Genomic DNA, 72,089 nt, shown 5'->3' on the forward strand with positions numbered 1-72,089 from the left:
ATCAACAACCAACTTTAAGAATTTTCAATACATTTGCTAAAACATGTTGGAATAAGTCAAGGGGTATGAATACTTTCTGAAAGCACTGTATCTACTGCTCGGATAGTTCCATCTGAGCAACTGGCTTAATCTTTAACTGATTTTTGGTTGAGTTGGAGACGGGAACACAACATATTTGTTAACCTGTCAACAAGTTAGTAGGCTATTTATTGTACTTCAAATATTGATATTGAGTTGTGTTTGGTTGTCAACGCAACCAAACATCAACATTTGAAGGAGATTTATCTTCTGCTCGGATAGTTCTATCTGTGCCACTGACTTAAAGGCTCTGCATTATCAATCTGACATCTGCAGTGTCCGTATAGCATTTACTGCGATGCGGCCTCCGCAGAAGTCAGAGCATTCATACTTTTTACAGGACCTCCCGCCCGCCCCCACCTACCGTCAACCAATCATGTCAATGCGGAGCTATACGGAGCCCTCCGCATTGTTACAACAATTGCGTGACACCCTCCGTACTGAGTCTCCGGGCCACGTTGCTGGTTCAAGCATAAATTGGCTTTTAGTCTGTCTTTAATTCCGGTTTGTCTACAAATTAATAATTTATACTGTATGTTGGATTCACGTCTCCATCTCAACCTTAAATAACAGTTAAAGAATAGGGCTAAATCAAACTTTAAATGCACATTAAATAAAGGTTAAGGGTTTAAAATGGTAGATATGGGCACTAATAAGTACCTAAATTGGAACATAGTGGCTGTACAGTAACATGCTATACATTACGTCAGAGCTCTGGCTCTGCGCTTCACAGCACTGTATGAGTTTTGACTGACAGACGTTCTGAACTTGAGCGCCGTGTGCAACAAGGTGCCCCCATCCCTCCCGGTAATTGGGCAATTTTTGCACATTTTTGGTTGTCAGGCTGAGGAAAATGCTGTAAATGAAGGTGACTCAATGTATTCTGAAAGATGAGACATTGAGGATTATAATAAATGCAGGGCTGTGTTCCAAACACAACAACTACAAGTGTACTTAAGACACAGCTAGGAGAGCTATAGTTGAAGACTTCATACGCTGATTAAAATAGCTGTTTTTCTGAGCACTCTTTCAAATTTATTAGGACATGTAAACAGCTTAATCGACGTTTCAGGGGTGTATTTGATCTGTGCATTTGCTAGCACCGGTTGCGCAAGCCTCCATCTCTTTGTGGTGTAGTGAGTTCTGAAAGTATGCAACTTAGAAATGGTTTTCACATACAAACTTTATATGTCCGATCTCAGAATCAAATAGGCTTTGCAAAAAATGACATGGTCACTGTGGTAGAACGTTTATTTTGATTGGTGATTTTCTGCATTTATCAAAAGTCCCATAGGGTAGCCTGATTTCAGATGTATCCATGTAACAACAGGATTATTAGGGAAATAGCATAGCTCAGCAGGGCTGGTCTTGGTTAAAACCCTGGATGGGAGGCCAAAGGGTATCTGTAGATAGATCAATTCTTTCAGTAAGAGGTGCTGCCCAGCCTATAGTTTTTTTCTGATAGTGGATTTAACGTAAGGTACAAATTCAACATATTTATACAAGGTTTGTCTTTGTTGTCATAATCCTGTGGTTGAAATTTCACCCACAAAATTTCACCCCCAAAACAACAGTTGATTACTTTTTTCAAATCCAATGTATTTTCCATGTAGATTCCACGTCACAATATGTTGACAATTTACCTTGAAACAATGTTTATTCAACCGGTTTGTGCGCAGTGAGAACCTAGCTGTGTTTCATGTGTCTTACAGGACCGAGGATTCCCCGGGCTGACTGATGTAAACATGGACAGCATTACCGGCCCACTCATTAGGCAGGATTAGGCAACCGCATATGGATGGAAGTTTGACGAGGGCGGCATTTTCTGAGCTAAACTGACCAAGACGCACCTCCAACAACACATAAAACCTCATATAATTATGCCCAAAAATCACAACCATTTTTCTCAACCAGTGGCATATGGGCTTTTTAGGTGACACCTGATGCCGCCCTGTCATAAGCAGTGCCCACTTTGTCAAATGCAGGGACGGAAAATATTGATCTCGTCCATTCCCAGCGCACCTCTCCAGGGTGCTGTTGGAGAGATGCATTGCTGCAGTGCTCCACCAACATTCTGTAAAAAATCCTATAGCATACATGGCATATGGTAGAAAGAGTATGTGGCCCTTTCTGTAGCCTACAGGCTGAAGATAAAATGTATGACAATGTAATGTGAAGGAAACTTTTTCCATCAGGTTTCTCTGATCAAATAGCCAAAACGAATCAGGCTACTCACACAGCTGATCATAGCTAAAAATAAAATACTTCTGCATTTCCTGCTGTGTAAACACATTGCAAACAGGCTGAGAATAACTCCTCCTGATAAAGTTATCAGATAAACTCCTCCTGATAAAGCCAGAGGCCTGTTTTACAAACAGTGTGCCTACATCATGGATGGGCATTCATATTCATCATTTTCGCACTAGGACAGGAATTATGTCGAAATAGTGGTGGTAACTTCCTGGGTAGGGGGTCCTTTGAATATAAACGGCTAGTTGCGGGGTGAAGCCAAAGGTAGCATGTGCATGACATCTTAACAATTAGTTAGCCCTGTAGGACGCCCGCATCGCTATGTATCATAAGTCTCTAAGGAAATGTGTTTATAGTAGAGCAACAATACTAACTGTCTTTAGCAAAAGCCTCACCTTCTGCTACTCAATGATGTTGTTGCATTTTGAGCTTGTAATTAGTAAGGTGAACATTTTCTTTGGCGATGAAATGTCACTTCCTTATGTATAAAATGCATTTTACCAAGACAAATGTGATTATTCATGTTCTGAATCGTTCAGTGGGGGCTTTCTCTAACATATCATATCTAACATTCTCATATCATATCTAACATTCTCTAGTATCTCTTCTTGCACATGATCATCTGATGATTTATCACTCCAGTGTTAATCTGCTAAATTGTAATTACTCGATTTATTGCCTACCTCATGCCTTTTGCACACATTGTATATAGATTCTCTTTTTTTTCTACCATGTTATTGACTTGTTTATTGTTTACTCCATGTGTAACTCTGTGTTGTTGTCTGTTCACACTGCTATGCTTTATCTTGGCCAGGTCGCAGTTGCAAATGAGAACTTGTTCTCAACTAGCCTACCTGGTTAAATAAAGGTGAAATAAAATAAAATAAAAAATATCATTAACATTATATCCAAAAAGTCACATTTCGAAACCTAGCACATCTGATGATAAGCACCGAGCTCTGTTGACAGAGCGGTGCATAGTGTAATGAATTTATACTACAGAATAGTAGGCTGATACACAGCCAATACAGTAGGTAGCGGCATGCATCTACAACATTTGTTTGGGCCGCCATAATACCGAAGAAGACATAGCGGTGCCACAGATGAACAATGAGTCCAGATATTTCACCAGATGTATAAACGTGAAGCATTCGGAGTTGATGAGTGGAAGCCCAGTGGGAGAAGATGGAGCAAGATGGATTTTGGCCGACATTCTGCAAATTTTCACATCGATAAAACATTTGATCTCAGTACAGTTTTCTGTTTCCAAAACTATAGAAGATGGCGCTGTACTGGATGGCCACCGTTTTGCAAGCTCTGACCCAACTTAGCTACTTTGTGATTATTTGGTCGTTTATTTGTACTCTATTTTTACCAAATGTATCCGCTATTATTTCTTACAACCAAAAATTACTTTTGAACATCAGATCGGCAGTTCCTTAACCCAATTCCAGCTTCTACTTCAACTTCTACTCATCTGCCCTGGGCTCTCTCTGTAATTCCGACCCAATTTTTGGGCTACCCATGAGGAAACATCAGAGTTAAAGAGGCAAGAGAGGGGGGATCCTGGTTAAGGGGAAAACCTCTGCCGTCCATTCTACTGGCCACTTGATAATAAGATGGTTGACATCCGATCGCGGATTTGCTACCAATCTTCTTCGTTTTTTAGAAACATAGCTCTCGGACAAGTTACCGCCCACGGCTATCCAACTCGGTGGATTCTTCCGCCCAGTGGGGTCAGGGAATTCGAGGGGGGGAGAGATTTGCCTCTTCATCATGTGCTAATGTGCTAATTCCAGCGCGGTGGAAGTGTTGACCCACTGTTCACCCATCTTGAAATACCTGATGATCAAATGCCGACCCTTCTACCTCCCAAGGGAGTTTTCAGCTGTTATCGTGACTGCTGTAGACATTCCACCTCAGGACAATAGAAATAACAGCTGGCGCTAAACGAACTGTACAAGGCTATAAACAAGCAGGATAACCTACACCCAGAGGCTGCGTCATTAATTCAGTGTCACTAAGACACGTGATGCCCAACTTCCATCAACATGTCTCCATCTCCACAAGGGGCGATAAAGTCCTAGACCACTGCTATTCTACCCACAAGCAAGCGTACAAGGCTCTCCCTCGTCCGCCATTCAGAAAATCAGATCAAGACTCCGTACTCTTGCTTTCTGTCTACAAGCAGAAGCTGAAACAGGAAGTACCCGCAATTCACTCCATTGAGAAATGGTCACCAGACTCGGAAGATATGCTATAGGACTGCTTGGCTAACGCTGATTGGAATATGTTTAGAGACTCCGCCAAAAACATTGATGAGCTAACCACCTCCGTCACCGGCTTCATTAGAAAATACATCGGCGACGTTGTACCCACAATGAGGGTTCGCTGCTTCCCCAATCAAAAGCCCTGGATTAGCACAGCGGTTGGTGATAAACTAAAGAACAGGGCTACCGCACACAGAGCTGTTGTAGACAACCCTGATGCTATGGCCGAGGACAGGAATAAGTACAAGAAGTCCTGCTATGGGACAATACCGGAATAAGTACAAGAAGTCCTGCTATGGGACAATATAGGAATAAGGTGGAATCATGCCCGCCGCATGTGGCAGGGGCTACAGTCCGTTACGGATTACAAAGGAAGACCAAACCGTGATCTTCCCAATGATGCCTCTCTACCAGACAAACTCAATGCATTTTATGCCTGCTATGCCAACAACATCGAGCCTGGTGTGAGGGCAGTTACCGACCCAGACCCAGAGGATTGGGTAATCTCACTCTCCAATGCCGACGTGAGAATGGTCTTTAATCAGATCAACAACCGCAAGGCCGCGGGCCCTGACAGTATTCCAGAGCTCGTTCTCAGAGCATGTGCAGAACAGCTGGCAGGCATATTTACTGTAAATTTCAACCTTTCCTTGTCCCAGTCTGTTATCACCACGTGTTCTCAGATGACGACAATCATTCCTGTACCTACAGTGCATTCAGACCTCTTGACGTTTTCCACATTTTGTTATGTTATAGCCTTATTCTAAAATGTATTATTTATTTTCCTCAACAATCTACTCACAATAACCCCAAATTACAAAGCAAAAACCCAGTTTTTAGAAATTTTTGCAAAAGTAAAAAAAAAAAAAAAAGCACTAAAACATCACATTTACGTAAGTATTCAGACCCTATACTCAGTACTTTGTTGAAGCACCTTTGGCAGTGATTACACTCTCAAGTCTTCTTGGGTATGATGCTACAAATTTGGCACACCTTTCTTTGGGGAGTTTCAACCGTTCTTCTCTGCAGATCCTCTCAAGCTCTGTCAGGTTGGATGGGGAGTGTCGCTGCACAGCTATTTTCAGGTCTCCAGAGATGTGCGATCGGGTTAAGGTCAGGGCTCTGGCTGGGCCACTCAAGGACATTCATAGACTTGTCCCGAAGCCACTCTTGCGTCGTCTTGGCTGTGTGCTTAGGGTCAATGTCCTGTTGGAAGGTGAACCTTTGAGCCAGTCTTGAGGACCTGAGTGCTCTGGAGCAGGTTTTTTATCATGGATCTCACTGTACTTTTCTCCATTCATCTTTCCCTTGATCCGGACTAGTCTCCCAGTCCCTGCCACAGAAAAACATCCCCACAGCATGATGCTGCCACCACCATGCTTCACCGTAGGGATGGTGCCAGGTTTCCTTCAGACGTGACGCTTTGCATTCAGGCCAAAGTGTTCAATCTTGGTTTGGTCAGACCAAACAATCTTGTTTCTCATAGTCTGAGAGTCCATTAGTGCCTTTTGGCGAACTCCAAGCAGGCAATCATGTGTCTTCTACTGAGCAGTGGCTTCCGTCTGGCCACTCTACCATAAAGGCCTGATTGGTGGAGTGCTGCAGAGATAGTTATCCTTCTGGAAGGTTCTCCCATCTCCACAGACTAATTCTGGAGCTCTGTCAGAGTGACTATCAGGTTCTTTGTCACCTCCCTGACCAAGGCCCTTCTTCCCCGATTGCTCAGTTTGGCCGGGCGGTCAGTTCTAGGAAGAGTTTTGGTGGTTCCAAACTTCTTCCATTTAAGAATGATGGAGGCCACTGTATTCTTGGGGACTTTCAATGCTGCCAACATTTTTTGGTACACAATCCTGTTTTGTAGCTCTACGGACAATTCCTTCGACCTCATGGCTTGGTTTTTGTAATATTAAGTAATAATAAGTAATATAAGTAATATTATGGGGATGAGGTAGTTGGGTGTGCTATTTACAGATTGGCTGTGTACAAGTGCAGTGATCGGTAAGCTGCTCTGACAGCTGATGCTTAAAGTTAGAGAGGGAGATATAGGGCTCCAGCTTCAGTGATTTTTGCAATTCGTTCCAGTCATTGGCAGCAGAGAACTGGAATGAAAGGCAGCCAAAGTAAGTGTTGGCTTTGGGGATGACCAGTGAAATATACCTGCTGGAGCTCGTACTACGGGTGGGTGTTGCTATGGTGACCAGTGAGCTGAGATAAGGTGGCGCTTTACCTAGCAAAGACTTATAGATAACCTGGAGCCAGTGAGTTTGGTGACAAATATGTAGTGAGGGCCAGCCAACGAGAGCATACAAGTCGCAGTGGTGGGTAGTATGTAGGGCTTTGGTGACAAAACGGATGGCAGTGTGATAGACTACATCCAGTTTGCTGAGTAGAGTGTTGGGGGCTATTTTGTAAATGACATCGCCGAAGTCAAGGATCGGTAGGATACTCAGTTTTACGAGGGTATGTTTGGCAGCATGAGTGAAGGAGGCTTTGTTGCGAAGTAGGAAGCCAATTCTAGATTTAATTTTGGATTTGAGATGCTTAATGTGAGTCTGGAAGGAGAGTTTGCAGTCTAGCCAGACACCTAAGTATTTGTAGTTTTCCACATATTCTAGGTCAGAACCTTCCAGAGTAGTGATGCTAGTCGGGCGGGAGGGTGCGGAAAGCAATCGTTTGAAGAGTATGCATGAGATTGCATATTATCTTTTGGTAAATAGAGTAGCATGCTACATACATTACCGGTCAAAAGTTTTAGAACACCTACTCATTCAAGAGTTTTTCTTTAGTTTTACTATTTTCTACATTGTCGAATAATAGTGAAGACATCAACACTTTGAAATAACACATATGGAATCATGTTATAACCAAAAAAGTGTTAAACAAATCAAAATATAGTTTGCCTTTGTTGACAGCTTTGCACACTCTTGACATTCTCTCAACCAGCTTCATGAGGTAGTCACCTGGATGCATTTCAAATAACAGGTGTGCCTTGTTAAAAGTTTATTAGTGGAATTTCTTTCCTTAATGCGTTTGAGCCAATCAGTTTGGTATATAGGTATGGTTGGTATATAGAAAATAGCTCTATTTTGTAAAAGACCAACTCCATATTATGGCAAGAACAGCTCAAATAAGCAAAGAGAAATGACATTCCATCATTACTTTAATATATGAAGGTCAGTCAATCCAGAAAATCTCAAGAACATTGAAAGTTTATTCAAGTGCAGTTGCAAAAGAACTTGACGCTCTCAACCTGCTCCACTACAGCCCCATCGATGAGAATGGGGGCGTGCTCGGTCCTCCTTTTCCTGTAGTCCACAATAATCTCCTTAGTCTTGGTTACGTTGAGGGATAGGTTGTTATTCTGGCACCACCCGGCCAGGTCTCTGACTTCCTCCCTATAGGCTGTCTCATCATTGTCGGTGATCAGGCTTACCACTGTTGTGTCGTCTGCAAACTTAATGATGGTGTTGGAGTCATGCCTGGCCATGCAGTTGTGGGTGAACAGGGAGTACAGGAGAGGACTGAGCATGCACCCCTGGGGAGCTCCAGTGTTGAGGATGAGTGGCAGATGTGTTACTACCTACCCTCACCACCTGGGGGTGGCCCGTCAGGAAGTCCAGGATCCAGTTGCAGAGGGAGGTGTTTAGTCCCAGGATCCTTAGCTTAGTGATGAGCTTTGAGGGCACTATGATGTTGAACACAGAGCTGAGTCAATGAATAGCATTCTCACATAAGTGTTCCTTTTGTCCAGGTGGGAAAGGGCAGTGTGGAGTGCAATAGATATTGAATCATCTGTGGATCTGTTTGTGCGGTATGCAAATTGGAGTCGGTCTATGGTTTCTGGCATAATGGTGTGGATGTGAATCATTACCAACCTTTTAAAGCACTTCATGGCTATGGATGTGAGTGCTACGGGTCTGTAGTCATTTAGCCAGGTTGCCTTTGTGTTCTTGGGCACAGGGACTATAGTGGTCTGCTTGAAACATGTTGGTATTACAGACTCAATCAGGGACATGTTGAAAATGTAATTGAAAACACCTGCCAGTTGGTCAGCACATGCCCGGAGCACACGTCCTGGTAATCCGTCTGGCCCCGCAGCCTTGTGAATGTTGACCTGTTTAAAGGTCTTACTCACGTCGACTACGGAGAGCGTGATCACACAGTCATCCGGAACAGCTGATGCTCTCATGCATGCCTCAGTGTTGCTTGCCTCGAAGCGAGCATAGAAGTGATTTATCTCATCTTGTAGGCTCGTGTCACTGAGCAGCTCGCGGCTGTGCTTCCATTTGTAGTATAGTGGTAATTGACTCTTTGCCTGTTTGATGGTTCTTCGGAGGGCATAGCACGATTTCTTGTAAGCTTCCGGGTTAGAGTCCCGCACCTTGAAAGCGGCACCTCTACCCTTTAGCTCAGTGTGAATTTTACCAAGAAGGAGAGTGATGGGGAGCTGCATCAGATGACCTGGCCTCCACAATCACCTGACCTCAACACAATTGAGATGGTTTGGGATGAGTTGGACTGCAGAGTAAAGGAAAAGCAGCCAACAATTGCCCGCATTATGTGGGAACTCCTTCAAGACTGTTGGAAAAGCATTCCAGGTGACTCCCTCATGAAGCTGGTTGAGAGAATGCCAAGAATGTGCAAAGCTTTCATCAAGGCAAAGGGTGGCTACTTTGAAGAATCAAAATGTAAAATAACACTTTTTTGGTTAGTACATGATTCCATATGTGTTATTTTATAGTTTTTATGTCTTCACTATTATTTTACAATGTAGAAAATAGTAAAAATAGAGAAAGATCCTTGAATGAGTAATAAGTGTCCAAACTTTTAACTGTTTTGTACAGATAATTATCAGACTCAGGTTATAAACGCTGGGAAACACTCAAATACATTTCGTTAAAAAAATCCACAAAGGTAATGCATTGGGCCTTTACTAGTCTTGTAGTAGAGGACCAATTATTTGTTGCAATGTTTAGAATCCTCTTGACCTTGAGCGTGAAGATTCATTTCCGGGTTATGTTTTTTCGTGGCCTTCAAAATAAATGCCCTCTATAATTGAAAACATGTATTTTTTCAATAAACATGCTAAAATATTTGTATGATGAATAATATTATTGTAACTATAAGGTACAAATGCATGTTGTGTGGTTGATCGATTTTTAATTTGATTTCCGGAAGTAACTTTTTTTTCTGCCTCAAACTTCCGACTGGAATTGTTTACGACTAGAACGTTTACCGCTTTTGTCAAGTTAACGTCAGAGTTGATTTTTCGTCGCAAGTAAAAGGCAAGCTTACGAAGCAGGTTATGAAAATTAACACAGCAGGTTAGCGTAATTTTATTGAAATGGTTGTGCTTTTTACTTACATTTTCCAATAACTGGATCCCTTCTAACCATTACCAAGTGATTTTTTAATATATATAATATGGCGCTACCGGCTGTCAATCGTGCGCTCTTTGCTAATAGGAGTCAAATAAAACCATTTATTTCAGAGGTCTTACGCAACCTGTCATTAAGTAGCCGATTCAATTTTAAGACACAATCATTGCAATGTCTGAAAACGGCGACTTCTCAATCGAATGCTGTTACTGTGCACAGAAGGTCACAGCTATACCGAATATGCGAAAGCAATGGGGATGGAAATAGTCGTGCTACGAGTAACTGGACTTATGCAATGTGGAGTGCAATTGGTGAGTTATTGTCATGTTAGATAGGTTACAGTACTCTTCCTTAGTGGGTGTCATTGTCAGTACTTTAAATTGCAGTCAAAAGGCTATCATCAATCTATCTTTTCCATTGATTTGCATAGCTATGAGTGCTTCATCATGAAATGCAATTACAAGAACATGTATTTGTATTTCTACATGTGAATACTCATAACCGGCCATTTAAGTCATTAAGTGACATGAATGTTTTATAATGCATCCCTCTCCTTCGTGATAGCGTTTTCTCTCTTCGGCAAAGCTGAGGAGGACGCCAGAACTGAAGCTCAGAAGAAAGAAGATGAGGTCATTTTACTTTTGAAGAGAGCCAAGGTAGCTAATTGTCATCACTGTAGGCAACTCCTCAATGTCGTTTTTTTTAGCAGTAATCTAAACAAGAGGGCTACAGTAGCACGTAGCCCTTGATCATGACTCAGTTCAATTACACATAAGTCATTGGACGAAGGTGTGTTATGTATGGGGAAGTTATGTTAAGATCCCAGACGCTAAATCTGAACGTTAAAACACTCCGCTTGCGGTATGGTTTTGGGAGCATAAGGACTTTATTTTTAAAAAAATACACACCTAATATACACATACACACCTTGGTAGTGTTCTCCATGTTACAGAGCTTGTTCATGAAAACAGACATAAGACGAGGCAAACACCTGTGCTAATTAGCTATCTAGTTTGCTCCGAACATTTGTCTGTAAGCCAACTCGGGAAGCATAGCGGAAATGTACACTGAACAAAAATATAAACTCAACATGTAAAGTGTTGGACCCATGTTTCATGAGCTGAAATTTTCCATACGCACAAAAAGCTTATTTCTCTAAAATGTTGTGTACAAACTTGTTTGTTTCCCTGTTAGTATTTCTCCTTTGTCAAGATAATCCATTCACCTGACAGTTGTGCAATTGATGTCTAAAGTTTTTAGGGAGCGTGCAATTGGCATGGTGGCTGCAGGAATGTCCACCAGAGCTATTGCCAGAGAATTACATTTAAATTTCTCTACCATAAGCCGCTTCCATCGTTGTTTTAGAGAATTTGGAAGTATGTCCAACCGGCCTCACAACTGTAGACCACGTGTATGGCGTCTTGTGGGAGAGCGGTTTGCTAATGTCAACCTTGTGAATATGTTGGTGGTGGGTTTATGGTATGGGCAGGCATAAGCTACAGACAACAAACACAATTGCATGTTATCGATGGCAATTTTAAAGCATTAAAAATACAGTGACGAGTTCCTGAGGCCCATTAAAAAAAAAAAAATTAATTAACACGCTATTTTCGACCATCCGATGCATATCTTTTATTCCCAGTCATATGAAATCCATAGATTACGGCCTAATGAATTCATTTCAATTGAGTAATTTCCTCATATGAACTGAAACTCAGTAAAATGAATAAAATTGTTTTGCGATTTTATATTTTTGTTCAGTGTAGTTTCCTCGGATGGAGGCAACCATAGCTATATGGACCTGTGCAAAACTGCAATAGTAAGTGTATTTTTTTAAGGATTCTTTCTCGCTGATGAAAGATAAGGACCATATGTTTCGAAAGCTGTATCGCAAGCGATTTAGCATTGACTTTTCTAAATATTAAAACACAGATTCAGTATTGTAGTTCACATGAGCCAGTTGTGGGCGACGCTAATGGCTGAAAACTGTAGGGAGAAGGCAGAATGCCACCTAGAGTTTGAGAGCTACACTACCGGTCAAAAGTTTTAGAACACCTACTCATTCAAGAGTTTCTCTTTAGTTGTACTATTCTCTACATTGTAGAATAATAGTGAAGACTTCACAACTATGAAATAACACATATGGAATCATGTAGTAACCAAAAAAGTGTTAAACAAATCAAATGTTATATTTTGAGATTCTTCAAATAGCCACCCTTTGTCTTGATGACAGCTTTGCACACTCTTGCCATTCTCTCAACCAGCTTCATGAGGTAGTTACCTGGAATACATTTCAATTAACGTGTGTGCCTTGTTAATTTGTGGAATTTCATTCCTCATTGCGTTTGAGCCAATAAGTTGTGTTGTGACAAGGTAGGGGGAGTATACAGATGATAGCACTATTTGGTGAAAGACCAAGTCCATATTATGGCAAGAACAGCTCAAATAAGCAAAAAGAAACGACATTACTTTAAGACATGAAGGTCAGTCAATTTCAAGAACTTTGAACGTTTCTTCATGCTACTCTATTTGCCAAAAGATGACATGCAATCTCATGAACCAACAGTGCCAAGTCAATGACAGCATTTTTATTGCATCAATTCAGAGTGAACTGTTTATCTGTCAATGACATTTGTATAATATCTTTCTTTACATTATGTCCGAGTAACATTGATGTGTCTTCTGTCCCAGCTCAGTATAATGCGGGGGCAGCTGCATGGAGCCAACGGATTCCTTCACCAGGCAATTGCGCTGGCCCACCAGTCTCACAATACACAAGCAATCATCTACACCTACAGCCTGGTAAAAGCCATGATGATAAATAGTGATGTTTTTAAAGTCTCTTCTGTGCTCATGTTGTCAAGATGGAAAAAGGTGTATTTTGCTTACTGAGGCATTTTTGTAAGCGTTTTTAATTTGTCATAGCAATAAAGTTTGCATAAAAACTCTGCAGTAGATCATTTTATTTTCCCCTGTCTCTACAGATGGCAAACCTTGCCTATGTCCAAGGTGAGCTGGAGAATGTGAGTAATAGCAGAGGTCGCCATCTCTTTCTCCCTTCTTCAGTGAACTACTTGCTGTCCCACTTTTGGTATTTATTTTTAAAGGTACACTCGGCAATGTCAGTCACTCCGTGGTTACTTCCTGCTGATCGAAATCAACAACACAGTTTAAATCTGGCAAGAAGACTGCCACTATTAGCGTTTCCCAGTGTATGTATGCTTTAAAGGAGGGAAGAAATTAAGAGCCAATAGAGGAAGTCTTGGCATTTTTTTATTCGTGTTGTTGATGTCTGTTAGCTAGAGGTCAAGATGATGTCATATTGCGGAGTCTACCGTAATAATAAATAATAATATATTTATTTTATATACAGTTGATGTCGGAAGTTTATGTACACTTAGTTTGGAGTCATTAAAACTAGTTTTTCAACCACTCCACAAATTTCTTGTTAACAAACTATAGTTTTGGCAAGTCGGTTAGGACATCTACTTTGTGCACGACAAGTCATTTTTCCAACACTTGTTTACAGACAGATTATTTCATTTATAATTCACTGTATCACAATTCCAGTGGGTCAGAAGTTTACATACACTAAGTTGAGTGTGCTTTTAAACAGCTTGGAAAATTCCAGAAAATTATGTCATGGCTTTAGAAACTTCTGACAGGCTAATTTACATAATTTGAGTCAATTGGAGGTGTACCTGTGGATGTATTTCAAGGCCTACCTTCAAACTCAGTTCCTCTTTGCTTGACATGAGAAAATCAAAAGAAATCAGCCAAGACCTCAGAAAAAAATTGTAGCCCTTCACAAGTCTGTTTCATCCTTGGGAGCAATTTCCAAATGCCTGAAGGTACCACGTTCATCTGTACAAACAATAGTACGCAGGTATAAACACCTTGGGACCACGCAGCCGTCATACCGCTCAGGAAGGAGTGGCGTTCTGTCTCCAAGAACTGAACGTACTTTGATGTGAAAAGTGCAAATCAATCCCAGAACAACAGCAAAGGACCTTGTGAAGATGCTGGAGGACACTGGTACAAAAGTATCTATATCCACAGAAACAAGTCCAATATCAACATAACCTGAAAGGCCGCTCAGCAAGGAAGAAGCCACTGTTCCAAAACCACCATTAAAATATGTCAGACTACGGTTTGCAACTGCAAATGGGGACAAAGATTGTACTTTTTGGAGAAATGTCCTCTGGTCTGATGAAACAATAATAGAAATGTTTGGCTTGCAAAAAGGGGGAGGCTTGCAAGCTGAAGAACGTCATCCCAACCGTGAAGCACGGGGGTGGCAGCATCATGTTGTGGGGGTGCTTTGCTGCAGGAGGGACTGGTGCAGCTCACAAAATAGATGGCATCATTAGGCAGGAAAATTATGTGAATATATTGAAGCAACATCTCAAGACATCAGTCAGGAATTTGAAGCTTTGTCGCAAATAGTTCTTCCAAATGGACAATGACCCCAAGCATACTTCCAAAGTTGTGGCAAATGGCTTAAGGACAACAAAGTCAAGGTATTGGAGTGGCCATCACAAAGCCCTGACCTCAATACTACAGAAAATTTGTCGGCAGAACTGAAAAAGCATGTGCGAGAAAGGAGGCCTACAAACCTGACTCAGTTACACCAGCTCTGTCAGGAACTTATTGTGGGAAGCTTGTGGAAGGCTACCCGAAACGTTTGACCCAAGTTAAACCATTTTAAAGGCAATGCTACCAATTACTAATTGAGTGTATGTAAACTTCTGACCCACTGGGAATGTGATGAAAGAAATAAAAGCTGAAATAAATCACTCTACTATCACTCTGACATTTCACCTTCTTAAAAAAAAGTTGTGATCATAACTGACCTAAGACAGGGAATTTTTATTAGGATTAATTGTCAGGAATTGTGAAACACTGAGTTTTAAATGTATTTGGCTAAGGTGTATGTAAACTTCTCCGACTTAAACTGTAGCTCTTTTCATTACAAACAATAATCTATATGTCGCTTTTTAAAACAAACATATGTAGGGATCTGGCAGTTCATAGTTGGTCTTGCACAGCTTCAGATGTCTAGGCAGTTTGGAAAGGCATGAAGTCAGTCGGTAGCTTGAGTGGAGGGTGCATCGATGATACAGACCGGTAGGGAGACAACGTCAGTCAGATAATGGTTGACAGGCCCGGAGCTCTTCATCAGGCACCTTGTCTCCTCTTCCGTAAGTAGGCTCGGTCATCCGCTATCAAAGAGTAGCACCCACCCGAGTAATGTTTTGGCGACTGTAAAAGCGGCAGAAAACATTTCGACAATAGTCTGGAACAGTCCCCCACGAGGTGAGCCTCTGCCATTGCCTCACATCACAGTCCCCACATCCTTCCAGGAACCGGAACAGGTGGAACAAAACGGCAGTGATGTGAAAGCCATTCAGTTTTACTAAGCTCATAATGCATTCTTAAGTATATTCTTAAAGTATCAATTGTATATAATTAATTGAAATGACCATTGAGTTGAGGTAAATATGCTAGATTGTACCTTTTTTTCCCTTCATGTTTGGTGTTTTGAGCTGTTTTGCCGACTTCCAGTGACCCCTGTGCTCTTCTCCCCCAGGCAGAGAAACTGTTCAAAGCGGCCATGAGTTTCATGTTGTCCGGAGGAACACCAGAGGTGAGGGTTGGTCATGTGTTTCAGTAATAGGTTAATAGAAGAGGAATGTCGTGACAACTGGACAGTAGAGTCATTGGGTACTGTGGCATCTTTCTGATTTTGAAATGAAGAGGATAATCTGTCATTTTACATCTATTGTCAGTCTGAACAAAGGAGGACAGTCTGGAATAAATAGGCTTTGGCTCTGTTGAATTGTTGTGGTGTATGTTGCGTTGTTCTCTAGACACTCAATGCTATTGCTACTTCAGTTTTCTTTCCTTCTTTTCAAAGGACGACAATGGGGTCATTGAGATATCCTTGAAGCTTGCTACCATATATGCCGGCCAGAATAAGTAAGTGGACTTCAAAAGTGGAGCAATTGAATCAATTTTGTTTATTTACAACCAAACATACACTACCGTTCAAAAGTTTGGGGTCACTTAGAAATGTCCTTGTTTTCCATGAAAACATACATGAAATGAGTTGCAAAATGAATAGGAAATATAGTCATGATGTTGACAAGGTTAGAAATAATGATTTTTAATTTAAATAATTGCTTCCTTCAAACTTTGCTTTTGTCAAAGAATCCTCCATTTGCAGCAATTACAGCCTTGCAGACCTTTGGCATTCTAGTCGTCAATTTGTTGATTTAATCTGAAGAGATTTCACCACATGCTTCCTGAAGCACAAATTGGATTGGCTTGATGGGCACTTCTTACGTACAATAGGGTCAAGCTGCTCCCACAACAGCTCAATAGGGTTGCGATCCGGTGACTGTGCCGGCCACTCCATTATAGACAGAATACCAGCTGACTGCTTCTTCCCTAAATCCTTCTTGCATAGTTTGGAGCTGTGCTTTGGGTCATTGTCCTGTTGTAGGAGAAAATTGGCTCCAATTAAGCACCGTCCATAGGGTACGGCATGGCGCTGCAAAATGGAGTGATAGCCTTCCTTCTTCAAGATCTCTTTTACCCTGTACAAATCTCCTACTTTACCACCACCAAAGAACCCCCAGACCATCACATTGCCCCTACCATACTTGACAGATGGTGTCAAGCACTCCTCCAGCATCTTTTCATTTTTTCTGCGTCTCACGAATGTTCTTCTTTGTGATCTGAACACCTCAAACTTACATTTGTCTGTCCATAACACTTTTTTCCATTCTTCCTCTGTCCAGTGTCTGTTCTTTTGTCCATCTTAATCTTTTATTTTTATTGGCCAGGCTGAGATATGGCTTTTTCTTTGCAACTCTGCCTAGAAGGCCAACATCCCGGAGTCGCCACTTCACTGTTGACGTTGAGACTGGTGTTTTGCGGGTACTATTTAATGAAGCTGCCAGTTGAGGACTTGTGAGGCGTCTGTTTCTCAAACTAGACACTCTAATGTACTTGTCCTCTTGCTCAATTGTGCCCTGGGGCCTCCCACTCCTCTTTCTACTCTGGTTAGAGCCAGTTTGCGCTGTTTGTGAAAGGAGTAGTACACAGCGTTGTACGAGATCTCCAGTGTCTTAGCAATGTCTCGCATGGAATAGCCTTAATTTCTCAGAACAAGAATAGACTGGCGAGTTTCAGAAGAAATTCTTTGTTTCTGGCCATTTTGAGCCTGTAATCGAACCCACAAATGCTGATGCTCCAGATACTCAACTAGTCTAAAGAAGGCCAGTTTTATTGCTTCTTTAATCAGGACAACAGTTTTAAGTTGTGCTAACATAATTGCAAAAGGGTTTTCTAATGATCAATTAGCCTTTTAAAATGATAAACTTGGATTAGCTAACACAACGTGCCATTGGAACATAGTAGTGATGGTTGCTGATAATGGGCCTCTGTACGCCTATGTAGATATTCCATAAAAAATCTGTTTACCTGCTGCAATAGTGATTTACAACATTAACAATGTCTACACTGTATTTCTGATACATTTGATGTTATTTTAATGGACAAAAAAATGTGCTCTTCTTTCAAGAACAAACATTTCTAAGTGACCCCAAACTTTTGAACGGTAGTGTATATATTTTTTAATGTAAATGGAAGGTTTTAGAAGGGTCCAGACACTTTTGATGTTGATTTCACTTGTTTTTGACAAACTTATGCCAACCGGCGATTCACTTCCTCATCCTCATTGTGCAGTACGGGGGCTCTGAAAAAATACGAACAAATGCTCCAAAAACACCCAAATATATCCTTTTAGAAAAGCAACATTTATTCATACATTGATACAGGTATTTAGATATTGTACATATGAAATTGTGTAATTCTGAACTTTATCCGCAGCATTATATTTCATTTTGTGGCAACTCGAGCAATACCTTTCCGTCTATTCTAGCAGCAGGCTACACAGAGAATGAAACAGCTGGATAGGGAAAACCGCTTGAGTCGTGCAAAATTGAATATTAGGAGGCACATTTGCTTCAAATTCCATTTAATAGATGTAAATACGTTTTGGATAGGAGCTAGCCAGCTTAGTTGAAGAGAGTGCAGCAAACACCATCTAATAGGGTTTCAAGCCAAAGCCAAGCTTTTAAGTTGAGAAAGAATTTTCTGTGGTTGGCCGTAGTCAGAGATGGGCAGTATTTCTATTACATGTATTTGAAAATTATTACTTTAATGACTTTTGAGGTTTTTGTATGTTGTATTACACTGGAATGAACTATACTCAAATGTATTTTGAAAGCTGTAATTTGTATTTTCAAATGACTCTTATTTTCTCTCTCTTTTTTTTTAATAGTGGTTCTCAGTTTTGTGGCCCCCTTTCACCCTACATTGGTATCAAAAGTCTGATGGCATGATGGTGTGGTAAGAGAATCTGCTAAATGAACAAAATTTAAGGAGTCTATCTATTGCGCACTGCAAATGAAGGTAAATTCCATTTGAGCTGACATAGGCAGCGTTTACCGTATGCTTTGCAGTTGTTCATTTTCACATGTACATTTCTTTTTTGGTCATTTAGCAGACGCTCTTATCCAGAGTGACAGTGTATTCAGCTAAGGTAGATACACAACAACATATTGCAGTTATAGCTAGAAATAAGTTTATGTAACCGTTACGGAGAATGTTGATGCTGTTCGGCCGGCAACTTGCACATGCATTTTAAAATACTAAATACAATACTTTTGCAAAAGTATTGTATTTATTAAAAATATTTTATTTTGATAAATTGGTAATTCGGGTATTTTGTAGTTGTATTTTTTTTATTTTATGCCCATCCCTGGTTATAGTCCTGTAGTATTTTATTATAACATGACTACATTTCGCGATCCACCCCCAAATTCTACATAACACAGTTCACCATGTATGATGTGTAACCTTATATTAAATGAATGTTTTTCTTTTTTCTCAGGAATGACCTGGCAGAGACTGGTTTCCAGTTTTGCACTGAATCCCTTGAAGCCAAGTTAGAGAAATTCAAGGAACTTCCTGCTGAGGAACAGTCAGGTATCTAATGACCAAACCTTCAAATAGTTTTTTTTTGTTGTTGTTGTTTTTACCCACTTTGTGTATATGCTGTATTCTAGTCATAGCTCATCCTATATAACTACTGCTATACACACCTTTTACTATTCACGTACTGTCCATACTGTATACTCAAATTTACATAAGTATATTCAAACCCTTTACTGAGTACTTTGTTGTACCACAGTTGGCAGTGATTACAGCCAAAGTCTTCTTGGTATGACGCTACAAGCGTGGCACATCTGTATTTAGGGAGTTTCTTAGATTCTTCTCTACAGATGCTCTCAAGCTCTGTCAGGTTGGATGGGGAGCGTTGTTGCACAGCTATTTTCAGGTCTCCAGAGATGTTCGATCGGGTTCAAGTCCAGGCACTGGCTGGGCCACTCAAGGACATTCAGAGACTTGTCCTGAAGCCACTTCTGCCTTGTCTTGGCTAAGTGCTTAGGGTCGTTGTCCTGTTGGAAGGTGAACCGTAGCCGTAATCTGAGGTCCTTAGTGCTTTGGAGCAGGTTTTCATCAAGGATCTCTCTAGTCTGCTCCGTTCATCTTTCCCTCGACCCTGACTAGTCTCCCAGTCCCTGTCTTTGAAAAACATCCCCACAGCATGATGCTGCCACCACCATGCTTCATTATAGGGAGGGTGCCAGGTTTCCTCCAGATGTGACACTTGGCATTCAGGCCAAAGAGTTCAATCTTAATTTCATCAGACCAGAGAATCTTGTTCCTTATGGTCTGAAAGTCCTTTAGTTGCCTTTTGGCAAACTCCACGCGGGCTGTCGTGCCTATTTTACTGAGGAGTGATTTCTGTCTGGACACTCTAGCATAAAGGCCTGATTGGTCGCGAGCTGCGGAGATGGTTGTCCTTCTGGAAGGTACTCTCATCTCCACAGAGGAACTCTGTCAGAGTGACCAGGTTCTTGGTCATCTCCCTGACCAATGCCCTTCTCCCCCAATTGCTTAGTTTGGCTGGGCGGCCAGCTCATAGGAAGAGTCTTGGTGGTACCAAACATCTTCCATTTAAGATTGATGAAGGCCACTATGTTCTTGGGGACCTTCAATGCTGCAGAAATGTGTTGGTACCCATCCCCAGATATGTGCCTTGACATAATCCTATCTCGCGGCTCTACGGACAATTCCCTCGACCTCGTGGCTTGGTTTTTGCTCTGACATACACTGTCAACTGTGGGACCTTATATAGACAGGTGTGTGCCTTTCCAAATCATGTCCAATAAATTGAATCTACCACAGGTGGACTCCAAGTTGTAGAAATAGCTCAAGGATAATCAATGAAACAGGATGCACCTGAGCTCAATTTCGAGTCTCATTGCAAAGGGTCTGAATACATTGAAAACACAAAAATGGATACACAAATGTCTAAACCGGTTTTTGCTATGTTATTCTGGATATTGTGTGTAGATTGAGGCCATTTTTTATTTAATCGATTTTATAATAAGGCTGTAACAAAATGTGGAAAAAGTGAAGGGGTCTGAATAATTATACATACAGTTGAAGTTGGAAGTTTACATACACTTAGGTTGGAGTCATTAAAACTAGTTTTTCAACCACTCCACAAATTTCTTGTTAAAACTATAGTTTTGGCAATTCGGTTAGGACATCTACTTTGTGCATGACACAAGTAAGTTTTCCAACAATTGTTCACTGACAGATTATTTCACTAATAATTCACTATATCACAATTCCAGTGGGTCAGAAGTTAACATACACTGTTGACTGTGCCTTTTAAACAGCTTGGGAAATTCCAGAAAATGGTATGGCTTTTGATAGGCTAATTGATATCATTTGAGTCAATTGGGGGTGTATCTGTGGATTTATTTCAAGGCCTACCTTCAGACTCTGTGCCTCTTTGCTTGACATCATGGGAAAATCAAAAGAAAACAGCCAAGACCTCGGGAAAAAAAATGTTGACCTCCACAAGTCTGGTTCATCCTTGGGAGCAATTTTCAAACGCCTGAAGGTACCACGTTCATCTGTACAAACAATAGTACGCAAGTATAAACAGCATGGGACCACGCAGCCGTCATACTGCTCAGGAAGGAGAGGCATTCTGTCCTAGAGCTGAACGTACTTTGGTGCGAAAAGTGCAAATCAATCCCAGAACAAAGGACCTGGTGAAGATGCTGGAGGACACTGGTACAAAAGTATCTATATCCACAGTAAAACGAGTCCTATATCGACATAACCTGAAAGGCCGCTCAGCAAGGAAGAAGCCACTGTTCCAAACCCGCCATAAAAAGACAGACTACTGTTTGCAGCTGCACATGGGGACAAAAATCATACTTTTTGGAGAAATGTCCTCTGGTCTGATGAAACAATAATAGAACTGTTTGGCCATACTGTTTGTCCTTCAACTGTGAAGCACGGGGGTGCTTTGCTGTAGGAGGGACTGGTGCACTTTACAAAATAAATGGCATCATGAGGAAGGAAAATTTAGTGGATATATTGACGCAACATCTCAAGCCAAAATTCACCCAACTTATTGTGGAAAGCTTGTGGAAGGCTACCCGAAACGTTTGACCCAAGTTAAACAATTTAAAGGCAATGCTACCAAATACTAACTAGGTGTGTGTGAACTTCTGACCCACTGGGAATGTGATGAAAGAAATAAAAGCTGAAATAAATCTTTCTACTATTATTCTGGCATTTCACATTGTTAAAATAAAGTGGGGATCCTAACTGACATAAGACAGGGCATTTTTACTAGGATTAAATGTCAGAAATTGTGAAACTGAGTTTAAATGTATTTGGCTAATGTGTATGTAATGTTCCGACTTCAACTGTGTGTGTATACATACATACATACATACATACATACATACATACATACATACATACATACATACATACAGTACCATTCAAAAGTTTGGACACATCTACTCAGTCCAGGGTTTCTTTATTTTTACTATTGAGAAATGAAGGTCTGGTCAATCCGGAAAATGTCAAGATCTTTGAAAGTTTCTTCAAGTGCAGTCGCAAAAACCATCAAGCTCTAAGATGAAACTGGCTCACATGAGGACCGCCACAGGAAAGGAAGACCCAAAGTTACCTCTGCTGCAGAGGATAAGTTCATTACTTACCAGCCTCGGAAATTCCAGCCCAAGTAAATGCTTCACGGAGTTCAAGTAACAGATACATCTCAACATCAACTGTTCAGAGGAGACTGTGTGAATCAGGCCTTCATGGTTGAATTGCTGCAAAGAAACCACTACTAAAGGACACCAATAAGAAGAAGAGACTTGCTTGGGCCAAGAAACACGAGCAATGGACATTAGACCGGTAGAAATATGTCCTTTTTGTCTGAGTCCAAATGTGAGATTTTTGGTAGTAGATTACACAAGGTTAATGACGAGTTCAGACTTTGTGCTCCCCACCCCCATCAAAGTTGCCCATCCCGGCTTTAGACGAAGGCTAATAAGCCTGCAGTGTTTTCCGAGACTGCGCGCTCTTCCCTTTTTTCTCCCTCTCCTGTACCTCTTCCGCCCTCCTGGACTTGCGTCTGTCCTCCCGTTCTTTCACATCTATTTCTCCACCTTTCTGCCACCTCCTTCTCTTTAGTCTTTCCAACTCTATTTCTTCACCCCGTCTCTTTTAGTTTTGAAACTCATTATCACTACCAGTCCATTCTTTTTGGACGACCTCTTTTTCATTATCACTTTTTATTTTAAAGCAATCGCTCACCCAAATGTCATAATTTTTCTTATCTTTTTTAATTGGTCTATTCCAGGAGTGACTGCAACAGTGAGTGTATGGTGCGTTCCCTCCTGACCCTTAGATTACTTCCCAGGTAAGAAGACGATTCAAGAATGACGACATTTGGGTGAACTTTCCCTTCAAAACTCACAATCATCCATTTCTGTCAATTTCTTTCGTCACTTGTTATTCTCCCAAAAACTCTTGCGGTCTCCTTTAACTCATCCCCATCTTTCTCTTTCCTCTGGAGTATTCTCTTACTTTCCAAATAATTTACTTACTCTCAATTTTGTTTTCTTTTATCAGTCTGCGCGTTACTGTGATCTGTCCATTCTTACATCATCAGTCTGGAAATTGCTATTTTCTGTGGCAATTCTCGCCCTCCTTTTCTGCCGCTCTTTCCTTTCCCTTGCTTCAGTCTCCATCTTTGTACAATTACTTTTTCAAGGTATACGTTCTCAATTCCTATCCTGCCTCTCTTTTCCTTACTCTTTATCTCCTGCAGACTGAGTTCCTTTCTCAGCATCTTCTCTTCCCTCTATCCTCTCCCCTGCCTGCCTCCACGACTTCCTTTCTCCTTCTGATCTCTCCATGTGAAGCTCATTTCTACTCCTGTGGTTTGAAATCAGTTTCGCTATTCTCTCCTTCTCCACTTCTCTGTTGAAGGCTCACTCATATCCTCCATCCTCATCTCTCTCCACCTCGCCTCTCTTCATCAGATCCTCCTCTCCAACCTCTCAGGGCTCGGTGTCTCAGGCAATGATTTCATCCTACCTGGCAGGCCGCTCCTACCAGGTGATGTGAAGAGGATCTGTGTGTCTACCACGTACTCTCACTACTGGTGTCCCTCAGGGCTCGATTCTAGGCCCTCTTCTCTCTACACCAAGTCACTTGGCTCCGTCATATCCTCACATGGTCTCCTATCATTGCTATGCGGATGACACTCAACAACTTTTCTCTCCCCCCCTTCTGACATCCAGGTGGCGACACACATCTCTGGTTGCCTTGCAGATACACTACCGGTCAAGCGTTTTAGAAAACCTACTCATTCAAGGGTTTTTATTTTATTTTTACTATTTTCTACATTGTAGAATAAGAGTGAAGACATCAAACTATGAAATCGCACATTGAATCATGTAGTAACCAAAAAAGTGTTAAACAAATCAAAATATATTTGAGATTGCGTGGCTACAAATAGCCACGCTTTGCCTTGACAGCTTTGCACACTCTTGGCATTCTCTCAATCAGATTTCCAACAGTCTTGAAGGAGTTCCCACATATGCTGAGCACTTGTTGACTGCTTTTCCTTCACTCTACGGTCCATCTCATCCCAAACCATCTCAATTTGGTTGAGGTAAGTGGATTTTGGAGCCCAGGTCATCTGATGCAGCACTCCATCACTCTCCTTATTGGTAAAATAGCTCTTACACATCCTGGAGGTGTGTTGGGTCATTGTCCTGTTGAAAAACAATTGATAGTCCCACTAAGCCCAAACCAGATGTGATGGTGTATCGCTGCAGAATGCTGTGGTAGCCATGCTGGTTAAGTGTGACTTGAATTCTAAATAATTCAGACAGTGTCACCAGCAAAGCACCATCACACCACCACCTCCATGCTTTACGGTGGGAAATGCACATGCGGAGGTCATCCGTTCACCCACACTGCGTCTCACAAAGACACGACGGTTGGAGACAAAAATCTCAAATTTGGACTCACCAGACCAACGGACAGATTTTCACCAGTCTAATGTCCATTGCTTGTGTTTCTTGGCCCAAGCAAGTCTCTTCTTCTTATTGGTGTCCTTTTAGTGGTTTCTTTGCAGCAATTCGACCATGAAGGCCTGACTCACGCAGTCTCCTCTGAACAGTTGATGTTGAGATGTGTCTGTTACTTGAACTCTGAAGAATTTATTTGGGAAGCAATTTCTGAGGCTGGTAACTCTGATGAACTTATCCTCTGCAGCAGAGGTAACTGCGTCTTCTATTCCTGTGGCAGTTCTCATGAGAGCCAGTTTCATCATAGCGGTTGATGGTTTTTTCAACTGCACTTGAACTGCACTTAATTTTCCATATTGACTGACCTTCATGTCTTAAATTAATGATGGACTGTTGTTTCTCTTTGCTTATTTGAGCTGTTCTTGCCATAATGTGGACTTGGTCTTCCCAAATAGAGCTATCTTCTGTACACCCCCCCCCCCCCCCTTCCTTGTCACACCTGATTTGCTCAAGAAGGAAATAAATTCCACAAATTAACTTTTAACAAAGCACACCTGTTAATTAAAATGCATTCCAGGTGACTACCTCCATGAAGGTGGTTGAGAGAAGGGCAAGAATGTGCAAAGCGATCGTCAAGGCAAACGGTGGCTACTTTGAAGAATCTAATTTTAAAATATATTTGGATTATTTAACACTTTTTTGGAGTACTACATGATTTCATGTGTTATTTCATAGTTTTGATGTGTTCACTATTATTCTACACCGTAGAAACCCTTGAATGAGTAGGTGTTTTAAAACTTTTGACCGGTAGTGTATGTCAACTTGGATGTTGGCCCACCACTTCAAGCTCAACCTCGACAAGACAGAACTGCTCTACCTCCTTTGGAAGGCCTGCCCGCTCAAAGACCTCTCCGTCGCGGTTGACACCTTCACGGTGTCGCCCTCTCAGAGTGCAAAGAACCTTGGCGTTACCCTGGACAATAGCCTGTCATTCTCTGCAAACATCAAAGCAGTGGCCCGCTCCTGCAGGTTCATGCTGTACAACATCCGTAGAGTACGACCCTACCTCACTCAGGAACCGGCGCAGGTCCTAATCCAGTCACGTGTCCTCTCCTGTCTGGACTACTGCTACTTCGCTGTTGGCTGGGTTCCCCGCTTGTGCTATCAAACCCCTGCAACTTATCCTGAACTTTTCAACCTTGCCAAGTTCTCATTTCACCCCACTCCTCCGCACACTCCACTGGCTTCCAGTCGAAGCTCGCATCCACTACAAGACCATGGTGCTTACCTACAGAACAGCAAGAGGAACTGCCCCTCCCTACCTTCAGGCTATGCTCAAACCCTACACCCCAACCCGAGCACTCAGTTCTGCCAGCTTGAGTCTCTTGGCCCTCCCACCCCTACAGGAGGGCATGTCCTGCTCAGCCCAGTCCAAGCTCTTCTCTGTCCTGGCACCCCAATGGTGGAACCATCTTCCCCCTGAAGCTAGGACAGCAGAGTCCCTGCCTTCTGAAAACATCTGAAACCCTACCTCTTCAAACAGTATCTTAAATAACCCTCTTCCTTTACCAGCACTTGCACTTCTCAAGCAGACAAGCAGGTTTTCCTCCAGAACTTGCCCTGCGCTTTGCTCAATCCCTTTAACTTTTAATCCTTACAAGTCAAGTCCATGCCGATGACAGGCATTCCCATTGCACAATGCAGCCACAACCATGCTTGAAACTATGGAGTGTGTGTGGCCTGGCTGGTCTAGCAAAAATGCTTCTGCCTCATGCAGGCGTAAGTTGTAGGACCAGTATCGCGATACTCGTTAGTATCGTTGCAAGGAAACGAAACACGATGCCCATTTTAACGTCTTTAGGAAAACAGCCCTAATGTTGTCATCCACAGTCACATGTATTTATTTTCCAAGCTAGATCACACAATACTTTACATTCAGCAGATTTTTAAAGGACCAAAGAATTTGGTCTGCTTCGTGTGACGTGATCCTCCTGAAAAGTTGTGAAACCTTGATTTTGTATGTCCATTCGACTTTTGTGACCCTTCCTTTTTGATATTGAGCTTGCTTGCTGACTGCATCCCTCCTCGTGTTTCTCCCTCTTTTCAGAGGAGTTGCGGATGGAGACCCGGCTGCTGCTGGGCCTGACCTTGGACTCCCACGCTCGCTACATGGCCTCCACACACCGCCTGAGCCGGGCGGCACTGGACTACAAGCGAGCCCTACTTATCTGCCAGGAAGAGCAGGGAGAGACCCACCCACAGGTACCAGTTAAATGTTTAATCATTTTAGATAGAGAGAACGCCTGCTTTTGTTCTCTCCACAAAGTTTAATGGATATTTTTAAAATATATCAAAGTTCAAATGTTTTCTTTGTTTATTGCAACATCACTGAAATGAAGAAACAATGTTTATACAACCTAGTGGGTTGGGACCTAAATACTTACCTACTGTGGTGTTAAAGACAATTGACAAGAAAGTAATATTCTTCTTGGTCTTCTACAGTCGCTGGTGCTGCTGAGTGACCTGGCCACCATCCTGGACCTGCAGGGCCGCCACGATGAGGCCCTGCCCCTGGTAAAGCAGGCCGTGGAGCTGAGCAGAGAAGCCGGCCACCCTGACCAGCACGTGTTGTTGGGAAACATGGCAGGCGTCCTACTGCACAATGGTAAGGAGGGCTATAAATGAGGACTGAAATTCTAGGAGTGCCTCGGTTTCCTCTTTCCTCAACACAAGTCAGTTTTCAATGTCAAAACGTTAGCTTTTTATTGAGAATTACTCAATTAATGTTGCTCAGTTGGTAGAGCATGGCTTTTGCAACGTCAAGATAGTGGGTTCGATTCCCAGGACCACCCGAACGAAAAAAATGTGGCATGTATGACTAAGTCACTTTGGATAAAAGTGTCTAAATGGCATATTATATTTCTCAATGCACGTTATCCTTCTGGTACAGGTCAGTTTTATAATTTGGTGCAGCTGCATAAGTAACTGTACAGGCCATTACATTTAATAGATAACATTTTGTTCAAGGAGGTACTGTGAAGACTTAGCGCTGTTAATATCGGAGAATATCTCTGTCGTGTTCATTACGGCACGCAACAGAAAACGTTTTAACTATTTGTAACAGAAAATAAAACTGAGTTTCTTATTGGAGAAACCCAATTCCTGTTTCAGTCCGTTTTTGTTAATTTCATGTCAAATGAACAAAATCTTTGTGTGTTCCCCCTGGTCCAGGTCTGTTTGAGGAGTCTGTGAAGCTGTACAAGGAGGCCCTGGCGCTGGCCCAGTCCGTAGGAGATGAAGAAGCAGTAGAGCAGATCCGGGAGGGGCTGAAAGAGGTGGGCAACAGGAGGAAAGCGAAGAAGGCGGAAACAGAAGCCCCCAAAACTGGGACCGAAGCCCCCAAGACTGGGACCGAAGCCCCCAAGACTGGGACCGAAGCCCCCAAGACTGAGACCGAAGCCCCCAAGACTGAGACCGACTGACCAGTTGGATCAACCAATCGAATATTAACACGACCCCCAAGCCATCTCTCTGAACCTTTCTGTTTGCAAATCTGAAGGGACCGAAATTTGATGGGTCATGTATGCACGAGATACGGAGCATATGGCATATAGAGTAGCTCAGGAGGAGAAGGAGAAATGCAATAACACAATCACACTGTTTTCAAGACAACAGTTTTATCTTACTATGGGCATGCAACAATCTCATCTCTCAATGTTTTTGTCTGTATTGTGTGAAATCTCACTCCAATGAGGTTTTATTTTGTTGTCAGTTTGGCTCAAGATGTAAGGGGAAAGACTTGGAGCTAAAATAAGTAAGACCAAAGCCGGAATTCAGTCAAAGGTATGTTGTCGACAAGCGTATTGCACATTTACTTTTAAATTGCTACTCCTTTATATTTACGCTTGAGACATCATCCACAGCGTTTATCATGAATGCGATCTCTTTACGAACGTCGGGGAAAATGCGATTTGTTGACAACCCGCTTTTGATTGAATCCCAGCCTGAATAATGGCATCTTAGGAGAATGGCAAGTCATGTGAATGACTATAAATAAAACTGTGTAAAATATGTACAATTTATGTGTATACAACACAATAATTTCATACAGACTGGAAAGTGGCATGGGACTTAACTGTCAGCTTCAAGAGTGAAATGCCAAATCAATAATTGTATTGTTTTCCCTTTGTGTGAACAACCAAGATATAACATAAGGCCGAGGCTGCGGGTCCGACTTTTCTGGACCCCGCTTTCCAGCGGCTGGGGTCTCGTGGCTTCTGCGCATGTGGGGGATTCTGTACTTTGCCCACAATCTCTGCTCAACTCGTTGAGAACCTCCCTTCACATTTCGCACTGTCAATCGTGAATGATAATTCGTCAAATGTTACAGGTGAAACGTCCATGCTGCATCTGCATACCGCCGATTTGGTGTCAATCAGTTTAATGGGGATACAGTGCATTCGGAAAGTATTCAGACCCCTTGACTTTTTCCTCATTTTGTTACGTTACAGCCTTATTCTAAAATTGATTAAAAGTAATAATAATCCTCAGTTATCTACCATCAATTCTCCATCAGGACAAAGCAAAAACAGGTTTTTAGATTTGTTTTTGCAAATGTTAAAGATATACAACTGAAATATCACATTTACATAAGTATTCAGACCCTTTACTCAGTACTAAGTTGAAGCACCTTTGGCAGCAATTACAGCCTAGAGTCTTCTTGGGTATGATGCTACAAGTTTGGCACACCTGTATTTGGGGAGTGTCTCCCATTCTTCTCTCCAGTTCCCCTCAAGCTCTGTCAGGTTGGATGGGGAGCGTCGCTGCACAGTTATTTTCAGATCTCTTCAGAGATTTTCGATCGGGTTCAAGTCCGAGGTCTGGCTGGGCCACTCAAAGACATTCAGAGACTTGTCCCGAAGCCACTCGTGTTGTCTTGGCTGTGTGCTTAGGGTTATTGACTCGCTTCTATTTCTTAGGAAACTTTGCAGTATTTTGATTTTTATGTATTATTTCTTACATTGTTAGCCCAGAAAATGTTATGTGTTATTACATACAGCTGGGAAGAACTATTGGATATCAGAGCGGTGGTAACTCACCAGCACTACCAGCATTACGACCAGGAATATACATTTCCCAAAGCGGATCCTTTGTTCGCACCACCCAGAGCAATTTAACTGATTCCAGAGGCCGACCCAAAACAACGACAGCGGGGAAGAGGAACTCGGAGCGGTCTTCTAGTCAGACTTAAGAGCCCCGCACACAACCCACCGCCTCCGAGTATATTACTCGCTAATGTTCAGTCCCTGGATAACAAAGTTGAAGAGATCAGGGCAAGGGTTTCTTTCCAGAGACACATCAGCGATTGTAACACACTGTTTCACGGAAACATGGCTCTCTCGGGATATACTTGAAGTCGGTCCAGCCATCTGGATTCTCAGTTCATCTTGCTGACAGGAATAAACATCTCCCTGGGAAGAAGAAGGGGGTGTAAGTTTCATGATTAACAACTCATGGTGTAATTTTAATAACATACAGGAACTCAAGTCCTTTTGTTCCTTTTGTTCACCCGACCAAGAATGCCTCACAGTCAAATGCCGACCGTATTATCTCCCAAGAGAATACTCTTCGGTATTGTCACAACCGTGTATATCCCCCCTCAAGCCGATACCACGACGGCCCTCAAGGAACTTCACTGAACATTAGGCAAACTGGAAACCATATATCCTGAAGCTGCATTTATTGTTGTAAGGATTTTAACAAAGCAAATTTGAGGAAAAGGCTACCAAAATTCTATTAGCATATCGACTGTATTACTTGCGCTGGAAAAACACTTGACTATTGTTACTCCAATTTCCGGGATGCATACAAGGCACTCCCCCGCCCTCCTTTCAGCAAATCTGACCACGACTCCATTTTGCGCCTCCCTTCCTATAGGCAGAATCTCAAACAGGAAGTACCCATGCTAAGGACGATTCAACGCTGGTCTGACAAATTGGGATCCATGCTTCAAGATTATTTTGATCACGCGGACTGGAATATGTTCCGGGTAGCTTCCGAAAATAATATTGACGTGTACACTGAAACGGTTACTGAGTTTATCAAGAAGTGTATAGGAGATGTTGTTCCCACTGTGACTATTAAAACCTACCCTAACCAGAAACTGTGGATAGATGGCAGCATTCACGCAACACTGAAAGCGCGATCCTCCGCATTTAACCATGGCAAGGTGACTGGGAATATGGCCGAACACAAACAGTGTAGACAAAGTGGAGTCGCAATTCAACGGCTCAGACACGAGACATATGGCAGGGTCTACAGACAATCATGGACTACAAAAGGGAAACCAGCCATATCGCGGACACCGGACAATTATCCTACATTATATTTGTTAAACATGACTGACGTTTAGCCTATACTGTATATATGTCATATAAAATCTCATTCAAGTTTGGCTACATTTTCTGGCGCCTCCCTCCTGTCAGCATCGATCTGGACATGACAGACTGTACCCAATACCCATAGCCTATCACCTACACCTTTATATTTAGGCTAATTATTTATGTGCATTTACATACACATGTTTTTCTTAACAGAATAGCAAGTGTTTTTTCAGTTTAATTTGCTATTTTTGTTAATGTCCTTGTTGCCCTAGCACGACTATTCCCAAACTGGGGTACACGCAATGCCGTAGGGGGCACGCCAAATACAAATGTGATTCACATTTTCAAACAGTCCATTTAGATTTTCCAACGGAGCTATACATTTGGGTAATGTTTTTTTTCTCGCCTGAGTAGCCTCGTTTCACAGCCTAAAATAAAATTAAACCATCTAGTGTTCAGCGAAATAACAACACAATGTCAAATACAGGTTGGCGAGTCAAATAACTAACATCCAATCACATTAACCGTTACTCTCTCTCGTCGTTCGATCTGACACTTCACACCTGAATATGAAAATTAACAACAATGTACACGGTGTAGTAGAGTATTAGTTTATATCATCTCTATAAATACAATTTCAACTGAAGTCCATCTTCAGATTTGCAGATAGGTTAAACGACTACAGCCTGCCAGGGACATGATCACATGTTCCCCCCTCACCCCATTCTAACTGAATTTGCACAGATAGTGATGCTCTCATAATGTCCCTTTGGATTACACTTCAGTACATTAACAGATAGCTAACTCAACCTGGATCTCAATACAGAGAACAGGTCCGTTTTCTTTCCATTTTCACAGATAAAAACCGTGTGCATGTTGGATCTAATCATATTCACAAACAAGTCAGACGCCTCTCGCAAATCTAATCAGATTATTTTAAATTACACCCTAAAAGAAGCTTGTCTATTGGTCTGGAAGGAATGCTGACTTCGGCAGAAGAGCGACGGCATTTCTGAAATAAAGGGAAAGCTACAGTTTATTTGATTTCACGTTAAATCGTGGTCAAATATTATTACGTGGTCAAATATTATTATTGATGTTGATGGTTAAATGCTGGCCTTTACTCAGAGGGAAAGAATGTGAACGATTTAGCTATTTAGTAGTAACAAAGCATTTCATATTACAGTAGCCTATGCTTTCATACCTAACCCTTCAGAGTTGATTGGTAATTGAAAATGTGTGCTCTTACATGCTTGGTGACCGTTCGACACATTACATTAAAAGTATCTCTTTCAAAGAAGAAACGGATGTGAAAGGCATTCATACAAAATGATGTTATCAGTGAAAACGGATACTTTTATTTGGTCTTCATCCACATCTTCAATCACAAATAAATACATTTACATTTACATTTAAGTCATTTAGCTGACGCTCTTATCCAGAGCGACTTACAATTTGGAAAGTTCATACATATTCATCCTGGTCCCCCCGTGGGGAATGAACCCACAACCCTGGCGTTGCAAGCGCCATGCTCTACCAACTGAGCCACCAACTGAGCCACACGGGACAAATACTTGTGATTATTTGTTTTTAACTTCTCCAACAGATTGTTTTACTGTAAGGGAGAGTGCACCTTCATCAAAAAGGTCAGGTTCTGAGGGAAGCTGTTTTCAAACATCAAAAGTAAAAAATAAAAAAAAATGAGAAAATACAATTGATTGATTGAAGGGAAGCTTTCCAACAACTCCTTGGAAGTGGGAAAGACAAGGTTCCAACTGGAAAATAACCACTTGAACAACTCTCCCAAGTTGGAATTCCAAGTGGGAAAGTAAGAGATAACGTTGATACCCCGAGTTTACAAGTTGTGACATTTCATCACTAACCTTTCACCTTTTCAACCAAAAGATGATCAAGCAAATCCATTGACAGTGTCAAACTTATCAATGTGGATAATGTAGCTAGTGTGACCATACTCTCAATGTTAAGCAAGTTAGCTAACTTTATCATGAGCAACGTTAGATAGCTCATCTACCTAGCTAAAATATCCTTGGTTGAAGAATTTTTTTAACTAACACAATCACATCAAATGTATGACTCATAACTGGGAGATTTCCCAGTTCCGAAGAGCATTTGAGGACAGCATTAATGTGCTTACTGAAGGCCACACCGTTAGTTATATTCCTTATCCAATCTTAAGCACGACCAGTACTGGTACCTCGAAAACTAAATAGGACACATCAAAGTAACAATATATTGTAATGATCAGCTAAAGGTAGATGGTGTTGAAACAACATTCAATACTTATCTAGAATGCAAAGCATGCCTACTAGCTAACACATTTCCATTAGCTAAATAATTCCCCAAAAATGTAGGGGCTAATTAGTCACTACTACGTACGAAATTCAGAGGAACACTTGGCCACCAAAAATCAAATGTAACTTTAAAAAACGATTTGATCTTTTAAAAGATGATCACAAGACCAGATCAAAACAAGTATTTAGCACCCTCAATGTGTCCAGCCAGATCCACCAGCTGAAGATGATTAAAGTCTAATCTAGGCAATCTAATCCAAACTATGAAAGCATCTTATTTTTCAAGATTCCAGTCCAATTAACTACCACACGTTTTACTGGGTTCTTGGGTGTCTTATGCATCTCAGTGTCCATTCAGCCATGAAAGAAAGCCTTCTTCTGCTTCGATCTCCTCCTCCACTCTCTCCGTCTTGCCCTCTGCTCCGTGGGTATAAAAAGGACAGTTCTTTACCAGCTTCACTTCATCTGGAACCTCCAGCCTCATCAATCCAAACTACTGAACCACACACGGCCTGTGAGTATCATAACGGGGAGTTTACCAACTTAAGTTTCTGGGTATAGCATGTATCCTGCTAAATGCTGTGTTACGGGAGATAACTCCCAGCAGTGATTTCAATAATCTAAAAACGGAAATGTCTTTGGAGGACACTTAAACTCTCGCCAACTGTCAAAATGCCTCATGTGAAGGGTGTTATTCACCTTTTGAAAGGTGGTCCATTGAATGGCCCATTATTGTACTATTTCAAAAGCTATTCATTTATACATTTTTGCCATGGAAATATTTGCTAAGGGAATTTAGAAAATGCAAGGTATATATTACATTTTTTGCTAAGCAGGGTTTATTCACTTATTCTTTATTTCAGAATCATGAGCAGGAATTACATGTCCAAGTATGATGAGATGCGTAAGGGAGACTACATATGGTCCAATAACAAGGAATACAAGGCCGTTTTCCAGGTAGGTTTGAAACGTCGTTAAAGCTGCTATATAAATACATTTACAGATAGACGGACAATGTGTCATCTTGCAGTCAGCTGAACTAGGATAGTGTCTCCCAAACGGTGTGTGTGTTTGCACCTACCTAAAACATTCCAAATTGTTCTGTGCATACCACAATCCTTTATCTCTCGTCTACACAGGAGGACGGTAACTTTGTCATCTATGGCTGGAGGCAGATGTGGTCCTCTGACACCGCCGGCCAGGTTGACGCCTACCGCCTGTGCATGCAGGACGACTGCAACTTTGTCATGTACAAGAGGGATAACAAGACGATGTGGCAAACCAAGAGCCAGGGTCAAGGGTTCAAGATGTGCCGCATGTACCTGCGTAACGACGGCAACCTGGTCGTTGAGAAGGACGGAGAAGAAATGTGGAACTCTTCTTCCTCAAAGGGCCACAAGCAGTGAATGTCCTGACCGCAACTGGCTCTGTCCTAAGGGTCATCAAGGAAGATGACTACTCTCCCTCTGTACCATAAATCAAATCCCTGTGTTCCAATATCCACATTAACATACCGCTTAGAATGAAGTGATGTGCTGTGTATGAGTTGTAAGTGGTATGCTAGTGTGTATATTAGAACATAGCCTTAAGGTATCTGACTCACAGTGAAAAGATTATGCAATAAACATTTTAAATGCCCCAAAACGTTCTCGTGAATCATATGTTTTTCAGTTCCTGATGCTTGTCCATATGATTTTTGGGCCCGATGAGAAATGCATCCTTCTTTCCATGAAGTAATCACTGGTCTGATAAAGTTGGCAAGAGGAAAGCCTTAGGTTGCTAAGTTGGTCACACTTTATTTTGATAGTTCCCTATAGATTATCTAATTTGTTCACTTGTAGCTTGCTGTTTGGACAGTCAGTATTCCAAAACAGATTTGAAAAACAAAACTGATTTGAGCATTAAGGCCTGCAGTGTAAACACAGCTTTAGACTCCCCATGTCCAATCACTGTGGTTCAAACCATTTAAATACATCAAGGAAAAGAAACAAGCTCTCTCTTGATGGTCCCACTTAATTGAAGTGAATTTCCAGCAAAGATTCAAATATGACAAGGAAGGAGCTTCCAAAAGAACTCAGAGTTAAGGTTGTTGAAAGTTGTAAAACAAGGCAGGCTCTCTTAACCTGACTGGCCTTCAGACCTGTCAATCACTTATCAAAATTCCAACCGATCAGGGTGCTTAGACGCACACCAGGGCTCCAACCCGCACACCTCAAGAAGATGCAAATTGTGTAGGGATGGACTCTCACATGCTGGTTTTATATCTTGAAGTGTTGTGCATCCATCAAACATAACCACAATCATATAAAACATCTTCAAATGGAAACAGGTGTGTGTGTGTGTGTGTGTGTGTGTGTGTGTGTGGTGGTGACTATCAAGAGTGCAGTGATGGGCCTCAACATCATGTTCTAACCGGACAGCACTATAGTGGACAGAACCAAACCAATCAGCATTAAGTATATAGTGGGTGAGGGCATATCCAGCCAACTGCTCAGACGAGCTCCAGCTAGCCGTTGTTTTTCATGGTCCTAGGTCTTGCCGGATTTAGAGACCAACAGTTTTTTCATGGTCCTTTGTATCGTCGGATTCTGACCTGCTATAGTTGATATGTTGATGTGCCCCAAAGAAGAGTCAAGTGACAACTGTAACCACCCGCCTCAGCCCACACCGCCATACAAAGCCATCATGCACCTGAGGAAGTCCCTACACACCTCTCTCATCTAAGAGACTACTAGGCCTTCTCCAGTTGGAAGCTGCAGAAGGAATATGAGGACCTGTGTCATCAAATCAAATCGATCAAATGTATTTATGTAGCCCTTCTTACATCAGCTGATATATCAAAGTGCTGTACAGAAACCCAGCCTAAAACCCCAAACAGAAAGCAATGCAGGTGTAGAAGCACGGTGGCTAGGAAAAACTCCCAAGAAAGGCCAAAACCTAGGAAGAAACCTAGAGAGGAGCCAGGCTATGAGGGGTGGCCAGTCCTCTTCTGGCTGTGCCGGGTGGAGATTATAACAGAACATGGCCAAGATGTTCAAATGTTCATCAATGACCAGCATGGTCAAATAATAATAATCACAGTAGTTGTCGAGGGTGCAACAAGTCAGCACCTCAGGAGTAAATGTCAGTTGACTTTTCATAGCCGATCATTGAGAGTATCTCTTCTGCTGTCTCTAGAGAGTTGAAAACAGCAGGTCTGGGACAGGTAGCACGTCCGGTGAACAGGTCAGGGTTCCATAGCCATAGGCAGAACAGTTGAAACTGGAGCAGCAGCACGGCCAGGTGGACTGGGGACAGCAAGGAGTCATCATGCCAGGTAGTCCTAAGGCATGTCCCTAGGGCTCAGGTCCTCCGAGAGAGAGAAAGAAAGAAAGAGCGAAAGAGAGAATTAGAGAGAGCATACTTAAAATCACACAGGACACCGGATAAGACAGGAGAAATACTCCAGATATAACAGACTGACCCTTGCCCCCCGACACATAAACTACTGCAGCATAAATACTGGAGGCTGAGACAGGAGGGGTCAGGAGACACTGTAGCCCCATCTGATGATAATCCCGGACAGGGCCAAACAGGCAGGATAGAGGGATATCACTAGAGGGATATCTTCAACCACCAACTTACCATCCTGAGACAAGGCCGAGTATAGCCCATAAAGATCTCCGCCACGGCACAACCCAAGGGGGGGCGCCAACCCAGACAGGAAGACCACGTCAGCGACTCAACCCACTCAAGTGACGCACACCTCCTAGGGACGGCATGGAAGAGCACCAGTAAGCCAATGACTCAGCCTCTGTAATAGGGTTAGAGGCAGAGAATCCCAGTGGAGAAAGGGGAACCGGCCAGGCAGAGACAGCAAGGGCGGTTCGTTGCTCCAGAGCCTTTCCGTTCACCTTCACACTCCTGGGCCAGACTACACTCAATCATATGACCTACTGAAGAGATGAGTCTTCAGTTAAGACTTAAAGGTTGAGACCGAGTCTGCGTCTCTCACATGGGTAGGCAGACCATTCCATAAAAATTGAGCTCTACAGGAGATAGCCCTGCCTCCAGCTGTTTGCATAGGAATTCTAGGGACAATTAGGAGGCCTGCGTCTTGTGAATGTAGCGTACGTGTAGGTATGTACGGCAGGACCAAATCGGAAAGATAGGTAGGAGCAAGCCCATGTAATGCTTTGTAGGTTAGCAGTAAAACCTTGAAATCAGCCCTGGCCTTAACAGGAAGCCAGTGTAGGGAGGCTAGCACTGGAGTAATATGAATTTTAAAAATTGTTCTAGTCAGGATTCTTGCAGCCGTATTTAGCACTAACTGAAGCTTATTTAGTGCTTTATCCGGGTAGCCGGAAAGTAGAGCATTGCAGTAGTCTAACCTGGAAGTAACAAAAGCATGAAATTATTTTTCTGCATCATTTTTGGAAAGAAAGTTTCTGATTTTTGCAATGTTACGTAGATGGAAAAAAGCTGTCCTTGAAACAGTCTTGATATGTTCGTCAAAAGAGAGATCAGGGTCCAGAGTAACACCGAGGTTCTTCACAGTTTTATTTGAGACGACTGTACAACCATCAAGATTAATTGTCAGATTCAACAGAAGATCTCTTTGTTTCTTGGGACCTAGAACAAGCATCTCTCTTTTGTCCGAGTTTAAAAGTAGAACGTTTGCAGCCATCCACTTCTTTATGTCTGAAACACAGGCTTCTAGCGAGGGCAATTTTGGGGCTTCACCATGTTTCATTGAAATGTACAGCTGTGTGTCATCCGCATAGCAGTGAAAGTTAACATTATGTTTCGAATGACATCCCCAAGAGGTAAAATATATAGTGAAAACAATAGTGGTCCTAAAACGGAACCTTGAGGAACACCAACATTTACAGTTGATTTGTCAGAGGGCAAACCATTCACAGAGACAAACTGATATCTTCCCAACAGATAAGATCTAAACGAGGCGTGTAGACCAATTTGGGGTTCCAATCTCCAAAAGAATGGGGTGATCGATGGTATCAAAAGTAGCACTAAGGTCTAGGAGCACGAGGACAGATGCAGAGCCTCGGTCTGACGCCATTAAAAGGTAATTTACCACCTTCACGAGTGCAGTCTCAGTGCTATGATGTGGTCTAAACCCAGACTGAAGCATTTCGTATACATTGTTTTCAGGAAGGCAGTGAGTTGCTGCGCAATAGTTTTTTCTAAAATTTTTGAGAGGAATGGAAGATTCGATATAGGCCGATAGTTTTTTATATTTTCTGGGTCAAGGTTTGGCTTTTTCAAGAGAGGATTTATTACTGCCACTTTTAGTGAGTTTGGTACACATCCGGTGGATAGAGAGCCGTTTATTATGTTCAACATAGGAGGGCCATGCACAGGAAGCAGCTCTTTCAGTAGTTTAGTTGGAATAGGGTCCAGTATGCAGCGTGAAAGTTTAGAGGCCATGATTATTTTCATCATTGTGTCAAGAGATATAGTACTAAAACACTTGTGTGTCCCTTGATCCCAGTTTACAATTGGCTCATTCATCCCCCTCCTCTCCCCTGTAACTATTCCCCAGGTCGTTGCTGCAAATGAGAACGTGTTCTCAGTCAACTTACCTGGTAAAATAACGGTAAAAAAAAAAAAAAAAAAAATCCTAGGTCCTGGCTGAGTTGTGCAGACTCAGGACAACTGAGCTTTGGAGGAATACGCAGATTTAAAGAGGAGTCCATAATTTGCTTTCTAATGATCATGATCTCATGAATTTATTACTTTATTACTGCTGAAGTGAAAGCCATCCTCTCTTGGGGAATTCTGCTTTTTAGTTAGCTTTGCGACAGTATCAAAAAGAAATTTCGGATTGTTCTTATTTTCCTCAATTAAATTGGAAAAATAGGATGATCGAGCAGCAGTGAGGGCTCTTCGATACTGCACAGTGCTGTCTTTCCAAGCTAGTCGGAAGACTTCCAGTTTGGTGTGACGCCATTTCCGTTCCAATTTTCTGGAAGCTTGCTTCAGAGCTCGGGTATTTTCTGTGTACCAGGGAGCTAGTTTCTTATGACAAATGTTTTTCGTTTTTAGGGGTGCAACTGCATCTAGGGTATTGCGCAAGGTTAAATTGAGTTCTTCAGTTAGGTGGTTAACTGATTTTTGTCCTCTGACGTCCTTGGGTAGGCAGAGGGAGTCTGGAAGGGCATCAAGGAATCTTTGTGTTGTCTGAGAATTTATAGCACGACTTTTGATGCTCCTTGGTTGGGGTCTGAGCAGATTATTTGTTGCGATTGCAAACGTAATCAAATGGTGGTCCGATTTGCTATCGTAAATGTTAGCAACACCTCCGCCTTTGCGGGATGCACGGGGGATATGGTCACTAGTGTAACCAGGAGGGGAGACCTCATTTAACACAGTAAATTAGATAAGATGAGAGCACCCCTCCAGCTAGGATGGAGTCCGTCACTCCTCAACAGGCCATGCTTGGCCCTGTTTGAGGGTGAGTCCCAGAAAGAGGGCCAATTATCTACAAATTCTATCTTTTGGTAGGGGCAGAAAACAGTTTTCAACCAGCGATTGAGTTGTGAGACTCTGCTGTAGAGCTCATCACTCCCCCTAACTGGGAGGGGGCCAGAGACAATACTCAATGCCGACATCTTTCTAGCTGATTTACAGGCTGAAGCTATGTTGCGCTTGTTGACCTCTGACTGTTTCATCCGAACATCGTTGGTGCCAACGTGGATAACAATATCTCTATACTCTCTACACTCGCCAGTTTTAGCTTTAGCCAGCACCATCTTCAGATTAGCCTTAACGTCGGTAGCCCTGCCCCCTGGTAAACAGTGTATGATTGCTGGATGATTCATTTTAAGTCTAATACTGTGGGTAATGGAGTCGCCAATGACTAGGGTTTTCAATTTGTCAGAGCTAATGGTGGGAAGCTTCGGCGTCTCAGACCCCGTAACGGGAGGAGTAGAGACCAGAGAAGGCTCGGCCTCTGACTCAGACTCGCTGCTTAATGGGGAGAACCGGTTGAAAGTTTCTGTCGGCTGAATGAACGACACCGGTTGAGCATTCCTACAGCATTTCCCTCCAGAAGCCATGAGAAAGTTGTCCGGCTGCGGAGACCGTGCGGGGGAATTTATACTACTATCTGTACTTACTGGTGGCACAGACGCCGTTTCATCCTTTCCTACACTGATATTACCCTTGCCTAACAATTGCGTCTGAAGCTGGGCTTACAGCACAGCTATCCTCGCCGTAAGGCGATCGTTCTCCTGTATATTATGAGTACAGCGACTGCAATTAGAAGGCATCATGTTAATATTACTACTTAGCTTCGGCTGTTGGAAGTCCTGACGAACCATGTCCAGATTAAACATCCGGAGTGAAAAAGTTGAATGAAAAAAAGTTGAGTGAGGGAAAAACTAAAAATATAAACGGTAATTTAAAAAAATAACAAAGTTGTCAGGTAGCAAAGGTTGGCAACAAAACGCACAGCAGCACGTGACCAGGAAGAGCTCACGAGGGCGTACTCTAGGCCCTCCCAGCCTGAGTAACCACCGTGGGAGCACATCTCCACCGCTACTCTCCTGACTGTCACCTCTCTAGGCTCCCTTTGGCTAGAGCCATCGTCATCGTCGCGGAAGTGCCACCACAGCCAATACTCCCTTAGTTGGCCCGGTTACTTCCCTGAGAAACACTACTCCAGGCATCCCCGGACAGAGTATTCGAAACATTCACAGGACCGTTGGGACTTCCACTACATCCTGAAGTTGCCCAGCTATAAACCAAATCATTGTTGCTCCAAGCCCCCCTGGGTGCCACTTCTCTCTGAGGTGGCCCAGCTGATCCCCCGACCAACATCCTGCTAGCCCCCCCACCAGCCTGAGACACCTGAGCACCGGGTCAGCTTCTGCTCTCCAGAGATGCCTGGCTTCCCATCAGATCAACAACTCCAGAGTGGACAGTCCACCACACCAAGGTCTGCACCCCCCTCAGCCAGAGCCTCGACTAGCCACAGTTAAGGAGCCTCCCACTCCGGTTGTGGAGCCAACCAGCTGCTGCCATTGGCCCTGTACTGGCTGCCGTTGCAGATTCGTCCTCTCCTCCCAGTGGGGACCCCCTGCTGCTCGAGCCAGATGCTTTGGTGCCCAAGGTTCAACTGTCTGCTACCCTGGAACCTTCAGCCACAAAGACTCCACCTGTTCTCCCTCACGAGCCTCTCCCTGCTCCTGGCCCAGAGCCCAAGCCTGCGGTGGATTCTTCGCCCGCTCCTAGCATGGAGTCACAGCCTGCAGCTACTGCAGAGGTAAAGTACAGCCCAGACGTTGGGGCTCCTCCAGTCACAGCCTGGTTGGTTCAGCACCTTCCGGTCTTTCAAGTTCAGCCTGCGCCACAAGGACTCAGCCTGCTCCTGCTGGCCCGGCCCTGCCAACCCCTGCCTGGTGGGACATACCGGTCCCAGGCCTGTTGTCCCTGCAGCCCTGCCTGCTAGCACCCTGCTAGCTCCAGCCCTGAGAACTCAAAGACCTCCAGACCTCGCCTCAGGGGACCCTTCAGTCCTCTCCATGGGGGACCCGATGGACAGTCTCCAACTGGCCGTCAGTCTCCAACTGTACGGTGTCTGCTGTCTCCAGCACTAGTCGGCCCTCAGTCCCTAGCCCAGGTTGGTCATCAGGCTCCTGCCCGGCTAGGCTCAGAGTTACCAGTTCCTCTAGTAGGCCCAGAGCTCGACTGCTCTCCAGCTCTCAGCCAGTTTCCCTGTCAGGTCCAGAGTTAGTTTCTCTGGTATGTCCAAAGTCAGTTTCCCTTGCAGGTCCAGAGCCAGTTTCCCTGTCAGGTTCAGAGTTGTTCTCTCTATCAGCTCCAGAGTCAGTTTCCCTGTCAGGCTAAGAGTCAGTTTGCCTGTCAGGCCCAGAGTCAGTTTTCCTGTTAGGTCCAGAGTCGCTTTCCCTGTAAGGTCCAAAGTTATCAGCACTAGGCTCCCAGCCCTTAGCTGTTCTAGTTTCACTTTCTCCAGCTCTAGCCGGCCCTCAGTCCACTGCTCCGCCAGGCTATAGGTTCTCTGTCCCACTGGATTTGCAGCCTTTGCCCTCAGTTGGTCTGCAGCCCCCAGCCTCAGGTCAGCATGCAGTCAGGTCCCTCAGTGCTACACGCCAAACCTCCTGCCCTAGTTCTAAGCCCTGGGTCTCCTGTCCTGCTAGGCTCTAAGTTATCTGCTTCTCTAGGTGTGCAGTTCCTGCCCATAGACAGTTCGCAACCCCAGCCTCAGCCGGCGCCCAGTTGCCTGTCCTACCGCTAAGCTATAACTTCTCTGTTCAAATAGGTTTGCAGCCTCCCGCCATACCTGGCTTGTAGTCCTCAGCATTAGTAGTAGGTTCCAAGTCCCCTGCCCCTTCAGGCCCCGAGTTTCTTGCATTGCTAGGCCTGACCCAGGGGGCCTGCTGTCTCCAGTTCTGAGTGGCCATCCGCCTCCTGCACTGGAAGATCCTCTGGCCCTTGCGCCTGGGGAACCACCTGACCTCGTCTCTGGGGCCCAGCTCGCTCCTGCCTCCAGATCCCTGATGAGGCTCTCCGAGGGGTCCCCACTGGTCTACCAGGGGAGCCATTGTCTTCAGAGAGAGTCACCAACTCCAGCAGCAGCCAGTGAGCTGCCAACTACACTTGTGACTGGCATGCCACATTCCTTCACCGCAGTAGGCACGGCTCTTCCTCCAGCCATGGCCAGCCTCCGGCACCATACTCAACACCAATGGATGGGCCCCAGCTGCCTGTCCCTGCGTCTCCGTGCACCTCCTTCATGGGTTGATCCCTTACGTGCACTGGTGCCGGCACCCTACTGGCCCCCATGGTCCTCTGAAGTGACGGTAGTAATCAGCTGCCCTTCTAGTTCAGCCAGATGCACACTAGGACTGGACCCGATCCTGTCTGTTCCCTTAACTGCTATGCCCCTCTGCCCTGCCAGATTGGACTAGAACCTTTCAGGACTAAGCCCCCCACTAAGGCCTTTTAAGATGTGTGGATTTCCACCAGAAATCCAGAAGGCGGATGTCAAAAAAGGCTGTCCCTCTTAACCTGACTGGCCTTCAGACCTGTCAATCACCTATCAATTCCAACCAATCAGGGCGATTGGACGCACCTCAACTCAGAGCATGTTAAACTACCGTCTCGAGAAGATGCAAGTTGTGTAGGGATGGACTCTCACATGCTGGTTTTCTATCTTGAAGTGTTGTGCATCCATCAAACATGGATGCACAACAAAATCATATAAAACATATTCAAATGGAAACAGATGTGTGTGTGTGTGTGGTGTTTTTATCTGTTTTTGCAAAGTCAAAGAAAATGTCAAAGTCATTGAATATTCCTTGGGGCACTGTCAGGGGAATTATTGTGAAGTGGAAAAAGTTTGACACCACCCACACACTACCTAGATCAGGCCGTCCATCCAAAATAAGTCGAAGGGGATTGAGGAGACTGAAAAGGGAAGTCACTGTGAGGCCTATGACAACTTTAAAAGAGCTACAGAAGTCTCTGGCAGAGAGACAATGTTGACTATTCAACAATTTCAAGAACTTTCCACAAACCTGTCCTTTATGGGAGGGTAGCAGGAAGAAAGCCTTAAACTTACTGTCCAGTGAAATCTCATTTTTAAAAGCTCATATTCTGTTTGCTCATACCCAAATACACTTCCGGACAAATACAATATTTTGGCACCTTTGCACTTTTCTTAAAAGTTGCAATATGTAACTTTTTGAGCAACCTGACCAAATTCACATAGAAATGTAAGTTATAGATTTGCCATTGAAAGCAAGTCTAAGAAGCGGTAAATCTGTTCTATGTGCGCTATATCCTTCCTGGTCTTAAGTTTTGTTTTTGCATCTTTACTTTAGTTTTTGTACACCAGCTTCAAACAGCTGAAATTATTTGGTAATGGAAAAGATATTTCAAAGCAGTTTATATTGTACAATGATTCTCTACACTATAATTGCTTGTTTTGTCACTATTAGAATTGCATAATTCTATTAGAATTTTAGCAACCAGGAAATGGCGTATGCATAGTGCATCTTTAAATAATTCCATATTTATTTTATAATATGTTTAAATAGAAAAAAAAATGTTCTCCACACCTTGTTATTGGATTTTCAACATTGCAGAACCAATTATATTTTATGTTTACAATTCTAATTTAGAAAATTAAGATAAATGGCATGGACACAATTATTGGCACCACTTTGGCCAAGATAACTGCCGACAAATGCATATTGTAGCCATCAATGAGCTTGCTGCACCTTTCTACTGCCAATTTGGCCCACTCTTCAGCAGTAAACTGCTCTAATTCTTCAATATTTGAGGGGGGCCCTCCACCAATTGCTGTTTTCAGCTCTGGCAATAGGTTATGGATGTGATTCAGATCAGGGCCCGGTTTCCTTAAAGCATCTTAAGGTTAAGTTCATCGTAAGAACCTTTGTAGGTGTCAGGTTTTGGCCAGGACTGTTCAGGTTTTGTTCACTAGATGTCCCCATTGCACCTTTTTTGAACCTTTTGTTTTTTCCTTGCTCTAATTATTATTTGCACCTGTATGTCGTTCCCTTGTTGGTATTTAACCCTGTGTGTTCCTCAGTTCTTTGCTCAGTGTTTGTACGTTAGCACCCAGCCCCAGCCCTGCTGTTAACTTTTTCTCTTGTTGGATTTTCCAGAGGTTCTCTGGTTTTGTTCTTGTTTATTTTGGATTAGTCTTTTGAGGTTTGTTTTTTTCCCTTGCTGTTCTTACCACTTTGTGGATTTTCTTTGTATTTTGGAAGATATCTATTTTTGTCTCTTGGCTTTTCTTTTGACGTTGTGGATTTATATTTTTGCCGGAAGATCTTTCCTTTGATTAAACCACCGTCTCTAGTACTGCTGTGTCTGCCTCATCTTCTGGGTTCTGCCGATTTATTAGTGACTGTTTCTCACACCGGGTCTTGACAGTAGGAGCATTGTTAAATCTCCTAGCTGTTTCCTAAAACCATTATTACTAAAGTTTCCCTTGAACACTAGTTATTTACCGACTGTCTCAGACCACTCATAGAACAACTAAGTGCATCGCTAGATTTTTTTTTGCCCTTTCCGAGTCACTTTATACGCAGAAGATCTCCGTTAAACATAAACATCTTGATTCTATCTGTCTCTAAGTTCCCAATGTCTTTGCAGTTGTTCCCTGGGCCCTATGTTCCCTCAATCTATTATTCCCTCAGCAAGTTGTCTTCTAAATAACAAATATTTTACATAGCTTTAATTTTCACACCCTTGATGTACACATCTTTTGGTGGGTTTATCCCTGTTGCATGATAAAACAGAGATGGGCATTATTTCAATTTCTTTTGAGTATTTTGTAACTTGTATTTCACTAGCCTGAACCACAATGCAATGTATTTTGCAATAGGTTACAGAATTTTTTTATAATAAATACTTTTCTATAAAATAATATATAGCGGCTCACAATTTTGTGGCCCCATATCACACGGCATTGGTATCAAAAGTGTTATGGCACTATGATGTGGTAAAAGCGTCTGCTAAATGGCCAAAATGTTATGTGAAAAGGAACACTTGCAAAGCACACCGGGTATTATTCGAATTATCTCCATCCTGAAACAAGTCCAAATTTGATTCCAATACAAATTATTTGGCAATAAGCATTTGTACCCATTTTGATTGAAATTGGTTCAGTGGGTACTGAGGGATCACAGGGTTGAGGGAACATAGGGCCCAGGGAACATACGTTAAGAGAGGATAGGGCCCAGGAAAAATAAGGCTGAGGGAACATAGGGCCCAGGGAACATACGGCTTAGGGAACCTTCGTAGGGGCAGCTCTAGCGGGGCAGCTCTAGCAGGGCAGAAACATAGGGCTAAGGGAACATACAGTGGCTAGGGAAAGTATTCACCTCCCTTGGCATTTTTCATATTTTTTGCCTTACAATCTGGAATTAAGAAAGATTTTCGGGGGGGTTGTATCATTTGATTTACACAACATGCCTACCACTTTGAAGATGCAACATATTTTTTTCTTGTGAAACAAACAAGAACTACAGCAAAAAAACAAAACTTGAATGTGAACAACTATTCACCCCCCCAAAGTCAATACTTTGTAGAGCCAACTTTTGCAGCAATTACAGATGCAAGTCTCTTGGGGTATGTCTCTATAAGCTTGGCACATCTAGCCACTGGATTTTTTGCCTATTCTTCAAGGCAAAACTGCTCCAGCCTCTTCAACTTGGATGGGTTCCACTGATGTACAGCAATTTTAAATCATACCACATATTCTCAATTGGATTGAGGTTTGGGCTCAGGCATGTAAATGTTTCTCCTTAAACCACTCGAGTATCGCTTTAGCAGTATGCTTAGGGCCATTGTCCTGCTAGAAGGTGAACCTCCGTCCCAGTCTCAAATCTCTGGAAGACTAAAATAGGTTTCCCTCAAGAATTTCCCTGCATTTAGCGCCATCCATCATTCCTTCAATTCTGACCAGTTTCTCAGTCCCTGCCGAAGAAAAACATCCTCACAGCATGATGCTGCCACCACCATGCTTCACTGTGGGGATGGTGTCCAGAGATAGCATTTTCCTTGATGGCCAAAAAGCTCAATTTTAGTCTCATCTGACCAGAGTACCTTCTTCCATATGTTTGGGGAGTCTCCCACATGCTTGTTGGCGAACACCAAACGTGTTTGCTTATTTTTTTCTTTCAGCAATGGCTTTTTTTTCTGGCCACGTTTCCGTAAAGCCCAGCTCTGTGGGGTGCGCGGCTTAAAGTGGTCCTATGGACAGATACTCCAATCTCCGCTGTGGAGCTTTGCAGCTCCTTCAGGGTTATCGTTGGTCTTTTTGTTGCCTCTCTGATTAATGCCCTCCTTGCCTGGTCCATGAGTTATGGTGAGCAACCCTCTCTTGGCAGGTTTGTTGTAGTGCTATATTCTTTTTTTTTAATTATCATGGATTTAATGGTGCTCCATGGGATGTTTATTGTTTCGGATATTTTTTTATAACTCAACCCTGATCTGTACTTCTCCATAACTTTGTCCCTGACCTGTTTGGGGAGCTCCTTGGTCTTTATGGTGTCGCTTGCTTGGTGGTGCACCTTCCTTAGTGGTGTTGCAGTCTCTGGGGCCTTTCAGAACATGTGTATATATACTGAGCTCATGTGACAGATCATGTGACACTTAGATTGCACACAGGTGGACTTTATTTAAGTGACTTCTGAAGGTAATTGGTTGCACCAGATCTTATTTAGGGGCTTCATAGCAAACAATTTGCTGGTACACCAAATAAAAAATTTGGTACGCCAAATAAAAATGTGGTTCACATTAAAAAAATTATAATAAGAAGAATGTTTTTCATTTTTTTCTTCACATTTTCAAACAGTCCATTTAGTAAGGCCCATGTCCATAGAGACACATACCAGCTCTACTGGTAGTACTGCTACTACCAGAAGTACTACACTTGCACCTGTCGACAACACAAGTTCTGTTTCCACGGGCACATCCAATGCTAGCATCAGTAATTCTACATTTGTTGTTAGCCTAGCTAGCATGGACACCGCCCCCTTATCTGGGAAAGCACCGAACAACAGACAGGGACGTTGTACCATCGAAGAGGTGCTAATATGATGAGAACTACATTGATTTGAGGTTCACTTATATTGGGATTAGTGCCTTTCCTCAGCCACAGTGTGTTATATGTGCAAAAGTACTATCTCACAACTCAATGAAACCTTCACTCTTGCGCTAACATTTAGAAACAAAAACATACCAATTTGACAAATAAGCCACAGGAGGTTTTTTTTGCAAGAATTAAGACGACTTTCGAGTAGTAAGACATGTATAAAAGCAAAAGATACCATTAATAAGAAGGGGCTAGAATCGACTTATATGGTGAGCTACCGAGTGGCTAGGACAGGCAAGCCCCATTCTACTTAATTGTTCCTGCTGCCGCGGATATGGCTGGGACAATGCTGGAGGAAAAGGCCAAATAAACTATACAGACAATGCCTTCATCAAACAACGCTGTTTCACGACACATCAGTGACATGGCAGGAGATGTTTTGAAACAATTACTGCTTCGCATACAAGCCAGTGAATTCTATGCGTCACAGCTGGAAGACATCCTCTTATGCAAGCCACTGGAAGCCAGGACAATAGGAGAGGATATTTTTAAAGTAATGGACAGCTTTGTGACATCAAATGGACTTTGGTGGTCAAGGTGTGTTGGTATCTGTACTGATGGCTCAAAAGCCATGACAGGGAGACATAGTGGAGTGGTAACGTATGTGCAAGCAGTTGCTCCTGACGCCACTTGGGTACACTGCAGCATCCACCGAGAGGCTCTTGCTGCCAAGGGAATGTCTGGCAGCTTGAAAGACATTTTGGACACTACATTGAAAATGGTTAACTTTGTTAAAGCAAGGCACCTGAACTCTCGTATTTTCTGCACTATGCAATGATATGGGCAGTGACCATGTAACGCTTTTACAACATACAGAAGTGTGCTGGTTATCAAGGGGCAAAGTATGGACACGTTTTCTGGAATTGAGAAACGATCTTAAAGTTTTTTTTACTGACTATAACTTTCACTTGTCTGACTGCTTGAAAGATAACCAGTTTCTCACATGACTGTCCTATCTGGGTGATGTTTTTTCTCGCCTGAATGATCTGAATCTAGGATTACAGGGACTCTCCACGACTATATTCAATGTGCAGGACAAAATTGAGGCTATGATTAAGAAGTTGGAGCTCTTCTGTCTGCATTAACAAGGACATCACACAGGTCTTTCTATCATTGTATGATTTTGTTTTGTGTGCAAATGAACTCAAGCTTACGGTCAAATGTGATATACCGCAGAACCTGCGTTGGGTGCGCAATTACGCAGGTACTTTCCCGAAACGGATGACACAAACAACTGGATTCGTTATCCCTTTCATGCCCTGCCTCCAGTTCACTTACTGATATATGAACAAGAGAGCCTCATCGAAATTGCAACAAGCGGTTCTGTGCAAATTGAATTTAATCAGAAGCCACTGTCAGATTTCTGGATTGGGCTGCGTTCAGAGTATCCAGCCTTGGCAAATTGTGCTGTTACCTATGTGAGAGTGGATTGTCGGCCCACACTACCATGAAAACTAAATACAGGCACAGACTGTGTGTGGACAACGATTTAAGACTGAGACTCTCCCCAATACAACCCAACATTGCAGAGTTATGAACATCCTTTCAAGCACACCCTTCTCATTAACCTGTGGTGAGTTATTCACAATTTTCGATGAACAAATAAGGTTTTATATGTACGATAGTCATTTTTCCAAAAATTGTTTACAGACAGATTTTTTCACTTATAATTTAATGTATCACAATTACAGTGGGTCAGACGTTTACATACAGACTGTGCCTTTAAATAAAGAGCAACATTTTTGATTATTATTATATTATTATTTGTGCCCTGGTCCTATAAGAGCTCTTTGTCACTTCCCACAAGCCGGTTTGTAACAAAAACTAATTCACACTCTGTCACCCCCTGGCCTTAGTTATCTTTGTTTTCATTATTTATTTTAGTTAGGTCAGGGTGTGACATGGGGAATGTTTGTGTTTTGTCTCGTCTTGGGTGGTTATATGGTAAAGGGGGTGTTGGGTTTAGTGTATGGGTTTGTGTTCAGTGAATGTTTCTAGGTATGTCTATGGTTGCCTGAGTGGTTCTCAATCAGAGACAGATGTCTTTCATTTGTCTCTGATTGGGAGCCATATTTAAGGCAGCCATGGGCATCATGTGTTTGTGGGTAATTGTCTATGTTCTATGTTGCATGTGTGCACTTAGTTCAGGTTTAGCTTCACGATCGTTTGTTTTGTTCATTTTGTAAGTGTTTGTTTTTTCCTTCATTAAAAGAAGATGTATTTTTCACACGCTGCGCCTTGGTCCTCTCTCTCTTATCAAGACGATCGTGACACACTCAGTCTTATGTTCTTATGTTTAATAAATGTATCGTACAGTATGTGTATTGTACAGTGTGTGGCAAGCTTACAATGATGGCAAAAAAACAACTTTTGAGAGTGCGCTGACCCTGGTGCTAGAGGGGGTACGCAGCTAGAGGTTGAATGTTTGAAGAGGTACAGGACAATAAAACGTTTGGGAACTACTGCTCTACAGGGACAAGGGCGCAGATATGCTGCTTGTAGTGGCTCAACGTTTGGAATGCCGTATAACACTGGCGTGTCATTCATGATCGTGCCCTGCCGGGCGTGAAAACTCCTGTATACTGATCTACACAGGTCGATTGCTGTGCTGTTCAGAGCTACATGGCTGCATGGGAATGGTCTCAAACTAAGGTTAACTCAGTATAACTTGTCGAATGGCCTCGCCAACAATCTATCGCAGCAATAATCAGAGGCACATGTTTCATAAGTCTGTAAGCTATTCATATTTTACATTAAGTTGGCTTACATAATCGAAGCCTTTCACAAGTGGTGCTTTGCAACATTAGTAATTATATAATTTGATTCGTCTGCAATTCATATGGAATATTTGATCCATGCTTTATGAGCTCAGTAGACCTATTAATGCCTTTAACTCTCATCACTCTTGGTGTTTTTACTTAATCTACTAACGACTACCGCCCCGTAGCACTCACTTCCGTCATCATGAAGTGCTTTGAGAGACTAGTCAAGGACCATATCACCTCCACCCTACCTGACACCCTAGACCCACTCCAATTTGCTTACCGACCCAATAGGTCCACAGACGACGCAATCGCAACCACACTGCACACTGCCCTAACCCATCTGGACAAGAGGAATACCTATGTGAGAATGCTGTTCATCGACTACAGCTCAGCATTTAACACCATAGTACCCACCAAACTCGTCATCAAGCTCAAGACCCTGGGTCTCAACCCCGCCCTGTGCAACTGGGTCCTGAACTTCCTGACGGGCCACCCCCAGGTGGTGAGGGTAGGTAACAACATCTCTACCCCGCTAATCCTCAACACTGGGGCCCCACAAGGGTGCGTTCTGAGCCCTCTCCTGTACTCCCTGTTCACCCACGACTGCGTGGCCATGCACGCCTCCAACTCAATCATCAAGTTTGCGGACGACACTACAGTGGTAGGCTTGATTACCAACAACGACGAGACGGCCTACAGGGAGGAAGTGAAGGGCCCTCGGAGTGTGGTGTCAGGAAAATAACCTCACACTCAACGTCAACAAAACAAAGGAGATGATTGTGGACTTCCCCTATCCACATCGACAGGACAGTAGTGGAGAAGGTGGAAAGTTTTAAGTTCCTCGGTGTACACATCACGGACAAACTGAATTGGTCCACCCACACAGACAGCGTTGTGAAGAAGGCGCAGCAGCGCCTCTTCAACCTCAGGAGGCTGAAGAAATTCGGCTTGTCACCAAAAGCACTCACAAACTTCTACAGATGCACAATCGAGAGCATCCTGTCGGGCTGTATCACCGCCTGGTACGGCAACTGCTCCGCCCACAACCGTAAGGCTATCCAGAGGGTAGTGAGGTCTGCACAACGCATCACCGGGGGCAAACTACCTACCCTCCAGGACACCTACACCACCCGATGACACAGGAAGGCCATAAAAATCATCAAGGACAACAACCACCCGAGCCACTGCCTGTTCACCCCGTTATGATCCAGAAGGCGAGGTCAGTACAGGTGCATCAAAGCAGGGACCGAGAGACTGAAAAACAGCTTCTATCTCAAGGCCATCAGACTGTTAAACAACCACCACTAACATTTAGTGGCCGCTGCCAACATACTGACTCAACTCCAGCCACTTTAATAATAATGGGAATTGATGGAAATTATGTAAAAATGTATCACTAGCCACTTTAAACAATGCCACTTAATATAATGTTTACATACCCTACATTACTCATCTCATATGTATATGTATATACTGTACTCTATATCATCTACTGCATCTTGCCATCTTTATGTAATACATGTATCACTAGCCTGTAAAGGCTGTCTCTCTCCTCATCCTCGGACGAGGTGAGGAGAGAAGGATCTTCAGACCAAAATGCAGCTTGAGGGAAATAAGCCATCTTTTTATTTATGACGCTGATGGCAACACGAAAAAACAAAACACTTTCAAAAATACAAAACAAGAAAACGACGTATACGAAACCTGAACATAAACTTACATAACTAACACGTAACACTTACGGACAGGAAACATACTACATCGAAACGAAACGAACAACCGAAACAATCCCGTATGGTGTAAGACATAACACAGACACAGGAGACAATCACCCACAAACAAACAGTGAGAACACCCTACCTAAATATGACTCTTAATTAGAGGAGAACGCAAAACACCTGCCTCTAATTAAGAGCCATACCAGGCAACCAAAACCAACATAGAAACAGATAACATAGACTGCCCACCCAAAACTAACGCCCTGACCAATTACACATACAAAAACAACATAAAACTGGTCAGGACCGTTACATAGCCACTTTAAACTATGCCACTTTATGTTTGCATACCCTACAATACTCATCTCATATGTACTCTATACCATCTACTGCATCTTGCCTATGCCGTTCTGTACCATCACTTATTCATATATCTTTATGTACATATTCTTTATCCCTTTACACTTATGTGTATAAGGTAGTAGTTGTGGAATTGTTAGGTTAGATTACTTGTTGGTTATTACTGCATTGTCAGAACTAGAAGCACAAGCATTTCGCTACACTCACATTAACATCTGCTAACCATGTGTATGTGACAAATAACATTTGATTTGATTTGATTTAATCTCGTCATAAGCAAAACGTATTCCGTTTACCTGATTTGTCGTGTCAGTCCCTGCAATCAGTTCTCTTTCGAATAACGCCGATATTATGCAGCCTCCCAGCTGCAAACCATGTGACAGGGTGGCAATCGAAGTAATATGTGACCCGATTCAGGAAACTAGGCGTATGTCACAAGTCACGACTTCACAGGAGAGCTGTTTGAACGTAAAAAACGTTTTTTTATCAAAATGCAGAAATGGGGCAGAAATGCCTTGAACATGTGAACTTTCATGTGCCTTGATATCAAACAAGTATGCCATCTGTAAATACGAATAAAATGGTTAATATATGAGCCCAGTTGGTTTAGCCACAGAAAAAGAGTAACCTTCCCACAAGCCATGATTCGCTGAGATAATGAGTGGGCTAGACATATCAAGAGATGAGTTTGGATTGGTCTACCATATAGCACGAGTCTGTCTATTGGAGCTGGTCAGTATGTTTAGGTAATCGTGTCAAAAAAAAAAAAAAAAAAGATGTATCGCATAGTAAAACTGCATAAAGCTAATGTCAAGTTATAGTGTACTGTTAGCTAGATAACATTAGCTGGCTGGCTCGCTAGCTAACGTTATGTGTATGTTCTCCACTTTCTGGGGGACCGAGTTTTGAAATCAGTGGAATTTGAGTATGATAGCTAAGGAGATGGAGAAAAGCACCAGTCTGAAATACAAAATCAAACTTAGGCAGCCATGCATGGCATCAGACAGGAGACACGTCCAACCATGATGTATACTGGTAAGATTTTCAGATATTACACGTTTCTAATTTTGACAGAAAGTGGTTTCATTTCAAGTGTACTGTTAGCTAGCTAACATTAGCTGGCTGGGTCGCTAGCTAATGTTATGTGTATGATCTTATTCTTCGACACCATTCTGTACACTTCCGGCCCTTCCTTGGACACTGTGCTATCTAACCTCCAAACGAGCTTCAATGCCATACAACACTCCTTCCGTGGCCTCCAACTGCTCTTAAACGCTAGTAAAACCAAATGCATGCTTTTCAACCGTTCGCTGCCTGCACCCGCACGCCCGACTAGCATCACCACCCTGGACGGCTCCGACCTAGAATATGTGGACATCTATAAGTACCTAGGTGTCTGGCTAGACTGCAAACTCTCCTTCCAGACTCATATCAAACATCTCCAATCCAAAATCAAATCTAGAGTCGGCTTTCTATTCCGCAACAAAGCCTCCTTCACTCACGCCGCCAAACTTACCCTAGTAAAACTGACTATCCTACCGATCCTCGACTTCGGCGATGTCATCTACAAAATAGCTTCCAATACTCTACTCAGCAAACTGGATGCAGTCTATCACAGTGCCATCCGTTTTGTTACTAAAGCACCTTATACGACCCACCACTGCGACCTGTATGCCCTAGTCGGCTGGCCCTCGCTACATGTTCGTCGTCAGACCCACTGGCTCCAGGTCATCTACAAGGCTATGCTAGGTAAAGTGCCGCCTTATCTCAGTTCACTGGTCACGATGGCTACACCCACCCGTAGCACACGCTCCAGCAGGTGTATCTCACTGATCATCCCTAAAGCCAAAACCTCATTTGGACGCCTTTCCTTCCAGTTCTCTGCTGCCTGCGACTGGAACGAATTGCAAAAATCTCTGAAGTTGGAGACTTTTATCTCCCTCTACAACTTTAAAAATCTGCTATCCGAGCAGCTAACCGATCGCTGCAGCTGTACATAGTCCATCTGTAAACTACCCACCCAATTTACCTACCTCACCCCCCATACTGCTTTTATTTATTTACTTTTCTGCTCTTTTGCACACCAGTATCTCTTCTTGCACATGATCATCTGATGATTTATCATTCCAGTGTTAATCTGCTAAATTGTAATTACTCGATTTATTGCCTACCTCATGCCTTTTGCACACATTGTATATAGATTCTCTTTTTTCTACCATGTTATTGACTTGTTTATTGTTTACTCCATGTGTAACTCTGTGTTGTTGTCTGTTCACACTGCTTTGCTTTATCTTGGCCAGGTCGCAGTTGCAAATGAGAACTTGTTCTCAACTAGCCTACCTGGTTAAATAAAGGTGAAATAAAAAAAATAAAAAAATAAATCTTAGACACATTTTCTTGACTAGTTATAGCCATAGAACCTGGTGGTTAGCTACCGGCAGATTCATGCAGGGTAGTAACGTCATGAATTCTGATGATGGTCCATTGTTTAGCTAGCTAGCTACATGTCTTAACAAAAGACTCCATTCTAATTTTGACAAAGTATTTTCATTTCAAGTTAAAGTGTACTGTTAGCTAGCTAGCTAACATTAGCTGGCTGGCTTGCTAACTAACGTTACGTCATGCATTGGGATTCAATGTTTACCTAGCTAGCTATCTAGCTAAATTTTTTTAACAAAAGATCCTCGTCTTAGTGTGCCACTGCTCAGAATAACTGATGCATTTTTGAATGCTGAACACACATTGAATAAGTTCAGTGTCAGTAAACGCCAGCAACAAAGCATAATTCAATTGTTGCCAACAGCATAGGTACAGTCACCAATGCTCTGGATAACATGAAAAAAGCCTAACCAGCTCTGCTAGGGCGAGTAAAATGGTCAGAGTGTGTTGTTCTCTCATTATGTAGAAGAATCTACATAATCTAAAAATTATGTGGGTAAAACAAAGCGTGAATTAAAAGTACGTATCTCAGAGCATCGTAGCAACATTAGGTGCAAAAACTTGACCTACCCAGTTGCGGCCCACTTTTTGGAGGCAGGCCACTCGATTTCATCTTTGCGTTATATTGGCATCGAACATGTCACCCTCCCTAGGAGAGGGGGTGACCTTGATAATTTATTGTTAAGACGAGAGGCTGCTTGGATATTTAATTTAAAGACCCTTGCTCCCTTCGGTCTTAATGTGGACTTTGATCTGAAGCCATTCTTGTGATTGTTGTGATTGTTGTGACTTTGCCATTGTGGTTGTTTGTAGGCTTGTGTGGCCTTTAGTGAGTCTATGATCGTATGTTATCCATTTGTATTAATTGTATGTTGCTCATTCTATGCCGTTTTAATATGAGTAATTAACCAATGATATTAGGCCACTGTTGGCCATGATTACAGACACCTGTGTGTCTTGACACTATATATAAACGAGTCATCCCGCAGTGTCTGTGATTGTACCCTGATGAAGACAGCTTGCCTGTCGAAACGTTGGTAATTAAATATTTTTGCATCTGAGCTCCTAGAGTGTGCGGCTCTCCTTTATTTTCTAGTTCTCTCATTATGTGGCTGGAAGTAGCTTACCAGATGTTTGCCAGTTAGCTTGGGTGCTTGACAACCCTACGTATTGTCCAATGTGCGCTCTGAACGCGAAACCACAGAGCGATAGGGCAAGTAATCTTCAGTGAGCTGTTCTCTCTCTTAGATGTCTGGACGTAGCTGGAAAGTTAGTACAGAACGCACAGATCAACTCTTAAAGAGATGGGTTTGCCTAAGGCTTAAGAGGGTGTGAACAATGCTGAATGGGTGTAGACAAAGAAGGGCTCTCCAATAGTTGCCCAATAGTAGTACCGAAACATTGAAATGTGGTTCTCTCAAAAGTGAGTTTACAAGTTGATCAACTTTGAAAGCAGAATTACTTTCCCATTGTTTCCTCAAGTGCAGTGTACGATATACCATTTTGTAGCTCTGAGTCTCTACTTTTATCCAATGTAAAAAACAGAAATTCTAATGTTGCTACATAGAACTGAATCCAGATGGTGAGTATCAAATGTGGCTTTCAGTTTCAGTTACGTTGCCCGTAGCTTATTAATGCTAATTTCATGGTTTTGTCAACATTCAAAAATAATTGTTCTTGTTATAGGTGGAGCTTCAGTCTCTTACGAACCGGGTGACATCATGCTGAACTGATCCGGGAAAATGCTTCTTTATGCAAGCTTCAAACATCCCTCTGGTTGCAAATTAAGGCTACTCAGCAAGGGGTTTACTATGCTGGTTCCTTTACTGCTAGCATGCAAGGTTCATCTGGCACCTGCACGGGTTTGGGTAGCACTCCGTTTTTCATAACACTTTTACTCAAGTGCCTTGTTACGGTTGCAATAACGCTTGATCTCAGATCTCATTATGGGTTAGACAGTTGGTTCTCAGTAGGGGTTTACTATGGACGCTTCCCATCCGTGTACTTTTGGGGGACTTCAGGCTAGTAGTCTGCAGCTCATTGGTTTTACGTTACGGATAATTGGTTACTCTTTAGTGGGCCTCAACTCATAGGCCTTGCATAAGCGTGTCGCACACTCGGCGAATCACATTAGTCAGGCACTACGTGTAGTTGCTTTGACTAGTGCCATCTTTTCCCATTTTTATCCAGTCGGCACAACTGTTCATCGCAACAGCACAGTTTTAATCTCCAACCTAAGCTACTTACTACTTAGTATTTTCGAGCATATGCTCGCAGACAAGGCGGTTCCCTCCGCATTGATGTCTCCACGAGGTTGTCTTCTTGCTGGTTTTCCATGGTTCACAACTCCTCCCATCAACTCCTCCCATTACTTCCTTCACATGATTTAGGGTTTCTGATCTGGTCTTTTCACCTTAAATCACTAGCCTCACTCTTAAGCATTCTAAATCGGGTTCCTGGGGTACTATCATAATAGCTCGCACTTACACTCAATCCTTTGTAATGCAGCCCTGACCACCGAAGCTACATATATAAGTATAATTCCACCATCACTCACCAGCAACTACGGGTTGTCCTTTATTTAAAGGGGGAGCTCAAACTGATCGTAACTGTTATAGGCCTATTTCTATTTTGCCCTGTTTATCAAAAGTTTTGGAAAAACTTGTCAATAATCAACTGACTGGTTTTCTTGATGTCTATAGTATTTTCTCTGGTATGCAATCTGGTTTCTGCTCAGGTTATGGATGTGTCACTGCAACCTTTAATGTCCTCAATGATGTCACCATTGCCCTTGATTCTAAGAAATGTTGTGCTGCTATTTTTATTGACTTGGCCAAAGCTTTTGATACGGTAGACCATTCCATTCTTGTGGGCCGGCTAAGGAGTATTGGTGTCTCTGAGGGGTCTTTGGCCTGCTTTGCTAACTACCTCTCTCAAAGAGAGCAGTGTACAAAATCAGAACATCTGTCGTCTCAACCACTGCCTGTCACCAAGGGTGTACCCCAAGGCTCGATCCTAGGCACCATGCTCTTCTCAATTTACATCAACAACATAGCTCAGGCAGTAGGAAGCTCTCTCATCCATTTATATGCAGATGATACAGTCTTATACTCAGCTGGCCCCTCCCCGAATTTTGTGTTAAACGCTCTACAACAAAGCTTTCTTAGTTATGTAAAAGCTTTCTCAGCCAACATTCTACAAACTATATTAAAAAGAAATGGGAGGAGGAACTTAACATTGAAATAACTGATGAAACATGGTTGAACATATTAGAGACTCAACAAAGCTCCACCAACTCAAGGTCAAGGAGAGAATTCTGTTGAAAGAATGTTATACATTTCTTCATAACACCTAAACTGAAATCAAAACAGACTGGCTCACTACACCCTTGTTGGAGAGAATGCGGTCTATTGAGGGCGGACCACTCTCATATCTTTTGGACTTGCCCCGCAATCGAAACTTACTGGGGAGAAATAAGATCTAACATTGGAAAAATAACAGGATTTGACATAAAACAAACATTCATTTCTTTGTACTTGGGTGAAATACCTGATACACAATAGAGAAAAGTACCTCTTGAAGGTCCTACTGGCAGCCAGTAAAAAGGCTATCACTAGGAAATGGCTACAAAAAGACCCTCCCACAGTGACACAATGGATAGACATTGTAGAAGAAATACACCACATGGAGCGTATGACCTTTGCTTTAAAAACTCAACAGGAGAGAGGTCAAGAATACTGGGAAAAATGGGTTTCGTACTTGGAAAAAGTCTAATTCAAAGATGTCAATGTAACTAATATGATGATATGATGAAGAAGGTATGACGTGCACTGTAACTGTCAGATCTTTTTTGTTGTTCTTTTATTTGACTTTATTTGTACTTTCTTTGTGTTCCTACAATAAAAACAAAGTATAAAAATTAAAAAAAGATTTCTCTGCCCTTAACCTTGTTCTGAACACCTCCAAAACAAAGGTAATGTGGTTTGTTAAGAAGAATGCCCCTCCCACAGGTGTGATTAATACCTCCTGAGGGTTTAGAGTTTGAGGTAGTCACCTCATACAAGTACTTGGGAGTATGGCTAGACGGTACACTGTCCTTCTCTCAGCACATATCAAAGCTGTAGGCTAAAGTTAAATCTAGACTTGGTTTACTCTATTGTAATCGCTCCTCTTTCACCCCAGCTGCCAAACTAACCCTGATTCAGATGACCATCCTACCCATGCTAGATTATGGAGACGTAATTTATAGATCGGAAGGTAAGGGTGCTCTCGAGCGGCTAGATGTTCTTTACCATTCAGCCATCAGATTTGCCACCAATGCTCCTTATAGGACACATCACTGCACTCTATACTCCTCTGTAAACTGGTCATCTCTGTATACCCATCGCAAGACCCACTGGTTCAAGATTCAATCATGGACAATCTTACTGACAGTTGTGGCTGCTTCGCGTGATGTATTGTTGTCTCTACCTTCTTACCCTTTGTGCTGTTGTCTGTGCCCAATAATGTTATATGTTAATGTTATATCTACTGACCCAGAGTCAGATGAGGTCCTTTATCTACTGACCCAGAGTCAGAAGAGGTCCTTTATCTACTGACCCAGAGTCATATGAGGCCCTTTATCTACTGACCCAGAGTCAGATGAGGCCCTTTATCTACTGACCCAGAGTCAGATTACATTTTTTTGTCTCTGTGTCCAGTATGAAGGAAGTTAGAAGTCGTTTCGCAAGCGAATGCTAATTAGTGTTAGCGCAATGACTGGAAGTCTATGGGTATCTGCTAGCATAGCATTGGCGCGCGAAACTACCTCTTAACTTCCTTCATGCCTTGTAGGTCACCACATACCAGCACATTACCTTGAAAATGGCAGATCTCAATTTAAGGTCAAAGAATGCGATGTAAATAGTATGGATACTCTAGAGCAGGGGTGTCAAACTCATTCCACGGAGGGCCTAGTGTCTGCAGGTTTTTGTTTTTTCCTTTCAATACAGCCCTAGACAACCAGGTGTGGGGAGTTCCTAACTAATTAGTGATGTTAATTCATCAATCAAGTACAAGGGAGGAGCGAAAACCCGCAGACACTCGGCCCCCCGTGGAATGAGTTTGACACCTGTGCGGGTGATACATACAGTATAAGTATGTCCCGTGTAGCTCAGTTGGTAGAGCATGGCGCTTGCAACGCCAGGGTTGTGGGTTCGATTCCCACGGGGGGCCAGTACAAAAAAGTATGAATGTATGTACTTGTAAGTCGCTCTGGATAAGAGCGTCTGCTAAATGACTTAAATGTAAATGTAATGTTTGTACCCTGTTTTGTGCTGCTACCATGTTGTGCTGCTGCCATGTTGTTGTCATGTTGTGTTGCTACCATGCTGTGTTGTCATGTGTTGCTGCCATGCTATGTTGTTGTCTTAGGTCTCTCTTTATGTAGTGTTGTGTTGTCTCTCTTGTAGTGATGTGTGTTTTGTCCTATATTTTTTATTTAATTTACAAAATTTATTTGTATTTTTAATCCCAGCCCCCGTCCCCGCAGGTGGCCTTTTGCCTTTTGGTAGGGCGTCATTGTAAATAAGAATTTGTTCTTAACTGACTTGCCTAGTTAAATAAAGAAATAAAAAATAAAAACTAGGTCACTGGTTATGTTCAGCTACACCTCATATGTTGGGCCCAATCTATTTGACATCTCTCAGCAATGGCTACTTACCATAGCTATCAATAGCTACTTCAGTTGGCGAGTTTCCAATGACACACATGCATGTGCCGGTCATTCATATCACACCCAGCTTTTGGGTCAGACACTCTTTGGTATGTGTCCCTCTCGCTCGTTTACCGCATGCACGACTGGGTTCAAAGCAGCAAACATTTCATATCTTACAAATCGCATTACAGCATGTGTGGTTGGCTTTTGCATACCACTTGGGTCCAAAGTTCGGCTAGCGTTTAATGTTACTCGTGCATATCATATTACGGCATGTGTGGCTGGGTAAACGTACACACAAGACGTCTAATTTCAACCAAACACATTGCACGATTTTAATCCTGCGCTCAGCGCACTTGCATTAATGAACATTCCATTTGATACTTTCCATTACAGCATAATTGTACTTTTGTTCTATCCTTCGCATGCATCTCTTTTACATCTATTTATCTTGTCTTCAATCTTTAGATCCAACCTTTGCTCCACCGTGTCCCTTCTCCCTGGTGAGTAACTCATTCATTTTGGGGGGTTTCGATGCCAGCTGCTCAACACAAGGCAACCTGTCATCAGCATCTGTCTCTGAGGAGCATTCCTCTGAGACGAGGCCTACCCCCAACCTATTCAATTATATTCCGTATGGCGTTCTGTCTCTGTTGTCATTCAGTTAAGCCTGTACTTGATTTAAATGTAGTTACGAAAGTTCTGAATGGCTCAGCCTTGTTTATTAATCTAGCGAACACATCGTTCACATCACTTCCTATCTCACTCATCAGCGTAGCAGGTATTTATATGGTAGTGGTTATAATGATTCCTCATCAGCGTAGCAGGTATTTATATGGTAGTGCTTATAATGATTCCTCATCATTATAGCAGGTATTTTTATGGTAGTGTCATAATGTTACCTCATCAGCATAGCGTCAGGTCTCTCCTTCTTTACTATTAGCAAGCATGCGGAATGTCATGCACCTATTAACTTCAGCCAATGAGCAGGGCACACTAATCAAATCACAATTTATTAGTCACATGTGCCGAATACAACAGGTGTCGACCTTACAGTGAAATGCTTACTTATGAGCCCGTAACCAACAATGCAGTTTTAAAATTTAAAAAATACGGATAAGAATAAGAAATTAAAGTAACAAGTCATTAAAGAGCAGCAGTAAAATAACAGGGAGGGGGGGGGGGGGGGGGGGGGGTAGCCATTTGATTATGTGTTCTGGAGTCTTATGACTTTGGGGTAGAAGCTGTTTAGAAGCCTCTTGGACCTAGACTTGGTGCTCCGGTACCGCTTGCCATGCGGTTGCAGAGCGAACAGTCTATGACAAGGGTGGCTGGAGTCTTTGACAATTTTTAGGGCCTTCCTCTGACACCGCCTGGTATAGAGTTCCTGGATGGCAGGGAGCTTGGCCCCAGTGATGTACTAGGCCGTTCGCACTACCCTCTGTAGTGCCTTGCGGTTGGAGGCCGAGCAGTTGCCATACCAGGCAGTGCTGCAACCAGTCAGGAGGCTCTCGATGGTGCAGCTGTAGAACGTTTTTGAGGATCTGAGGACCCATGCCAAATCTTTTCAGTCTCCTGGGGGGGAAATAGTTTTTGTCATGCCCTCTTCATGACTGTCTTGGTGTGCTTGGGCCATGTTAGTTTGTTGGTGATGTGGACACCAAGGAACTTGAAGCTCTCAGCCTGCTCCACTGCAGCCCTGTCGATGAGAGTGGGGATGTGCTCTGCCCTCTTTTTTCTGTAGTCTCGTCGTTGTCGGTGATCCGTCCTACCGCTGTTGTGTCAATGGCAAACTTAATGATGGTGTTAGAGTCGTGCCTGGCCATGCAGTCAAGAGTGAACATGGAGCACAGGAGGAGACTGAGCATGCACCCCTGAGGGACCCCTGTGTTGAGGATCAGCGTGGCAGATGTGTTGATACCTACCGTTACCACCTGAGGGCGGCCCGTCAGGAAGTCCATGATCCAGTTGCAGAGGGAGGTGTTTAGTCCCAGGGTCCTTAGCCTATTGATGAGCTTTGAGAGCACTATGGTATTGAACGCTGAGCTGTAGTCAATGAATAGCATTCTCACATAGGTGTTCCTTTTGTCCAGGTGGGAAAGGGCAGTGTGGAGTGCAATAGAGATTGCATCATCTGTGGAGCTGTTTGTGTGGTATGCAAATTGGAGTGGATCTAGGGTTTCTGGGATAATGTTGATGTGAGCTATGACCAGCCTTTCAAAGCACTTCATGGCTACAGACATGAGTGCTACGGGTCGGTAGTCATTTAGGCAGGTTACCTTAGTGTTCTTGGGCGCAGGCACTATGGTGATCTGCTTAAAACATGTTGGTATTACAGACTTGTACAGGGAGAGGTTGAAAATGTCAGTGAAGACACTTGCCAGTTGGTCAGCGCATGCTCGCAGTACCTGGTAATCTGGTAATCCGTCTGGCCCTGCGACCTTGTGAATGTTGACCTGTTTAAAGGTCTTACTCACATCGGCTGTGGAGAGTGATATCACAGTCTTCCGGAACAGCTTGTGCTCTCATGCATGTTTCAGTGCCATTTTCCTCGAAGCAAGTATAGATGTAGTTTAGCTCGTCTGGTAGGCTCGTGTCACTAGGCAGCTCTTGGCTGTGCTTCCCTTTGTAGTATGTAATGGTTTGCAAGCCCTGCCACATCCGACGGTGTAGTACGATTTGATCTTAGTCATATATTGATGCTTTGCCTGTTTGATGGTTCGTCGGAGGGCATAGCGGGATTTCTTATAAGCTTCCGGGTTAGACACAGTCCTGTAGTTTAGCATCTGCTTCATCTGACCACTTTTGTATTGATCTAGTCACTGGTGCTTCCTGCTTTAATATTTGCTTGTAAGCAGGAATCAGGAGGATAGAATTATGGTCAGATTTGCCAAATGGACGGCGAGTGAGAGCTTTGTATGCGCCTCTGTGTGTGGAGTAAAGGTGGTCCAGAGTTTGACAAGGAGCATTTATATGTAAAACGGATTTAAGTTTCCCTGCATTAAAGTCCCCGGCTACTACTAGCGCCGCCTCTGGATGAGCGTTTTCTTGTTTGCTTATGATGGAATGCAGCTCATTCAATGCTGTCTTTGTGTCAGCCTCTGACTGGTGGTATGTAAAGAAACAGCTATGAAAAATACAGATAAACTCTCTCGGTACATAGTGTTGTCTACAGCTTATCATGAGATACTCTACCTCAGGCGATCAATAGCTCGAGACTTCCTTAGATATCGTGCACCAGCTGTTGTTTACAAAAATACATAGTCCGCCGCCCCTCGTCTTACCAGACGCCGCTGTTCTATCCTGCAGGTGAAGCGTATAACCAGCCAGCCAGTATGTTGATAGTGTCATCGTTCAGCCACGACTCCATGAAGCATAAGATATTACAGTTTTGAATGTCCCGTTGGTAGCTTAATCTTGCGCGTAGGTCATCTATTTTATTCTCCAAAGATTGCACGTTTGCTTGCAGAATGGAAGGAAGTGGGGGATTATTCAATCGCCTACGAATTCTCAGAAGGCAGCCCACCCTTTGGCCCCTTTTTCTCCACCTCCTCTTCACACAAATCACGGGGATCTGGGCATGTTCCCGAGAAAACAGTATATCGTTTGCTTCGTGCTCGTCAGACTCGTTAAAGGAAAAAAAGGATTCTGCCAGTCCGTGGTGGGTAATCACAGTCCTGAAGTCCAGAAGTTCTTGTCGGTCATAAGAGACGGTAGCGGCAACATTATGTACAAACTAAGTTTTTTTTTTTAGGGGTGGATCAGCTTAGTATTGCGGAAAGAATGTTGCTTCCAATGTAATTGTCTGCATCATTTCCATTCCCCCATATTTTTTTGGGTAAATATATATATCCATACACGTATGCATACATATACACATATATACATACACATACCTATATAGACATACATACTTTTTTAAAGAATATGCCTTTATTATTATTCCCCGCGACCCTACCACCAATCCCCCAATTGGAGTAAACTTATAAACACTTCTGCTTTTACCTTCAATTTCTACATCTCATACCTATCTTACAGACACAGTCCACTTTACAATAGTTCTCTCTTATTTGTTCTTAGTCCTTCCTCTATTTCTGTTGTCCATCCAATTTTATTTCCACTTGTAACTGTGCTATTTCACAAAAGCTCCGCACCTATACACATTTCACAGATCCCGTATGCCCTATATTGTTTATCTTGTTATTAGTCCCACCCTTCAGCTCCACCCAACCCCTCCCATCTATCTTCCAACATCATCCATTTCGGATTTCTATTTGCCATACATTTCTCAACTGTGCTGTGATGCTTCACAAAAGACCTGAACCTTCCTATTCTCATAGCTTCTACAGATTGTAAATTAAAAATAAACATCTTTGCCAAAATAATTATTATATTATTGATTGATTGACTATGGCTTTTCAAATCCCCCAGTATTGCTATCTGTAGCGTTAGTTTTAGGCAAATGTTGCAATTCTTCAGCCATTCCTGGACCTGTGACCAAAAACGAGCTACATATGGACAATACCAAAATAAATGATCTAATGACTCTGCCTCCTCACAACAGAATCTGCAGAGCTGGGAAGATTGTATACCCCATATATATAACATTCTATTAGTTGCAAGAATTTTGTACAGTAATTTATATTGAAAAATTCGAAGTTTTGAATCCGGCGTTGTTTTGCGTATCAATTCATAAACCATGTGCCAAGGAATGGGTACATCGAAAATCTCTTCCCAACTATTTTGCAATTTGTATGGCACAGCTGTTAGTTTTTTGGTCCTTAAATGAAATTGATATATGTTTTTATTTATCACACTTTTCTTTAACCATTTTTGTTCTTTAATACAGGGCCGACATACAAGTTCCTTACTTTTTTCCCCTTCTACTTGCCTCTTCCATTTTTGTGGTAATGCTGCAATTAATTGGTTGTAATTTTGGGTGGAGCAGACTTTTCCATATGTCTGTGTTAGCTGCACAGACATAGTCCTATTTTTCCACCAGTCCTATTTATGATATCATTCACAAAAATTATACCTTTTTTAAACATTTCTTCGATAAATACAGTTTTTTTATCAATTATTATATTTGAATTTAACCACAATATTTGTTGTACTATTTGTTCCGTCCTTTCAGGTGGATTAAACTGAAATTGCAACCAACTTTCTAAGGCTTGTTTAAAGAATAAGGATATTTTGGAGATCATTTCCTTTTCAAACAACCGAAAATGAGCAGGTGTAATCTGAATAAAGGGAAAAAGGCCCTTCTTGAACATAGGATGAGACATTCGTACCAGTTTACTAGAGAACCAGTTTGGATTTAAGTATAACTTTTGTATGACCGATGCCTTTAGTGAGAGGTCTAATGCTTTAATATTTAATAATTTCTGCCCTCCGAATTCATATTCGTTATATAAATAGGCCCTTTTAATTTTATCTGGCTTGCCGTTCCAAATAAAATTGAATATTTTTTGTTCATATAATTTAAAAAACAGGTCACTAGGTGTAGGCAAAACCATAAGCAAATAGGTAAACTGTGATATGACTAAAGAGTTAATTAGGGTGATTTTTCCACAAATAGACAGGTATTTTCCTTTCCATGGTAGCAAGATCTTATCTATTTTTTCTAACTTTCTATAAAAATTTATTGGAGTGAGATCATTTCTTTCTTTTGGGATTTTTATACCGAGTATGTCCACATCTCCGTCAGACCATTTAATTGGTAAACTACATGGCAATATAAAATGTGTATTTTTTAGTGATCCAATACGTAATATGGTACATTTATCATAATTTGGTTTTAATCCAGAGAGGATAGCAAAGGTATCTAGATCCTCTATGAGGCCCTGGAGAGACTCTAGTTGTGGTTTTAAAAGAAAACATGAATCATCAGCGTACAATGAGCCATGGATTTCTAATCCTTTAATATTAATGTTTGATCTAATTTTAACAGCTAACATTTCGATGGCAATAATAAATAGATATGCCGATAGTGGACAACCTTGTTTTACTCCTCTAGATAGTTTAAAACTTTCTGAGATGTAGCCATTATTTACTATTTTACACCTAGGGTTACTATACATAATTTTAACCCATTTTATAAGAGATTCCCCAAAATTGAAATATTCTAGGCATTTATATATAAACTCCAGTCGTACTTTATCAAAAGCCTTTTCAAAATCAGCTATGAAAACCAGGCCTGGTGTCCCCGATATCTCATAGTGTTCTATTGTTTCCAGTACTTGCCTTATATTATCTCCAATGTATCGTCCATGTAAAAAACCTGTCTGATTAGGATGAATAATATCTGACAAAACTTTTTTTATTCTATGCGCCAAGCATTTTGCTAGGATTTTTGCATCACAACACTGAAGTGTAAGAGGTCTCCAATTTTTTAATTGGACTGGATCTTTATATATACCACTTGGGTCCTGTTTCAGTAATAACGATATCAGACCTTCTTGTTGTGTGTCTGATAATCTACCATTTATATAGGAGTGGTTAAAACAAGTTAATAATGGTCCTTTGAGTATATCAAAAAACGTTTTGTATACTTCCACTGGTATGCCATCCAGCCCTGGAGTTTTCCCATCTTTAAAGGCCCCAATTGCAACAAGCAGTTCCTCCTCTGTAATTTGGCCTTCACATGAGTCTTTCTGTTCAGATGTTAATTTTACATTATTAATAGGAAAAAAATCCATACAATTAGTTTCAGTTAGTGGAGATGGAGGAGCCTGAAACGAAAACATATTCTTAAAGTACTTTACTTCCTCTTTCAAAATATCATTTGGTGAATCATGCGTGACTCCATCATTTGTCACAAGTTTTAATACATTTTTTTTGGTAGCATTTCTATATTGAAGATTGAAAAAGAATTTGGTGCATTTTTCCCCATATTCCATCCAGTTCGCTTTATTTTTATAATATATTACACTGGATCTTTCTTGAATAAGTTCCTCCATTTCTTTTTGTTTTTCCTCTAAATTATTCTGTGCCTCTATGGTACCGTTTTTATTGCTATCTAACTGTACTGTTAGTCCTTCAATTTCCTTTGTTAATATGGACTCTTTTGATCTAAATTGCTTTTGTTTTATAGATGAGTACTGAATTGCATGGCCTCTAAAGGCACACTTAAAAGTGTCCCATACAATAAGGGGATCTGCTGTACCTATGTTATGTCTGAAAAAGTCAGTTATAAAATCTTCTGTCCTAGTTCTAAACAATTTATCATCTAGTAGACTTTGATTAAATTTCCAATATCCTCGCCCACGTGGAAATTCTGTAAGAGAAATATATATGCCAATTATGTGATGATCCAACCGCATTCTATCCCCTATCAACACTTTTTTAACTTTTGGTGCCAGAGAGAATGGAATAAGAAAGTAGTCAAGACGACTAGCTTGATTCAGCCTCCGCCATGTATATCTCACTAAATCAGGGTATTTAAGTCTCCATATATCCACTAATTCCAATATATCCATGACATTCATGATTTCCTTAAGTGCCTGAGGGTGATAATTTGTAGTGTGATTTCCTTTCCGGTCTATAGAGCTATTTAAGACCGTATTAAAATCTCCCATTATAATAATAGAGTCTAGTGTTGCTTGTAGAGTTGATAAGTTCTTATATATATTTTCAAAGAAGCTTGGATCATCATTATTCGGACCGTATAGGTTAACAAGCCATATTTGTTTATTGTCCAATAACATATTTAAAATAATCCATCTACCTTAAAGATCTGTTTGGACAATTTGCACATTTGGATCAAAATTATTGTTAATTAAGATCATCACCCCTTTTGAATTTCTTTGCCCATGGGAGAAATATATTTTGCCCACCCAGTTCTTTTTCCACAAAACTTCATCTAAAACTGTTGAATGGGTTTCCTGTAAACAATAAATATTATAATCCTTCTCTTTTAGCCAGGTAAATACTGATCGTCCTTTCTTATTATCTGCTAAGCCATTACAATTGTAACTGGCTATACTTATTTCACCACTTACCATGAGACACACCTTTCATTCTTTTAATCAGAATATATTTTTGTAAACGTACTATTAAAAAGTAACATAATGATTGAGTGTCTATATAGTTGTACCATGATATTTGCATTTCTACTAAGTAAACCTCCAATTGGTCCCTACTATTCCACCCGCTAAAAGGCCTCATCTCGAGATGGCTTGTCATCCCAATGCCCGGCAGACCACCCTCGACCCCCTGTATCCCATAGCCCTGAACCGACTGGGATCCATTCTTTGAAAAGAGCATACAGTTCCATTTACCGAATTGAAGTAAATCAATTGCCATATGCATTTCCATTGCCGTCACCTCGATTTGTATTATATATAGCTGTGGATCATCCTCTATTGTACCTTACATCTTTTACTTCTTCTTTCGCAACAGTTGTGGGATACACACATACACACTCAGCCCTTACCCCCACACAACCATAAGCTCACTTTCTCAACAGTTGCACCATCCCAGAGCCCAACTCAAGATGGGTCATGATTTCCAAATGCCATTGCAGTTGCAGCTGCATGAGAAGGCCTGCAAGACCGCGCAAAAAAATAAGCAAAAATTGAAATTTATTTACCATTGTCATATCCCAGATAATGGCCGTCAAATGTACACCCTATTCTTGAAAAAAACACCCACAATACGGCCACCAGTCATGACCATGTCCCCACGCATCTCCATGCAGTCCGACCTTGATTCTGTGCCACCAGGGCCACAATAATATACCCCCTCTCTGAATGTCCGAGTGTGACCCCCTCCCCATGGGTTACTGCAGCTAGTGTTGCCAGCACTGCCACTGCCTGGGTGGGGGTACCCCACCGGAATCCCCACCGGCTAGGTACAAGGTCGTCAAGGTTCTCATTAGCAGCTTTGAGAAATTCCTTGTATATTTTCCTCTCCCTTTAGGGGGCTTTGGCTTTGCAGGACCAACCCTGCCAAGCAGGCTCAGAATCTTGAGGGGGCAGTGCTGCTCTTGGTCTCTGACCTCATTTTAGCTGCATATAGACCGCTTACAGCGAGCACATAAAACAGTTAGGGACTTCTCCTTAATATCTGGGTCATTCAGGTGGGTGTCTAGGGTATAGGGCCATAGACAGTACCATTAAAATAGGATAATAATTAGATATAATTTATTAAGATAAAAAAAATGTAGTTTTCCATGATAGGACAATAAATAAATAAGACGTATAATTCATTATAAAAGTATATCCATCATCTGAACAACATTGAAAGCCCTCTCATACCCGGCTCACAGCAATACATTGGCTCTGGGATATGCAACCATTTCATTACTCACTCACTCAACTTTCCAAACATAACAAATAAGATAAAAAATAAAATAAACACAAACCATACCATCCACACATACTGTGCCTTCTGTTTACTTAGTTTTTATCTTCACTGTGTAAAAATAGTGCTTGTGTGTTCAATTAGTTATGTGTGAAGATTTATAAAAAAGCTATATTTTTTGTTGTATTGTTACAATCAGTAACCGGGCTTGAATTGTGTTTATTTTCCTCGTCTATGAGAATTTTGTAAATTTTAAAATAACCATGGAGTAGTCTTTGTGTCTCTGAACAACTGGTTATCAATATATAGTTTATCAACGACGAGAGCTACTCGTTTCGCTTTTAATCTGTTTTCTTTGAAAATTGGATACAGAACTTTGCGCCGTTCTGCAATTTCTTTCGGAAACTGATCATTCATGCCAATTTTGGTCCCAGCAAGTCTTTTACCTAGGCTTTTAACCATTATTTTATCTTTAAATGAAGCAAATTTTGCAACGATTGGGCGTTCGTACCTCTGCCCTCTCTGTCCGAAGCGGTGAACACGTTCAAGTTGGATTTTGTCGACAACTTCGCATGGAATCTGAAGCGCTGTACGGAGGAACTCTCTAACTATAGATTCAGGAACTTCTCCTTCTTTTTCTTGGATACCTGTAAGTACCAAATTCTCTCTCATGGATCTAGTTTGAATCTCCAGTAAGGCTTCCTTCAGAACGATGTTCTCTTTTTTAATTCCATTCATTTCGGTTTGAATCTTATTGACTGTCCCTTTTAGCGCGTGTTTCCTTCTCCAATGTCGCAGCTTTTTCATCACTCATCTCTAGGCTTGCCTTTAACTCTTTTATATCCTTACTAAGTAATTCAAGTAAACCCAGTTTGTCATTTATTGATTTTAACAGATCAGTTTCGACCTTTACCCTTCCCGGTGGTGAGAATATTAAATCGTCAGTATCTGTCGAAGAATCTCGCTTGCGTTTTGTAAACGGTTCCCCTGTCTTATTCTCCGTCATGTTTGGTTGTTGTCTGTGTTCGTAATATTTGTCGATAAATGTCTCTAGTCTTAGGATTTGTTTTGTGTTATTATCCAGATTGAAGGTTTATCACTCACCAGATTATGTAGTGCTAATATTTTAGTCTATTTAGCAGATATTTCGAATATTATGTTTTATCTTGAGGTGCTCTACATAACTTCGTTCAGTCCGCCATTACCTTTACTTTACCTTTACGTCCGCCGTCTACGTCCCCGCCGTCTACGTCCTGAAGCGTATAACCAGCCAGCCAGTATGTTGATAGTGTCATCGTTCAGCCACGACTCCATGAAGTATAAGATATTACAGTTTTGAATGTCCCGTTGGTAGCTTAATCTTGCGCGTAGGTCATCTATTTTATTCTCCAAAGATTGCACGTTTGCTTGCAGAATGGAAGGAAGTGGGGGATTATTCAATCGCCTACGAATTCTCAGAAGGCAGCCCACCCTTTGGCCCCTTTTTCTCCACCTCCTCTTCACACAAATCACGAGGATCTGGGCATGTTCCCGAGAAAACAGTATATCGTTTGCTTCGTGCTCGTCAGACTCGTTAAAGGAAAAAAAGGATTCTGCCAGTCCGTGGTGGGTAATCACAGTCCTGAAGTCCAGAAGTTCTTGTCGGTCATAAGAGACGGTAGCGGCAACATTATGTACAAACTAAGTTAACAAAAATGTAAATAAACAAAAAAAACAATCAGCATTCTTTTCATCAGCATTCTTGCTGATTAACCTATGGGCTCACTCGTGCAATAATCACTTTGCTTTCTTTCAACCAATGGGCATACATCTAGAGGAGTGTAACGATGTGCGCTGAGAGTCGGGAAGCAAGTTCGGGGAGTGTTTTTAATAAATAAACGCAACATAATACAAAACAAGAAACACGAGCAACACACAGACATGAAACTGAAACAGAAACAATGACACCTGGGGAAGGAACCAAAGGGAGTGACGTATATAGGGAATG

The 72,089-nt window shown here is 42.2% G+C and overlaps 2 protein-coding genes across 2 annotated transcripts; both read left to right on the forward strand.

Moving 5' to 3' along the window:
• The first annotated feature begins 9,427 nt into the window (after positions 1 to 9,427).
• On the forward strand, positions 9,428 to 28,552 carry LOC129814488 (tetratricopeptide repeat protein 19, mitochondrial-like). Its single transcript, XM_055867634.1, has 10 exons — positions 9,428 to 10,287; positions 10,541 to 10,632; positions 12,668 to 12,778; positions 12,961 to 12,999; positions 15,567 to 15,623; positions 15,894 to 15,955; positions 18,939 to 19,033; positions 26,582 to 26,736; positions 26,977 to 27,139; positions 27,706 to 28,552. The coding sequence occupies exons 1-10, from the start codon at positions 10,023 to 10,025 to the stop codon at positions 27,954 to 27,956; spliced, it is 1,290 nt and encodes a 429-aa protein (XP_055723609.1). The 5' UTR covers positions 9,428 to 10,022; the 3' UTR covers positions 27,957 to 28,552.
• A 576-nt stretch (positions 28,553 to 29,128) lies between these two features.
• Positions 29,129 to 34,802, forward strand: LOC129814490 (B-type lectin plumieribetin-like). Its single transcript, XM_055867637.1, has 3 exons — positions 29,129 to 33,683; positions 34,033 to 34,126; positions 34,309 to 34,802. The coding sequence occupies exons 2-3, from the start codon at positions 34,037 to 34,039 to the stop codon at positions 34,573 to 34,575; spliced, it is 357 nt and encodes a 118-aa protein (XP_055723612.1). The 5' UTR covers positions 29,129 to 33,683; positions 34,033 to 34,036; the 3' UTR covers positions 34,576 to 34,802.
• The last annotated feature ends 37,287 nt before the right edge of the window (positions 34,803 to 72,089 follow it).

This window comes from Salvelinus fontinalis, chromosome 17, assembly GCF_029448725.1.
Source record: "Salvelinus fontinalis isolate EN_2023a chromosome 17, ASM2944872v1, whole genome shotgun sequence".
In the NCBI taxonomy this organism is placed as follows: domain Eukaryota; kingdom Metazoa; phylum Chordata; class Actinopteri; order Salmoniformes; family Salmonidae; genus Salvelinus; species Salvelinus fontinalis.

What these genes read in the sequence shown, in the direction of transcription:
- LOC129814488 (XM_055867634.1), top strand. Translation starts at nt 10,023, where the DNA reads ATGGCGCTACCGGCTGTCAATCGTGCGCTCTTTGCTAATAGGAGTCAA. An exon ending in TACTTTTGAAGAGAGCCAAG is followed by an intron (nt 10,633 to 12,667) that starts GTAGCTAATTGT and finishes CTTCTGTCCCAG; the next exon opens with CTCAGTATAATGCGGGGGCA. An exon ending in AGGGAGAGACCCACCCACAG is followed by an intron (nt 26,737 to 26,976) that starts GTACCAGTTAAA and finishes GGTCTTCTACAG; the next exon opens with TCGCTGGTGCTGCTGAGTGA.
- LOC129814490 (XM_055867637.1), top strand. Translation starts at nt 34,037, where the DNA reads ATGAGCAGGAATTACATGTCCAAGTATGATGAGATGCGTAAGGGAGAC. An exon ending in AATACAAGGCCGTTTTCCAG is followed by an intron (nt 34,127 to 34,308) that starts GTAGGTTTGAAA and finishes TCGTCTACACAG; the next exon opens with GAGGACGGTAACTTTGTCAT.